At 47.0% G+C, this 71,832-nt stretch overlaps 4 protein-coding genes across 4 annotated transcripts; 1 reads left to right on the top strand and 3 right to left on the bottom strand.

Moving 5' to 3' along the window:
- Positions 1–21,348: 21,348 nt before the first annotated feature.
- On the bottom strand, positions 21,349–23,523 carry LOC147965618 (uncharacterized). Its single transcript, XM_087530532.1, has one exon. The coding sequence runs from the start codon at positions 23,521–23,523 to the stop codon at positions 21,349–21,351; it is 2,175 nt and encodes a 724-aa protein (XP_087386658.1).
- Positions 23,524–29,268: 5,745 nt separating this feature from the next.
- On the bottom strand, positions 29,269–31,176 carry LOC147965617 (uncharacterized). The gene is made up of 6 exons (XM_087530531.1): positions 31,065–31,176; positions 30,827–30,975; positions 30,580–30,622; positions 30,200–30,331; positions 30,010–30,099; positions 29,269–29,912 (listed from the first exon to the last, which is right to left on the bottom strand). Exons 1-6 carry the CDS (start codon positions 31,174–31,176, stop codon positions 29,269–29,271), a joined length of 1,170 nt encoding a protein of 389 aa, XP_087386657.1.
- Positions 31,177–32,618: 1,442 nt separating this feature from the next.
- On the bottom strand, positions 32,619–33,463 carry LOC147965616 (uncharacterized). The gene is made up of 5 exons (XM_087530530.1): positions 33,406–33,463; positions 33,247–33,336; positions 33,073–33,162; positions 32,888–33,004; positions 32,619–32,815 (listed from the first exon to the last, which is right to left on the bottom strand). The coding sequence occupies exons 1-5, from the start codon at positions 33,461–33,463 to the stop codon at positions 32,619–32,621; spliced, it is 552 nt and encodes a 183-aa protein (XP_087386656.1).
- Positions 33,464–35,641: 2,178 nt separating this feature from the next.
- Positions 35,642–38,534, top strand: LOC125513937 (putative beta-D-xylosidase 2). The gene is made up of 3 exons (XM_048679172.2): positions 35,642–37,183; positions 37,264–37,656; positions 37,735–38,534. Exons 1-3 carry the CDS (start codon positions 35,767–35,769, stop codon positions 38,352–38,354), a joined length of 2,430 nt encoding a protein of 809 aa, XP_048535129.2. The 5' UTR covers positions 35,642–35,766; the 3' UTR covers positions 38,355–38,534.
- Positions 38,535–71,832: the final 33,298 nt, after the last annotated feature.

Genomic DNA, 71,832 nt, shown 5'->3' with positions numbered 1-71,832 from the left:
ACATCCACACAAACACAGGCCAGGTGCTATGTGTGCTTCTCTGGCTGCCAAACGGATTGACTCCATCGGTGCTCGTGCCCAGCATGATGTTCCTTGGATCGTTCCCAAATTCTGGGTCTTCGAAGTTCAACGCTTGCCACTGGCTCGCATCCTTAGGGTGACTCAGCATCTTGTCTTTTTTATCTATCTCTGGATCATTTGCGTCATCTTCTCGCTTCTTCTCCTCCCTATCCGCGTGCCAACGCAGGAGCTTTGCTACCTTAGGGTCCGCGAAATACCGCTGCAGACGAGGAGTGATCGGAAAGTACCACACCACTTTTCGAGGAGCTTTCTTCCTCTTCTTGTATCGAGTGACGCCGCACACCGGACATATGGTAGACTCCGCGTGCTCGTCCCGATAAATGATGCAATTGTTCATGCACACATGGTATTTCACGTGCGGTAAATCCAGAGGACACACGATTTTCTTCGCCTCCTCCAAACTGGCCGGGCACTTGTTCCCCTTGGGAAGACGTTCGTGCCAGAATGACATGTTCTCGTCGAAGCATGCGTCGGTCATTTTGTGTTTTACCTTCATCTCCAGAGCCATGAGCGTTACTTTCAGGCGGGTATCCTCGGGCCTGCATCCTTCATACAATGGAGTAACCGCGTCTAACTCAAGTTGATCCATCTTGGCTTTCTCTTGGGCGGCAGCTCTTGCGTTATCCATCTGCTTGAGAAGCAGCTCTTGAATATGAGGGTCCTGCACCCAGCCCATCGATGGTCCAGCGTCGTCTGCTCCACCGGCATCATCATCATCTTCATGATCATGCCCGTCGTCTGCTCCGGCATCTTCCTCATCATCATGTCCTGCATCTTCTACATGATGACTGTGTACAGCATCACCATCGTGATCATCTCCTAGGGATTCTTCGTCTTCTCGCCCGCCCGAGCCGCGGTGGTTGTCTTGCTGCCCTTCCTCATTTCTTGCCCGGCCCCCATGGACGACTTCGTAGTCATCTTCATCACCTTGCCACCGATAGCCATCCATGAAACCACGCAAGAGCAGGTGGTCCCCAACCTACCCGGATTCCGGGTCCGCAATAAGGCTCTTCAGCTTGCATCTTCGACACGGACATCTTATCTCCGTCTCGTTCTTTTGAAGCATCTCGGCCTTCGTGGACCTCAAAAACCTATTCACGATGCCTTCGGTCATCGTGCGGACCATGGTCGCCTGCAGGGTAGAGCAAAACGATATTTTAGAACCAAGAAAAAATTTGGCATGACTTTCCCTAAAAATAGGACCAAAAAGAATGCTTAATGCCAAAATTCTCGCCGAAACGGAAATGAATCAACATTCCGCCAAAATATTGGCAACTATCGCATTTCAAATACCGGTACACCTCCAAACACAAACACATATGCAACACCACAAACATATGCAACACCACGAACATACATAGATCTAGCTAGGCCATAAAAAGTGCATGTGCACATTGTTGTAGGGAGAACAACATAAATATAGCTTCCCCCCTTACTTACCTATCAAAACAAGGTAATTTAACCACTTAAATTGAATGAATCTATGGTGGAAATGAGGTGAAAAAGAGGAGACACCCGAGACAAGGAGGAGGTGGAGAGAATGAAGTGGGGAGAAAGTGAGTGTGGGTAGGAGAGGCTGTCCAAAATATCTTGTTGCTGCCCACTTACTAATGGCGCACCAACTCTAAATGCGCCATTAGTAATCCAGGTTACTAATGGCGCACCTTCTGGTGGTGCGCCATTAGTAGTTTTGCACAAAAAAAATACTAATGGCGCACTATCCCACAGTGCGCCATTACTAGTTTAAACTAGTAATGGCGCACGGTGGAACAGTGCGCCATTAGTAGTTTTGCAAAAAAGGGAATAAAAAATATAATAAAAAAACAACATTAGTGGCGCACTTTCCGGCAGGTGCGCCATTACTAGTTACAACTAGTAATGGCGCACTGTGTCTGGATGCGCCATTAGTATGTTTGGACAGGCGCACTAGTTAATTTTTTTTTGATACTAATGGCGCACCCTGGGCCAGGTGCGCCATTAGTAGTTTCAACTCTAATGGCATATCAGAAGGTGGTGCGCCATTAGTATATACTAATGGCGCACCGCTTGTCTGGTGCGCCATTAGTGTCAATCCCATCTATAGCCCTTTTTCTAGTAGTGTTGGGTCCATGGCCGCAGCAAGGAAGTGCCTCCTTATTACGTGCAAAATAATTATTCCTCCACCTGACAGCGGGGACCCACTGGACGGGCCACCGTATTTCGCCCCCTGACTGCTGGGACCCACCAGCTACATCTTCGCACGCAAGGAAGTGCCTGACAGTCGGGACCCACCTGGTCGAAGCATACGTAGCATTGTCATTCTGGTCGCGCACGTGTACGTACATATATATTGGTGGATGTAGAGGCGCGCACGTGTCGTAGTAGAGGCGGCCAGGGTGCAAGAAAGAAAATACGGCCACGTATGTGTACATACGGGCGGGGTCTCGAACGCGTACTTGCGCATACGTACGGCCAGGGCTCGTGTACATGGCTGGGTCGGAACGGAGAAACAGCATCGTCGTCGTGTTCATGGGGAGGCAACGGAATGCGTCGTGTTCATGGGGAGGCAACGGAAAGCATCGTGTTCATGGGGAGGCAACGGAATGCGTCGTGTTCATCGGGAGGGCTTGGACGGAACAGGCGATGGAAACGAGGCCTGGCATTTCGCAGAACGGAGGAAACGGCCTTGTGTGCGACCGACCACGTTCGAAACGGGATCCTGTTCATCGGGAGGGGTCTGGCGTACCGCAAAACGGAGGAAACGGACCTACTACGGTCGAAACAGGGGTCCTATTCATCGGGAGGGGTGTGGCGTACCGCAAAACGGACGAAACAGACTTGTGTTGGAGCGCTACGGTCGAAACGGGGGTCCTGTTCATCGGGAGGGGTGTGGTGTACCGCAAAATGGGACTCCACGGGATACTGTTCATCTCCACCGTCGACCCCCTCCAGCCTCCACGAGCTACTGTTCATCCACCGTCGACCTCCTCCAGCCTCCACCTACGACTGTTCATCCATGGGCTCCTGTTCATCCAGCCTCCACCGCGCGCTACTCCACCGGCTCCTGTTCAACCAGCCCTCTCCACAGGCTCCTGTTCAAACACCCCTCCACGGGCTACTGTTCATCCTGCCCTCCACCGTCTACTGTTCATCCTGCCCTGCACGGGGTGGTCCTGTTCATCCAGCCCTCCACGGGGTCCTGTTCATCCAGCCCCAACCGGCTCGATCGATCGGGGTCCTGTTCATCCAGAGGCAACACCACGGGGTCCTGTTCATCCACCCCCAGCGGGAACTGTTCATCCACCCCCCCTCCCCCGCAACGCTCACTATTCATCCAGAGGCAGCATCGATCGACTTCAGTTAGCAGCAGTAGCGAAGGAATCGCTCGATCGGGTTCAGTTAACAGCCATCGATCGATCGCTCGGGTTCAGTAACGCGTAGCCTGCAGTGCAATCGCTCGGGTTCAGTTAGAGCCAACGCCTCGCACACACGCGCGTACGTGTACGAGAGAATCGCGCATCGCTCAGCTCCCGACCTCCCACCGTAACTGGGAACTCCCCGAATTTTTCCTCGTCCTCGCTTCTACCACGGTTTTTTCCATCATGGACAGCCTAAAGAATGTCATGTAGCTGCGTCTCCGGCCCGCCCAGGACGAAAAGCCCATTTTCTGTCATGATTTTTTGTCATAGAAGTAGGAGCCCACCACATCTATGATGATACCGGGTTTTGTCACAATTATCGTCATAGAAGTGTCATACATATGACAGAAAAAAAAGATTTGTTCGACCCAAAATGTCACGGATGTGTCTTTTTTTGTAGTGATTCCTACAATATCCGGGAGTTGCACAATCTCATGGTCTAAGGAAATGATACTTGACATTAGAAAAGCTTTAGCAGACGAACTACACGATCTTGTGCCATGCTTAGGATTGGGTCTTGTCCATCACATCATTCTCCTAATGATGTGATCCCGTTATCAACGACATCCAATGTCCATGGTCAGGAAACCGTAACCATCTATTGATCAACGAGCTAGTCAACTAGAGTCTTACTAGGGACATATTGTGGTCTATGTATTCACACATGTATTACGGTCTCCGGTTAATACAATTATAGCATGAACAATAGACAATTATCATGAACAAGGGAATATAATAATAACCATTTTATTATTGCCTCTAGGGCATATTTCCAACAGTCTCCCACTTGCACTAGAGTCAATAATCTAGTTCACATCACTATGTGATTGTAATGAATCCAACACCCATGGGGTTTGATCATATCTCGCTTGTGAGAGAGGTTATTAGTCAACGGGTCTGAACCTTTCAGATCCGCGTGTGCTTTACAAATCTCTATGTCATCTTGTAGATGCAACTACCATGCGCTACTTGGAGCTATTCCAAATAATTGCTCTACTATACGGATCCGGTTTACTACTCAGAGTCATCCGGATTAGTGTCAAAGTTTGCATCGATGTAACCCTTTACGGCGAACTCTTTTACCACCTCCATAATCGAGAAAATTTGTTAGTCCACTAGTTACTAAGGATAAGTTTGACCGCTTTCATGTGATCCATTCCTGGATCACTCTTGTACCCCTTGATTGACTCATGGCAAGGCACACTTCAGGTGCAGTACACAACATAGCATACTGTAGAGCCTACGTCTAAAGCATAGGGGACGACCTTCGTCCTTTCTCTCTCTTTTGCCGTGGTCAAATCTTGAGTCTCACTCAATGCTCACACCTTATAACACAGCCAATAACTCCTTCTTTGCTGATCTTATTTGAACTCCTTCAAAATCTTGTCACGGTATGTATTCATTTGAAAGTACTTTTAAGCGTTTTTTGATCTATACTTATAGATCTTGATGCTCAATGTTCAAATACCTTAATCCAGGTTTTCCATTGAAAAATACTTTTCAAATAACCCTATATGCTTTCCAGAAATTCTACATCATTTCTGATCAACAATATGTCAACAACATATACTCATCAGAAATTCTATAGTGCTCCCACTCACTTCTTTGGAAATACAAGTTTCTCACAAACTTTGTATAAACCCAAAATCTTTGATCATCTCATCAAAGCGTATATTCCAACTCCGAGATGCTTACTCCAGTCCTTAGAAAGATTGCTAGAGCTTTGCATACTTGTTAGCATCTTTTAGGATTGACAAAAACCTTCTGGTTGTATCACATACAACCTTTCCTCAAGAAAATTGTCGAGGAAACAATGTTTTGACATCCTATCAGCAAGATTTCATAAATAATGCAATAACTGCTAATACAATTCCAACAGACTCTTAGCATCACTATGAGTGAGAAAGTCGCACCGCAGTCAACTCCTTGAACTTGTCGGAAAACATCTTAACGACAAGTCGAGCTTTCTTAATGGTGATACATACCATCATTGTCCGTATTCCTTTTAAAATCCATTTGTACCAAATAGCCTTACGACCATCAAGTAGTTCTTCCAAAGTCTATACTTTGTTTTCACACATGGATCCTCTCTGATTTTATGGCCTCGAGCCATTTGTCGGAATCTGGGCCCACCATCGTTTCTCCATAGCTCGTAGGTTCATTGTTGTCTAGCAACATGACCTCCAAGACAGGATTATGTACCACTCTGAAATAGTACGCATCCTTGTCGACCTACGAGGTTTGGTAGTGACTTGATCCGAAGTTTCATGATCACTATCATCAGCTTCCACTTCAATTGGTGTAGGCGCTACAGGAACAACTTCCTGTGCCCTGCTACACACTGGTTGAAGTGACGGATCAATAACCTCATCAAGTCTCCACCATCCTCCCACCCAATTCTTTCGAGAGAAACTTTTCCTCGAGAAAGGACCCGTTTCTAGAAACAATCACTTTTGCTTCCTGATCCGAAATAGGAGGTATACCCAACTGTTTTGGGTGTCCTATGAAGATGCATTTATCCGCTTTGGGTTCGAGCTTATCAGGCTAAACCCTTTTCACATAAGCATCGCAGCCCCAAACTTTTAAGAAATGACAGCTTAGGTTTCTCTAAACCATAGTTCATACGGTGTCATCTCAACGGAATTACGTGGTGCCCTATTTAAAGTGAATGCGGTTGTCTCTAATGCCTAACCCATAAACGATAGTGGTAATTCAATAAGAGACATCATGGTTTGCACCACATCCAATAGGGTGCAGCTATGATGTTCGGACACACCATCACACTATGGTGTTCTAGGTGGCATTAGTTGTGAAACAATTTCCGCAATGTCTTAGTTGTGTACCAAACACGTAACTCAGATATTCATCTCTATGATCATATCATATACATTTTATCCTCTTGTCACGACGATCTTCAACTTCACTCTGAAATTACTTGAACCTTTCAATAATTATGACTTGTGTTTCATCAAGTAAATATACTTAGAATCTACTCAAATCATCTGTGAAGTAAGAGCATAACAATATTCACTGCGTGCCTCAGCACTCATTGGATTGCACACATCAAACGTATTACTTCCAACAAGTTCCTCTCTTGTTTCATCTCACTGAAAACGAGGCCTTTCAGTCATCTTGACCATGTGGTATGATTTGCATGTCTCAAGTGATTCAAAATCAAGTGAGTCCAAACGATCCATATGCATGGAGTTTCTTCATGCGTATAAACCAATAGACATGGTTCGCATGTCTCAAACTTTTCAAAAAAACGAGTGAGTCCAAAGATCCATCAACATGGAGCTTCTTCATGCGTTTTATACCAATATGACTCAAATGGCAGTGCCACAAGTATGTGGTACTATCATTACTATCTTATATCTTTTGGCATGAACATGTGTATCACTACGATCGAGATTCAATGAACCATTCATTTTTGGTGCAAGACCATTGAAGGTATTATTCAAATAAATAGAGTAACCATAATTCTCCTTAAATGAATAACCGTATTGCGATAAACATAATCCAATCATGTCTATGCTCAACGCAAACACCAAATAACAATTATTTAGGTTTAACACCAATCTCGATGGTAGAGGGAGCATGCGATGCTTGATCACATCAACCTTGGAAACACTTCCAACACATATCGTCATCTCACCTTCAGCTAGTCTCCTTTTATTCCGTAGCTTTTTATTTCGAGTTACTACCACTTAGCAACCGAACCGGTATTTAATACCCTGGTGCTACTAGGATGTAACGCCCTCGATGCGGCTATATCTCCCACGTGTCGAAGCACGACTTAGAGGCATAACCGCATTGAAAGCAATGTCACAAGTGAGGTAATCTTCACAACAACCCATGTAATATATTAAGGGAAAAGGATACATAGTTGGCTTACACTCGCCACTTCACACAATTACATGAATAAAGCATTACATCATCCAGATACAATCAAGGTCCGACTACGGAACCCAAAATAAAAGAAGACTACCCCAAAAGCTACACAGATCCCCGATCGACCCCAACTGGGCTCCACTACTGATCGACTAGAACGAAACAACACAAAGGACAAGATCTTCATCGAGCTTCTCCTTGAGCTCGGTTGCGTCACCTACTCGACAACATCTCACCTGCAAACTGGTTTTGGAAGTATCTGTGAGTCACAGGGACTCAGCAATCTCACACCCTCGCGATCAAGACTATTTAAGATTATAGGAAGGGTAAAAGGTATGAGGTGGATCTGCAGCAAGCGACTAGCATATATGGTGGCTAACATACGCAAAAGAGAGCGAGAAGAGAAGGCAAAGCGCAGTCGAGAAACTATGATCAAGAAGTGATCCTAGAACAACCTGCGTCAAGCATTACTCCAACACCGTGTTCACTTCCCGGACTCCGCCGAGAAGAGACCATCACGGTAACACACGCGGTTGATGCATTTTAATTAAGTTAAGTTCCAGGTTTTCTACAACTGGACATTAACAAATTCCCATCTGCCCATAACCGCGGGCACGGCTTTCGAAAGTTCAAAACCCTGCAGGGGTGTCCCAACTTAGCCCATCACAAGCTCTCACGGTCAACGAAGGATATTCCTTCTCCCAAGACAATCCGATCAGACTCGGCATCCCGGTTACAAGACATTTCGACAATGGTAAAACAAGACCAGCAAAGCCACCCAGATGTGCCGACAAATCCCGATAGGAGCTGCACATATCTCGTTCTCAGGGCACACCGGATGAGCCAGACGTCGGGTAGGCCAGCCCAGAGTTGCCCCTGGTAGCTCCGGACATCACTCAGTTGGAGCAACACTTAGAGAAGCACTGGCCCGGGGGGGGGGGGGTAGAATAAAGATGACCCTTGAGCCGGCCGACCCAAGGGAAAGAAAAGGCTAGGTGGCAAATGGTAAAACCAATGTTGGGCCTTGCTGGAGGAGTTCTATTCAAGGCGAACCGTCAAGGGGTTCCCATTATAACCCAACCGTGTAAGGAACGCAAAATCCGGGAACATAACACCGATATGACGGAAACTAGGGCGACAAGAGTGGAACAAAACACCAGGTATAAGGCCGAGCCTTCCACCCTTTACCAAGTGTATAGATGCATTAATTAAATAAGAGATATTGTGATATCCCAACAAATATCCATGTTCCAACATGGAACAAGCTCCAATCTTCACCTGCAACTAACAATGCTATAAGAGAGGCTGACCAAAGCGGTAACATAGCCAAACAACGGTTTGCTAGGACAAGGTGGTTAGAGGCTTGACTTAACAATATGGGAGGCATGATAAGCAGGTGGTAGGTATCGCAGCATAGCCATAGCAAAAGAGCGAGCAACTAGCAAGCAAAGATAGAAGTGATTTCGAGGGTATGGTCATCTTGCCTGAGATCCCGCAAGGAAGAAGAACGAGTCCATGAAGACAAACAGACGTAGTTGAACGGATCCTCACAAACGCGACGTTACCGGATTACCAAGAAGTACACCGGAAAGGAAGCAAACAACATAGTAAACAACCACCACATAATCATGGCATGATGCACAATCAAGTATGATGCATGTCCGGATTAATGAAGCATGGCATGGCAAAGTGCACAAACAATCCTACAAATTAAGTGGAGCTCAACATGCAATGAGTTGCATATTGACGAAACACCACATGACTTATTTAGTTCGATATCGTTTATGAACTCAACAATATTAAATGTTGTTTAGCATGGCAAGGGGTGAAGCAAAACAAAACTACCTATCTAGGCAAGTTCAAATGAGGCCGGAAACAACGAACAACAATTCCGGTAAATCCCCATATGCATTTTATGGATTTGGCACTATTCTACCCTAAACAATATTTTAGAATTGTTAAACATGCAAGGTGAAGCCACCATGTTAAACTAGGCAATATTATACCCCATTTACATATAAAGTTTGTTAGGTTTGGAGCTACGGTTATTAAGTTATGAAATAAATCATTTTAGCATGTCATAGGAGAAAATTTAAACAAACAACATTTTAAACATTTTAAACATAGATGAAAGTAGCATATTATGAAACTACACACAATTTTAAGCATTTTACATATATAGATCTTTTTAATCCGATGCACAGTTTGTGAGTTATTAAATGCATGAAGATGAAGGTCTTTTCTGCAATTCTGTCTTTACTGGATAAAAGAGAAAATCACAGCAGCCGGAAGAAAACAATACTGGGCCAAGTCTTGTTGGCCCAACAGGAACAGGGGAGAGGTTGGGCGTGTCCTCACCCATGGGCCTTGGCCCGGCCGGTGCTGGGCTGGCCTACTGGCGTAGGACGCGGGCTGCTGGGCTGGAGGCGATCGAGGCCTGGTCCGTGCGGGCGCGGTCAACGCACGTGGGCGAGCACTCGTTCGTCTCTGACGAGAGGAAGCAGGCGCAGCGGGACTTGCAGCGCTGGTGGACCTCCGGGAAGAAGATGGCGGCGATTGGGCGGAGCTGTGGGCGAGGAGTGGCAGCGCGGCGGCGGGATCCGGCCAGTAAGGACCTGGAGGCGGCAGATCTAGCGGAACTGGAGGCGGCGCGATGAACTGAGGCAACGGCCTCGACTACAAGGCGGTGAGGACGACACAGAGGCGAGGAGGAGGTCCTGCGGGGCCCGAGGGCACAGGGCGTCGGGGTGGCCGGATCCGGTCGCGAGAGATCGTCGGGATCCCGTTCCCTGCCGGATCGAAGCGGAGGCGAGCCGGTGGACAGGGTGCTCCATGGCGCGGGGCCCCTGGTCCGAAACAGAGTGAGGGAGACAGATGTGAGACGAGGTAGGAGCACAGGAGAAAAGAAGAAAGCAGGGGAGACATTGCTGCTAGTTCGGTCGCCGGTGGCGGTGCCGGTCGCCGGACGACGAGCCGTGGTGGAGACGCACAGGGAGGATCGGGGCTCCAAGGATAGTAGCGCGAGAGGAGCTTGGGGAATGAACAACGAAGGAGCTCGGGGCTCGGGCGACCCAATTCGTCAAGCGCGCAAAAAGAGGGAGACTGTCGGGAAGGATTTGGATCGTGGTTGCGAGCTTCGGTTGGTGGTGCTGAAAACGAGGGAGAGAGAGGATGGCTGCGGGTTGGATCCCGATGAAGAGAGTGGCGGCAGCGAGGAGGATTGGTGGATTGGACAGGATAGGATAGGGTTTGACTGGTTATTTATGGCATTGGATTTAGGTTAGGGGCTAACTCGTCCCTCCGATCGCAATCGGACGATCGCGAATAAAATAGCTAGGGAGTCCAAATAATAAAACGGTGATGTTTTGTAGATGTTTGGGGATGATCCGGACACAACGGTGACGACTGCCCGGGTCGGGTCCGGGAAAGTTTCGGAGACGCACGCGAGGAGGTCCATGGACTGACGAGAGAGCCTAGGTTGGGCCTGACGGTAGGTAGTGGACTGTGCAGAAGTCCTCGGGCTGAGAGAAGAGAAGAGAAGAGAATAGAGGCCCGACGACTGTTTCCGGAGACTGAAAACGTCCGACGTTTTGACCAGCTATAATGCAGCTATAAGTTTAACGGTTGGGCTATCAAACGAGCTCCGAATGCGATGAAACTTGGCAGGCGGCCTACGTACAACATAACAAGACCACACGCCAACTCTCAACCCAAACCGAGAACATTTTCTGGCCACTTATAAAATAATATTTCAGACGTGCCGCGGGCGCGTGCAAGGGTGTCTGGGCTCAGAACAGACAACGGACGGAACTGGGGGAAACCAAACGGATGCAAGTTTTGAAAACATGATGATGCAATACACATGATGACATGACAAGATGCAACACGCAAACTAATGACATGGCAACGACGGCAAACAACTGGGAGACACCTGGCGCATTGGACTCGGGGTGTCACAACACTCCACCACTGCGAGAGGATCTCGTCCCGAGATCTAGAATGACACCGGAGGGAAAACGGAAGATAAAGGAGAAGAGGTAAAACTAAGTTGCTTCTTTGACAAACGAGTGAAACCAATGAACCTTGAGAGGTTAAACAACTGAAAGATATAATACAACGAAGATGAACACAGTTGAAAACCTCCGTTAGAAAAGAGGAACAAGTAACATTACGAGAACCTTGAAAAGTTAAATCATTTCGAGAAAAGGATACAACGGAGATAAACGAAGTTGAGAGCACTTCGTTAGGAAGGAGGAAGAAGGGAGAACAAATTCGGGCAGCACTTCGGTTGAAAAGAGATGCAAGACTTGATAAGGCGAAAAGATCTTGCGCAGAGGACAAAGCACTCCGGTTAAATTGATAAGCATGAAAAGAACACGATCCTGACAAAACAAGAAGATGGGTTGAAGAGAGCAACATCACAATGCCTCCAGAACAAAAGAATAGAAGATAGATAACTGAAATAGGAGAATGGAGAAGAAAATGCCAACTTCTACCACAAAAGAGCTAGAAAGGCATCCTTAGAAGAAGGGTCGAATGGAGTAGTTGGAAAAAAACAACAACGAAAAGAGCAAGGTTGTAGTGGGCTTATGGAAACATCTCAACACTGAGGTGAAAATCTGCCACTGACGGAAAACAATAGATTTGATTGATATCAACAAGGAGACGAGAAACTATTCCACCGGGAGGATAAATGAAGAACTTGGGTCATTTATAAGCACCATAAATAGCAACAATCCTTAGGGGAAGCTTTAGGTGAAATATAACCCAAGATAACTTCAATGAAGAGATTGATGGATTTAAGATATCTCAATCTTGACAAACATGGGAATCATGAAACACAAACTCAAATTATCAAGAATGACATAATACCACCTCCAATGATACGGAAGAAAGAATTGCACTCCGGATTGCAAGATGAAGAATGCTTTGAGCTCCTCTGAAAAGAATCTTGATGAACACTTCGAAAAGGAATTAAATCTTTGATGAACCATCATGTAGAACCTTCATGAAGAACTCCGGTAATAAAAGAATGATCAAACGAAAGGAAAGAGAAGTTGAGAATATAAGGTGAAACCTTGGAATGATTAAATGGAGCTTTGCGACGAGATAAATGAGAGATCTTGAATCTCCGGGAAAAGAAAAGATGAAATAATAGGAATCAATAAGTTGATGAGCCTCCGGAATAAGGAATTAAATTCACTCGATGAAACAAGAATAAGAATTGCATTATGCTTATCCTTCGCCAATTATATTGATGACAACCAATGGATTTGACATGCTACTTATTCTCGTAGAAAGAATTAAGAGAGATATAGCATAAACTTGGAAAGTCTTCAACGAACCACCGGTAGATTTGGGAACAACGAATGGATTGATATGAACACGAAGGAAGAAGAATCTTGAGCAAACCACCGTAAGAATTGAAAATGAACTAATAAAAGATAAAAAAACATCGGGAAGAATTTGCAAATGAACGAAGATGCTTGAGAGAATTTAGATACAAGTGAAACGAAGAGATCCCGAGCTGGGAAGAGAATACTTGGATGACGCACCGGTAAGATTTAGAGAAGGAGAGATGAAAGCTGGAAAGAATAATTCTGAGATGATGGCCTCCGGAGAATCAAACTGAAAAGAATCTTGAATTGCTCCGGATAGATGAAAAGAATTCCCACAACCGAAACAATTATGAGAGGATGACATCAAGATAGAACCATGAATCTCTGAGAGAGCGGATAAGATATGGAGGAAAAACTCTTCTTCGGTCTTCAAATGTTGAGAGTGACAATAAGAAGCACCACCATGGATTATTGAGGCACTCCGGAATAATGAAAAGCGAAGAGGTTGAACCAACAATGAAAAGAGTTAGAAAGATCTTGGAGAAGGGCATTTGACTGATGATAATTCATTCTTATGTCAAACTTCGAAAAGAATTTGGGAATAACTCCAGGAAAATAAGAAGAGTTGGGTAAGATCCTGGGAAAAGACCTGTGGGTTAGGGCCCACTCAAAAGAAAACACCATTGAAGAGGTTGCTTGAAAAGAGAGATTGCGCCGATTGAGTTAAATGGCTTGAATGAGATAACATCCTCGAAATTTCTTGAATGAATGAGAATAAACACTAGCATCTTCTGAGATATCTTCAGCACTCCAGAACAAATGAATAGCGAGAAGTGAATGATTATGAGGTGCACCAGCATGAGAAGGTATTTGAAATGAGGGAAAAGGGATATGATCAACACCAAAGCTTGAATTGGTTCCACCGGAGAAGAAAAAGAACGAAGATTGAAGAACTAGAAGCTCCGTTAGAATCTTCATGAGAATCACCGGGTAAGAACATTAACGGAAAGGAATGGAGAAAATTCACATGAATAAAATGGATACTTGATTAAGATATACATGTAATCGATGTGTACCTTACCAGTACTCGTAGGAATGGACCCAAGCCCGAGACTGAGTGCTTTTATTGCAAGGGAAGTGGTCACTGGAAGCGGAACTGCCCCAAATACTTAGCGGACAAGAAGGCCGGCAACATGAAAGGTATATGTGATATACATGTAATCGATGTGTACCTTACCAGTACTCGTAGTAGCTCCTGGGTATTTGATACCGGTGCAGCAGCTCACATTTGTAACTCAAAGCAGGAGTTGCGGAATAAGCGGAGACTGGCGAAGGACGAGGTGACGATGCGCGTCGGGAATGGTTCCAAGGTCGATGTGATCGCCGTCGGCACGCTACCTCTACATTTACCTACGGGATTAGTTTTAAACCTCAATAATTGTTATTTAGTGCCAGCTTTGAGCATGAACATTGTATCAGGATCTCGTTTAATTCGAGATGGCTACTCATTTAAATCCGAGAATAATGGTTGTTCTATTTATATGAGAGATATGTTTTATGGTCATGCTCCGATGGTGAATGGTTTATTCTTAATGAATCTCGAGCATAATGCTACACATATTCATAGTGTGAATACCAAAAGATGTAAGGTTGATAATGATAGTCCCACATACTTGTGGCACTACCGCCTTGGTCACATAGGTGTCAAACGCATGAAGAAGCTCCATGCAGATGGACTTTTAGAGTCTCTTGATTACGAATCGTTTGACACGTGCGAACCATGCCTCATGGGTAAAATGACCAAGACTCCGTTCTCAGGAACAATGGAGCGAGCATACAACTTATTGGAAATCATACATACTGATGTGTGCGGTCCAATGAGTGTTGAGGCTCACGGTGGCTATCGTTATGTTCTCACCCTCACTGATGACTTGAGTAGATATGGGTATGTCTATTTAATGAAACACAAGTCTGAGACCTTTGAAAAGTTCAAAGAATTTCAGAGTGAGGTTGAGAATCAACGTGACAGGAAAATCAAGTTCTTGCGATCAGATCGTGGGGGAGAATACTTGAGTCACGAATTTGGCACACACTTAAGAAAATGTGGAATAGTTTCACAACTCACGCCGCCTGGAACACCTCAGCGTAATGGTGTGTCCGAACGTCGTAATCGCACTCTATTAGATATGGTGCGATCTATGATGTCTCTTACCGATTTACCGCTATCTTTTTGGGGCTATGCTTTAGAGACTTCCGCATTCACTTTAAATAGGGCTCCGTCGAAATCCGTTGAGACGACACCGTATGAATTATGGTTTGGGAAGAAACCTAAGCTGTCATTTCTAAAAGTTTGGGGATGCGATGCTTATGTCAAGAAACTTCAACCTGAAAAGCTCGAACCCAAGTCGGAAAAATGCGTCTTCATAGGATACCCTAAAGAAACTATTGGGTATAACTTCTACCTCAGATCCGAAGGCAAGATCTTTGTTGCCAAGAATGGATCCTTTCTAGAGAAAGAGTTTCTCTCGAAAGAAGTAAGTGGGAGGAAAGTAGAACTTGATGAAGTATTACCTCTTGAACCGGAAAGTGGCGCAACTCAAGAAAATGTTCCTGAGGTGCCTGCACCGACTAGAGAGGAAGTTAATGATGATGATCATGAAACTTCAGATCAAGTTGCTACTGAACTTCGTAGGTCCACAAGGACACATTCCGCACCAGAGTGGTACGGCAACCCTGTCTTGGAAATCATGTTGTTAGACAACGGTGAACCTTTGAACTATGAAGAAGCGATGGCGGGCCCGGATTCCGACAAATGGCTGGAAGCCATGAAATCCGAGATAGGATCCATGTATGAAAACGAAGTATGGACTTTGACTGACTTGCCCGTTGATCGGCGAGCCATAGAAAATAAATGGATCTTTAAGAAGAAGACAGACGCGTATGGTAATGTGACCATCTATAAAGCTCGGCTTGTCGCTAAGGGTTATCTACAAGTTCAAGGGGTTGACTACGATGAGACTTTCTCACCCGTAGCGAAGCTGAAGTCCGTCCGAATCATGTTAGCAATTGCCGCATTCTATGATTATGAGATATGGCAAATGGACGTCAAAACGGCATTCCTTAATGGTTTCCTTAAGGAAGAATTGTATATGATGCAGCCGGAAGGTTTTGTCGATCCTAAGAATGCTGACAAGGTGTGCAAGCTCCAACGCTCGATTTATGGGCTGGTGCAAGCATCTCGGAGTTGGAACATTCGCTTTGATGAGATGATCAAAGCGTTTGGGTTTATGCAGACTTATGGAGAAGCCTGCGTTTACAAGAAAGTGAGTGGGAGCTCTGTAGCATTTCTCATATTATATGTAGATGACATACTTTTGATGGGAAATGATATAGAACTTTTGGACAGCATTAAGGCCTACTTGAATAAGAGTTTTTCAATGAAGGACCTTGGAGAAGCTGCTTATATATTAGGCATCAAGATCTATAGAGATAGATCAAGACGCCTCATAGGTCTTTCACAAAGCACATACCTTGATAAGATATTGAAGAAGTTCAATATGGATCAGTCTAAGAAGGGGTTCTTGCCTGTGTTGCAAGGTGTGAAATTGAGCTCAGCTCAATGTCCGACCACGGCAGAAGATATAGAAGAGATGAGTGTCATCCCCTATGCCTCAGCCATAGGGTCTATTATGTATGCCATTCTGTGTACCAGACCTGATGTAAACCTTGCCGTAAGTTTGGTAGGTAGGTACCAAAGTAATCCCAGCAAGGAACACTGGACAGCGGTCAAGAATATCCTGAAGTACCTGAAAAGGACTAAGGACATGTTTCTCGTTTATGGAGGTGACGAAGAGCTCGTCGTAAAGGGTTACATCGACGCTAGCTTCGACACAGATCTAGATGACTCTAAGTCACAAACCGTATACGTGTATATGTTGAATGGTGGAGCAGTAAGCCGGTGCAGCTGCAAGCAGAGCGTCGTGGCGGGATCTACATGTGAAGCGGAGTACATGGCAGCCTCGGAGGCAGCGCATGAAGCAATTTGGGTGAAGGAGTTCATCACCGACCTAGGAGTCATACCCAATGCGTCGGGGCCGATCAAACTCTTCTATGACAACACTGGAGCTATTGCACTTGCCAAGGAGCCCAGGTTTCACAAGAAGACCAGGCACATCAAGCGTCGCTTCAACTCCATTCGTGAAAATGTTCAAGATGGAGACATAGATATTTGTAAAGTACATACGGATCTGAATGTCGCAGATCCGTTGACTAAACCTCTCCCTAGGGCAAAACAAGATCAACACCAGAACTCTATGGTTGTTCGATTCATCATAATGTAACTAGATTATTGACTCTAGTGCAAGTGGGAGACTGTTGGAAATATGCCCTAGAGGCAATAATAAAAGGATTATTATTATGTTTCCCTGTTCATGATAATTGTCTTTTATTCATGCTATAATTGTGTTATCCGGAAATCGTAATACATGTGTGAATACATAGACACCAACATGTCCCTAGTAAGCCTCTAGTTGACTAGCTCGTTGATCAACAGATAGTCATGGTTTCCTGACTATGGACATTGGATGTCATTGATAACGAGATCACATCATTAGGAGAATGATGTGATGGACAAGACCCAATCCTAAACATAGCACAAGATCGTATAGTTCGTTTGCTAGAGTTTTTCCAATGTCAAGTATCTTTTCCTTAGACCATAAGATCGTGTAACTCCCGGATACCGTAGGAGTGCTTTGGGTGTACCAAACGTCACAACGTAACTGGGTGACTATAAAGGTATACTACGGGTATCTCCGAAAGTGTCTGTTGGGTTGACACGGATCAAGACTGGGATTTGTCACTCCATATGACGGAGAGGTATCTCTGGGCCCACTCGGTAATGCATCATCATAATGAGCTCAAAGTGACCGAGTGTCTGGTCACGGGATCATGCATTACGGTACGAGTAAAGTGACTTGCCGGTAACGAGATTGAACGAGGTATTGGGATACCGACGATCGAATCTCAGGCAAGTAACGTACCGATTGACAAAGGGAATTGTATACGGGGTTGCTTGAATCCTCGACATCGTGGTTCATCCGATGAGATCATCGAGGAGCATGTGGGAGCCAACATGGGTATCCAGATCCTGCTGTTGGTTATTGACCGGAGAGTCGTCTCGGTCATGTCTACATGTCTCCCGAACCCATAGGGTCTACACACTTAAGGTTCAGTGATGCTAGGGTTGTAGAGATATGAGTATGCCGTAACCCAAAAGTTGTTCGGAGTCCCGGATGGGATCCCGGACGTCACGAGGAGTTCCGGAATGGTCCGGAGGTGAAGAATTATATATAGGAAGTGCAGTTTCGGCCATCGGGAGAGTTTCGGGGGTCAACGGTATTGTACCGGGACCACCGGAAGGGTCCCGGGGGTCCACCAGGTGGGGCCACCCATCCTGGAGGGCCCCATGGGCTGAAGTGGGGAGGGAACCAGCCCATAGTGGGCTGGTGCGCCCCCCCTTGGGCCCCCATGCGCCTAGGGTTGGGAACCCTAGGGGAGGGGGCGCCTCCACTTGCCTTGGGGGGCACTCCACCCCCTTGGCCGCCGCCCCCCCTAGGAGATCCCATCTCATAGGGCCGGCGCACCCCCCTAGGGGGCCTATATAAAGGAGGGGGGAGGGAGGGCAGCCGCACCTAAAGTCTTGGCGCCTCCCTCTCCCCTGCTACACCTCTCCCTCTCGCGGAAGCTCGGCGAAGCCCTGCTGCGATCACTGCTGCATCCACCACCACGCCGTCGTGCTGCTGGATCTTCATCAACCTCTCCTTCCCCCTTGCTGGATCAAGTAGGAGGAGACGTCATCCGCTCCGTACGTGTGTTGAATGCGGAGGTGCCGTCCGTTCGGCACTTGGTCATCGGTGATTTGGATCACGGCGAGTACGACTCCATCATCCCCGTTCTCTTGAACGCTTCCACTCGCGATCTACAAGGGTATGTAGATGCACTTTCCTCTCGTTGCTAGTTGACTCCATAGATTGATCTTGGTGAAACGTAGGAATTTTTTTTTGTTTTCTGCAACGTTCCCCAACAAAGTGACCATCTAGCATTTCCGTGGGGTTTATCCCGATGCTACTGAAGTCATATGTTAGCCCGGTCTGCAGAATGGCGTTGAATCGATAAGCTTGGTTGCTGAAGGCAATTGCTTCCATCTTTGTTCCCTAGAAATTTTTACAAATTCAGATAACAAGACTTTAGAACACATGTGTATATACATTAAAAAAGGTTGCTATATTTAGTGATCACTAATCTCATACTTCCTGGTCCAGAAGTATGCAACGAAAGTATGGGTTTCCCATTGCATGCACCCTGATATGGGACATCCACATCACCTTAGCTCGAATGATCCAACATCTTTGATAGATATGTTCCATCTGTACACTTTGAAAATTCAGGTACCTACATAAAATAACCCGAAATGATGGGATAAACAAACGGTGATGTCAGATAAGCGTGCATGAAGATCTATACACTTGCCTGTTCATCGGAGGGATGGTAGGCAGAGGCATGATGGGATCCGGTGGATTCGCCATCACCCTCCTCGAGGGCGTCGAGCTGTACGATATCACCATGGTCAGGGAGCTAATGGATGAAGTGTTAAAGAAAGATAGAGGGGCGCATGGGCACGGGTAGTGGCATTTATATACATAGTCCAAGGGGCCCACAGGCGGGAAAATCACAATTCTTTCAATATTTGCATGTGGAAGTCTAGCGAAAAAACCCTCTACTATCGAAACTATTATAAATAGTAAGTTATGAGAGTTCTTTGGCAACAAAAAATTTATTGCTAAAACTTTTTGAATCAATTAATTATTTATAGATATTTGAGATTCTTAATCTGATCGAAATCATGTCAATTATCTCACCAGTATCATTGTTTCCTTTTCGCCTGTGAATACGCTATATTCAATATAACAAACTGCGGGAATATAATGATGACTTCAGATTTTTAGTTAGGAACGCAATAATTGGATATATCAAAATAATTAATGTGATAGTGCGTTAAGGTAAGTGTAGTCACGCAATTAATAAATTACCATGGATTCGCCAATATTTCGTCGATTAAATATATTACCATTAATTACCAACATGCTGCAATTTCAAAAATAGATTATTTACGCAGCTTTTATTATACTATATGTTATTTTATAAAATCCCAACATATTTGATTTTGTTACATGTGATGACTCGTTGTTGTGTTACTTTGCAACGACTATTTTACTGGCATTTTAAAATAGTAACAAAAAATTAAATCGAAGTTATTAGCAATAGTAATAATTTGTTTAGTGGGTCTTTGATGGCTTGATTCGTTGGTCGCGGTTTTTAATTATTGAGTATGCGCGTGAAAAGCTAACTTCGATCTGTTTTTTAATTAGCGTCTCTTTTTTAATTTGATTCTGTATGCACAGTGTAGTAACAGCCGCACTTTCAAAACCAGCATGCTTAATTGAGAAGCCTGTGCATTCTGTGACGTAAGTTAGTTAATATATCACAAACACAGTCAATGCCATTTGTAATAAAAAGAAAATTTCGAGGGAAGTACGGATTACAGCATTTGTACCGCGTATTCATATAAGAAAAAGAAAAATATAGCATGTTAGGCGACAAAGCTCAAAGGGAAGATCAAAAACAGAGAGTAAGAAAGCAAGCATTAGACAATATCTGTTCTTTATTCATACTTTCATAGTTTGACTCCAAATCGATTACAATGCAAAATGCTCTTACGGAGCGTTGAAACATAAAATTTCCTTATACACGGGATTTTGTTAGAACTATGTTGAATACTGTTTTGTTCAAATGCATTAACACTTCATTCAAGTTTGTCCCAGCTATAACATTTACTTACATTTCCTTGTTCAAAGAGGAATGAGAACATCAATAAATAAACATGAATTAGGGAAATAAATAAAAAGAAACCTTGATAACTACAGCTGTACATGAAAAATGTACAACATTTAAAACTGGGTGGAACAAAAGAAATATTACACACTCATACACACTCATAAAGCTCAAGGCAGTAGGCCAACATGTAAGATTTTAGCCATTTAATGAGCATGTAAATAAATGTATCACACGCACTGAAAATCAATGTACCAAATATAACCTGCATGCTAAATGATGACATGACATGCATGCTACATGTTTTAATCAAACTGTACAAAGTAAATGTAACATGTAGTGGCTCTATATGAAGCCAAACATTATTTTGGAATCTCATATTACAAATAACACGGTACGCTGTGTGACATGTACATTGCCAGAAACATTGCGATAGTGGAAAGCAAATAACAGTGATAAAGGTAAAAAATTAATTAAACATGATGCAGATCTTCATGAAGCCAATCATTATTTCTGATCCTAGTATTACACATAACACAGTACGTTGTGTGACATGTACAATGTCAGATTACACATAACACGGTATAAATTTATTGAAATGCAGTTATTACTTGAACTGATTGGTGTATACCTCTAACAACGAAGATACCCAATGAAAAAATATGTCATAGAACCGAATTTCAGCAATTCTTGGACATCGAAAAAGTAAATTGCATATATAAATCTAGCGGGTCTTATAAGACCAGAATTCAGCCTCTAAGTATTTCCTTGTAGACAATGTTCTTCATTGAGGTCAGCAAGGACACGGTCGGTCTTTTACGCTTTTTCGGGTTGTTATGTTGCTTGTTGGCCTTATCCTTTGGCTTCTCCTTCTGAATAAGTATTTTAATGTTTCTCTTTGCGGTGGCTCGAGACAAAGCAACATAGAGACCATGAGAGAACACTGGATTAGGTAGATACACACCAACAATGGGGATGGTCTGCCCTTGAGCCTTGTTAATCGTCATAGCAAAGCTAAGCCTTATAGGAAATTGCTTCCTCTTAAACTTGAAAGGAAACATGTCGTTGTCAGATGGGCACAGAGGTATTCGAGGAAGGAAGACCCTCCTACCAGCGTGTTGTCCAATAACGATTTCTGCATCAATGGTGTTCCTATCAAAACTTCTAACAACAAGCCTAGTCCCGTTACACAGACCATTAGCTGGATCAATGTTCCTTAGAAGTATCACAGGGCAGTTCAGCTTTAGTTTGAGTGCATGCGGAGGAAGACCATTGGGAGTCAATTCGTTTAGAAACTCAGGAGCGTAGTAGCCATATGGGTCGTCCTCCGCACTGTCAAAGCTATGGTAGACTACTTCATCTCCTTGGAAATGCTCTATCACGCGGATGTTTATCTTGTCGACGTTGTCATTTGTCGTGGAAAGGATTGCGCGAGATGTCATGTAACTCGAATCTGCCATGTTGTCATCTAGACTTGGAAACACGTGGTCAATCAGCTTCTCCAGGTCGTCAACCTCGCCTATAGATGGAAGACAAATATCATCAGGGAGTAGTATGTTGCCTTGGTCGTCGGCTTCCTCAGTGCCATTACAGACCCTGAGCAAGTAATCTGCAAACCACGTGTCATTACCAGCCCTCATGTTGGTGATGAGCCGAAGCTGCCGCATACTCTTCCATAGATGAGAACTTCGGAGGCTTGCATCAATTATCTGGCCCCGTGAACCCCTTCTGACGACCGGAAGCACCTGCCTAAAGTCCCCGCCAAAAACAACAGTCTTTCCTCCATAGGGTCGATCGCGTATTCCCATGATGTCGCGCATGCTATTGTCTAATGCCTCAACCGCTTGTCGCTTAGTCATGCTGGCCTCGTCCCATAGTATCAATGAGGCCATCCTCAGCAGCTTGGCGGTCCCACTCTGCTTGGTGAAGCTGCATGATGCTCCATCATCGCAACTCAGTGGGATTTTGAACCTTGAGTGGGCAGTCCTGCCGCCAGGCATGATAGAAGCAGCGACACCCGACATCGCGGTAGCGATAGCAATCTTGCCCTCGCGCCTCACCTTGGCGAGCATCGCCCTGTAGAGGAAGGTCTTCCCCGTACCTCCAGGGCCATCAACAAAGAATATACCCCCATCACCGCGTCCAACAGCCGCTAGTATTTCGTCGTATGCAGCCCTTTGCTCAAAATTCAGGGAAGATGACAATTTAGTGTCACTTTCGTCAAACTCAACAGTTGATTCCTCGATGATCTCTCTGGCCTCGCCCTCGGTTGGGTCAAATGCATCATCGATCGTTGGAAGAGCGAAATCAATAATGTCTTTACCCATAGACTGCAACATACCCCTAATGTCAAGCAACACCATCTGCTCCACCTCGTTCGGGGACGTCCGTGTCCGACGGTAGTCATCGGACATAGGCTCGAGGTGTCTATCCCATAAACCGCGCACGTTGCCTGGCTCGCAGTGCACCAATATTGTTGCAAAGAGCCTCCTAAGAGAACATGGCATAGCCCACTCCTCCGCCTCAGTAAGACAGTCGTCGAGTGTGTTGTCTGCCTCGATGAGTCCCAACCTTTCACCGGCCTCTCTAAAGCTCCCACATACCACACCGTCGACGGTGAGCAAGTCCTCAAATGATGTTTTCCCCGAAACATGGTTCAACAACACACGAAGGTAGTATCGCTCCCCCTCGACAGGATTGGCAGACACGATACGACCTATTTGAAAACGCTCCACCCGCCTCTTCCAGAACTTCTTTTTCTTCTCCCACGTGAAGCTTCCGGGGAAATCCTTGTACAATATATGCCTTGCCCAAGGGTGTTTTTCGTTTGCCTTGAAATACTCCATTAACATGGATTTTGAAGCATTCTCGGAGGATACAACATTCTTCAAGTCAGCCTGTGCATTGAATGCAACCCTGTGCATATTCGGGAGATGAAGAGGCAACTGCAAGACAGGCAGGTAATTGGCACATAGTGGGAAACCAAATATCCTCCACATAGCCTCCGGAGGGGTGACCCATCTTGCGTCAACGTATCTCTTGATCTCATCAATGTTACCATCAGCGTCTGGCTAGTCAATGCTGAAAGAAGCCTTATCATGCCCCTTATAAATGTACTTATAAATGTATTTTACAGCCTTTATGCTAGAGCAAACCTCGATGTTGATGTGGCAATTAAACATCCGCAGAAGGTAAGGGTTATATGGCACAACCCATCGGTTGTCCAACATTTTCCCTCGAACCCTAGCGCGTCTACCATTGTCTCTACGACGATAAACTGGGTATGAGTCCTTGCCTTGTATCGTGTTCTCATTGAAGGGCCGCGGGTATCTGCACTTGCATTCATTATCTTGCATGCAAACATTCTTCGGGTTGAGAGCACCGCATGGTCCATGCATCATATGTTTTACCACCATTGCATACAATTCCGGATACTTCTGCTTGTCTAGGAGCTCTGCAGAAATGAGTCGGTCATATTGCTCTGGGACAAGAAGCTTATAATTTGAATCCATGATCAACAAAAAATGTGCGTGGGGGAGGCCTCTCTTCTGGAACTCGACTACGTAAAAATAAGCAACAACAACACCCAGGACCATCTTCTTGAGCAACATATCTTTCATAGCCTCTAGTTTGCCATAGAACACACGAGCCACAATATCAGGTCGGTCTTGCGCCGTCTGTCCGGGAAGCAACTCATTTGTGATCTCTTCCCATTTAGGGTTGCAAGTCATGGTCAAGAATATGTCAGGCTTCCCGTATGTATGGACAATTGCCATGGCATCCATATGTCTCTTCTTCATGTCGCGGTCGCCACCAGGGTAAGTTCCAGGGAGAACTATTCTCACCCCAACAGCGCTTGCTCGCGTCTCCCCCGATGTTATCGCATCAACAACTCCTTTATACAAATCGGCACGGATCTGCGTCTGGTTCTTCCTGTACCACCTCAACCGACAGCTCTCAATCTTGATGTACATATCAACTGCCCATTGCTGCAGTAGGCGTGCTCCACATAGTACTGGATTGAAGATTGCAGGCCTTGTTTGCAACATGTAACAGTAGTAGTCTCTAACGGAGACGCATAACCTGCTATTCCCCTCTGCACACGATTGATTCAGATCACGTGAGCATTATTTTTAAAAACAAGAAATTATTTGTAACAAAGTGGGACGCAAAATGACATACCTGCATCATTGTAACACCCCGGATGTAACTTTCCCTATTTGTACCCCAACTCTTGCCGTTTCCGGCGTTAAGTTAATTTATTTCCTCGGGTTCGGGTTTTGCCTCTGTGTGTTGTTGTCATTGTCATGCATCTCATATCATGTCATCATGTGCATTGCATTTGCATGCGTGTTCGTCTCATGCATTCGAGCATTTTCCCCGTTGTCCGTTTTGCATTCCGGCGCTTCGTTCTCCTCCGGTGGTCATTTCTAGCTTTCTTTCATGTGTGGGGATTAAACATTTCCGGATTGGACCGAGACTTGCCAAGCGGTCTTGGTTTACTACCGGTAGACCGCCTGTCAAGTTTCGTACCATTTGGACTTCGTTTGGTACTCCAACGGTTAACCGAGGGACCGAAAAGGCCTCATGTGTGTTGCAGCCCAACACCCCTCCAATTTGGCCCAAAACCCACCAAACTCTGCTCCATGTCCTAGAGCGTTCGATCACGATCGCGTGGCCGAAAACCGCACCTCATTTGGACTCTCCTAGCTCCCTCCATGCCTATATATAGGTCCTCCCCAAAAATTCCGGATCAAACCCTAGCCCCTCTCCTCCTCCGACCGCCGGACAAAATCCGGATGGCCGGACGTGTCCGCCCGATCCACCCGGGCCAATCCCGCAAGGCCACGTGGCGCCCTGCGCCCCACATCGCCGCTCCGCGCTGCCGGCCCGCAGGGCCCGCTTCTGGCCCGCGGGGCCCGTCCCCTCCGCCGCCTCCGCGCCAAGCTCCAGGGAGAGGAGCTCCCGAGCCGCCGGCGTCCTCCGCCGCCCCGCCGACCGGAGCAGGCCGCCGCTGCCGACGCGCCTCGCCGCCCGCGCCTCCGCCGCCGCGCCGCCCCGCTGCCCTGCCGCGCCGCCCAGCCGCCGTCGTCGCCGACCAGCCCGCCGGCAAGCTCCGGCGAGGGTCCGGCGATCCTCGGGAGGCGCGCCCCGATCCAGATCCGAGGCGGCTACAGTAAACCCTAGATCTGGTTGTTTTTTTCTCTAAGTCCCGAAATTCTTGATCCAAGTTGCTCTGTTCGAGGCCCCGTAACTTTGCATCCGTAGCTTCGATTCATGCATATAGCATATCAAAATGTTCATCTCAGAGAGTACATCATTTCATTCCATTGCATCATTTTCATTTGAGCTCATCATGATGCCCGAAATGCTGTTAGAAGAGGGCTACTTGAGTTAATTGTCAGATCTGTTACTCCGTTTAGCACTTCTGTCATTTTTGCCATGATTAATGTGTGCATGCTATGCCGTGAGTTCTTCATATGTTTTGTTAAGGGTTTTGTCATCTTTCCAGAGGTGCAACCCATGTATTTTTAGGATGTGTGTAGTGACTTGTGCAAGCTTGCAAAGTGGTGCACTTGCTAATTCTGTTTTCAGGGACTTAGTGATTTCACTAAGTCCTGGGATTGTTTAGTTCATGATGCCATATGTTCATGTTGTTTCCTAGTGATCCGTGTCTCTTTTGAGGATGATCGGTAAGAGAATTTTGTTAATGTTGTAGTGATCTATCCATCCATGTCTTTGTTTGCAATTATGGAGCACCCTAACTTGAGTCAATCGAGCTCTACTTTTGCTTCGTTGCGAATCTGGGCAGATTGTCAACTTGTTTGCGATTTTGCTGATGTTATTGTAGTTGATACGTGCATGCTATGCCATTGTTCTTGCCATGTCTAGCTTGAATTTTGTGCCTTCTTAAGGGATGTATGCTTGTCTTGCCATGACTTGCACCGTGGTGAGTGCATCGAGCTCGTAAACATGCCTTCGTGAGTTATGTTTCAGCATGTCCCAGTTTTCACCAAGTCTGAAAACTGATTATGTTTTTGCTATGTTCGTGTGCTTGTTAGTATATTTTGTGATCCCTTTTGGCTCAAGGTCAATAAGGGACTTTTGTTAAGCTTGTTGAGTAGCTCCATGCCATGTCTTTCTTTGTCATGTCCAGGTCCTGTAGCATGTTGTTTTATTGCTCCGAAGAGGGCTATATAATCTGAAATTCCAGACAAGTGTTAATTTCACTAAGTCTGAGATCTGTTTTATAATTTGCATTTTTGCCATGCTTGTTTGAACCTGTTAATGGATGATTTGGCCATAGCTCAGTGCTAGACTTTTCTTAAGCATCTTGAATGCTTCCCTGCCATGTATTTTGTTGCCATGTTTGGGTGCTGTAGCAGGTTCATTTCATTGCATTTAGATGCCTACTTGCTGTAAATCGCAGACCGGTGTCATATTTGAATCGCTTGCCATTTCCAAACCGTAACTCCGATTCCGGCGTTCTTTATATCGTTTTCAAGCGATTTCATCTCATCTTTCCAGTGGCACACTTGGTTTTCCAAGTTGAGGCCAGGTTCATGCATTTCCTGTCATATCTTGCATTTTGCATCCCGCATCGCATCCCGCATAGCATATCATATTTGCATCGTGTTGTTTGAGTTTGCACGTGGTTGATTGTATCCTTGTTGCTTGTTTGTCTTGTTTGGGTAGAGCCGGGAGACGAGTTCGCTAACGAGGAGCCCGTTGAGTTTGCTTTTGAGGATCCAGTCAACTCTGACAACTGTGCAGGCAAGATGATCATACCCTCGAAATCACTACTATCTTTGCTATGCTAGTTTGCTCGCTCTTTTGCTATGCCAATGCTACGATGCCTACCACTTGCTTGCAAGCCTCCCAAATTTCCATGTCAAATCTCTAACCCACCATTGTCCTAGCAAACCATTGATTGGCTATGTTACCGCTTTGCTCAGCCCCTCTTATAGCGTTGCTAGTTGCAGGTGAAGATTGGAGGCCGTTCCTTGTTGGAACATCTTTTATTTACTGGTTGGGATATCATTATAATGCCATGTTATCTTAATGCATCTATATACTTGGTAAAGGGTGGAAGGCTCGGCCTCTCGCCTAGTGTTTTGTTCTACTCTTGCCGCCCTAGTTTCCGTCATATCGGTGTTATGTTCCCGGATTTTGTGTTCCTTACGCGGTTGGGTTATAATGGGAACCCCTTGATAGTTTGCCTTGATTAAAGCTTTTCCAGCAATGCCCAACCTTGGTCTTACCATTTGCCACCTAGCCTCTTTTTCCCTCGGGTTTCCGGAGCCCGTGGGTCATCTTATTTTAAACCCCCCCCGGGCCAGTGCTCCTCTGAGTGTTGGTCCAAACTAGAGTCCTGTGCAGCGCCCCCTCGGGGAAACTCGAGGTTTGGTTTTAGTTGTATGGAGCACTCATCTGAGTGTGCCCTGAGAAAGAGATATGTGCAGCTCCTATCGGGATTAGTCGGCACATTCGGGCGGTGTTGCTGATCTTGTTTTAACCTGTCGAAGTGTCTTGAATTACCGAGATACCGAGTCTGATCGGAACGTCTTGGGAGGAGGTCTATTCCTTCGTTGACCATGAGAGCTTGTCATGGGCTAAGTTGGGACTCCCCTGCAGGGATTTGAACTTTCGAAAGCCGTGCCCGCAGTTATGGGCAGATGGGATTTTGTTAATGTTCGGTTGTAGATAACCTGGACCTTAAGTTAATTAAATGAATCAACCGAGTGTGTTACCGTGATGGCCTCTTCTCGGCGGAGTCCGGGAAGTGGACACGGTGTTAGAGTAATGTTTGCGCAGGTTGTTCTCTAGTTTCTCGCTCGTGCTTGCCTCCTCTTCTCGCTCTCTTTTGCGAGTAAGTTAGCCACCATACTTGCTAGTCGCTTGCTGCAGCTCCACTCATATTTTACCTTGCCATTCCAATAAGCTTAAATAGTCTTGATCGCGAGGGTGCGAGATTGCTGAGTCCCTGTGGCTCACAGATTACTATTACACCAGATGCAGGGCCTGATGATTCTGCTCCAGGAGACGCGTACGAGCTCAAGTGGGAGTTCGACGAAGACTCTCAACGATACTATGTCTCTTTTCCCGATGATCAATAGTGGTGCCCAGTTGGGGGTGATTGGGACCGTTGTCGCATGTTGGGTTCTATTTTATTTTGGCGTCGTAGTCGGGCCATGAGTGTTTTGGATGATGTAATGTTATTTATGTACTTGATTGACGTGGCGAGTGTAAGCCAACTATGTTATCTCCCTTTTATTATCATATTACATGGGATGTTGTGAAGATTGCCTAACTTGCGACATATGCCTTCAATGGGATTATATCTCTAAGTCGTGCCTCGACACGTGGGAGCTATAGTCGCATCGAGGGTGTTATAATCATCCTCATCAGCATGACACAAACGAGGATTTTGTACAACCTCCCAATCAACATTACGTTTGGGTAGCTTCGGATGCCAACCTAGCTCCCCCATTGGATAGAATAATGGATAAGACAACGGGTCGTATGCCCCTGGGGTCACACGTATACTATGCCTTTCGTTGTTGTTATCACAAAGTGTTATCCTGCGGTCAAACCTATTTGCTAGGTCAGTGCCCTCAACCCAAATTGCAGCGACCTCAGAGGACACCGGTCTATTATATCTTCTTTGGTCAAAGCCTCTTATCGGTGTTTAGGTCTATCCTATAATCATCGAGGTTGTCCTTGTGTGCACCCAAACTCCTAAATTGCTGGGAGTATGGGTTTTCTTTGAGTATGTTTACTAACCTCTTCACGACATCCTGGTCTAATTGCTTGGTGGCCGCCTTACGATGATCTAGGTTAGGGTCGTCGTTACAGAAGTACAATTGCAAATGTTCTGGACGTGAGCTAGGCCCGAACGAATGGACATTGTGGTAGATGGTGCCATGAGCTCGGAATGTGTACACCCCAGACCTCATGTTTGTGTAGTTTTCATCAAGGCTGACACCAAGGGTTGTGAAGGCGAAATGCCCGTTGAAGAACCGTATGTTCTCCCGAAAATGTCTAGAATCTGCATCCATGCTGGACCATAGCCTCATAAGCTCTGGGATTGGTTCTGGTTGCTTAAGCTGGATCTGGCCATTGCGACAGCAGAAGCCGTCAGTCTCAGACTCAAACTTCCTGGCCTTACAGTGTTTGCAATTTTCGTCGAGTTTCAGGACGTGAGTGCTGTCTGGAATGTTTGAGTAGACAGTGTCAAATGGATCAATCTCGCTAAGTTTATCGATAGACTTGCTCGCTTCCTCATCATCATCCAATATGTCATTATCGGATCCTACGAGGATTAGTTGAAAAATCACGTACAATTCACTAACAAAAAAAAATAGAAAACAATGGAGCTCCAAAGTGTCATAGTGTAGGGTTTGCAATACCTTCGTTGCAAAACATGTAGTACTCCTCATCAATCAATTCATGTGCTTCCTGCTCATGGCGCATGGTGCCGCTTTGGAAAACATCGATGTCTTTTGCATTGTCGTCGTAGAAAATGCGACAATAGACACAATCATGTTAGAACGACATGCTAAGAATGAGCATAAGAAACTGACAATCGCAAATTCATACCATTGGCATCGGCAGAGTATCTCGGAATGCTCGTCCCCGGATCGCCATCAGATGAATCATCTTTCGCGGCATTGGAGACGGGTGATGCGCGGCTTGGGCATGTGGGACATTCGGAGTCTGAGTTTGCTAGATCTGTAAGGAGGATTGCGATGCATTCTTTGCACGGTGTTTTTTTTTCCTTCGGTCATAATTGGCCTTCCTCTGTGCACTTGACTCCCCCTTCTCATTCACCGACATGCTATTGCGGCGTTGCACGCTCCTCTCGCGTCTTTTTTCGTTCATTGTTTCTCTGACCTCCACCGTTAATTCGTCACTTCTCTTCTGATGGCATGCTCTGCTCCTTGCGTTTTTCGCCTCCCTTTGATCGTTTGTTAAATTACGTTTCCGCTCATTGTCAGTTTGCCTCCTAGCTAGAACAGTGTCCTGAATGACAGACGCGTGTAAAGTTGAAGGGGGACATGTTGCTCCCTCTTGCAATGTTTCTGTAATGCTAGGGCTATTTCGGTCGTCTGGATCAAAAATAAGTTCAAATCATATTTAGAACATTTTGATTTCTCGGCTTTGGAGGAGTCACATCTAGAATAACAGGGCATGCAATAGAAACGGATATTGATCGTAAGCGCATACCTGAAGTACCAGATGCATGTTTGTAATGATCTTGGATACGCTTATCCTTGTTCCTCCAATAAGCAGCTCGCCGCAGGGCGTTTTTATGGTCTCTCTTGCGTTCTTCTTCTGTTTTTCCTCTGTTTCTTGTATGTCATTCAAGATCCCATCTGGAGCCATTACAAACATTCCCGAAAATAAAAAATCATGGAACTAAGATGCAAGCAATTTCTGTTATAGTAGAACAAAATTAGAATACCTTGTAGCTCTATGTCATTAACGATCCCAGTCCAGACCTCCGTTGTATCAGCAAATGCCGATGCATCATCCGAGAATGATGTATAGTTAGAGCTAGTGGGGTTGCCTTCCATACAAAAGTTGTCGAGACATTTTACATGCTTATTTATTTAAACGGTCCTTACCATGATGGTTAAATCATTAAAAGCTTACCTGATAAATGAAGGGTCTGTGCATGTTCAACTTGTACATTACATTGTTTCTTCCGCTGATAGGAAGCCCTCCTCAGGGCGTTTCTATGGTATCTCTTGCGTTCTTCTTCCGTTTTAAGCTCTGTTTCTGGGGTGTATTTCAATATTACATTCCCGAATATTACAGAATAAAACAGATACGCCCACCAAATTGGTGTATGAGTAGGCACAATATGATTACCTTGATGCTCGTTGTCATAGATGAATCCAGATGAGACCGTATTTGAACACGGAAATGTCTCCAAGCTGGTTGGGTTGTCTGGTGAACCAGATTTGACCAAACATATTTATGCTAATTGGTTAAGACGATACCGACTATAATGTTCAAAACATTTTAAACCATACCTGTTAAAACAAGGGTCTGTGCCATTTCATCTCGGACATTAGGTTGTTTTTTCCGCCGATATGATGCCCTTCTCAGTGCGTTTCTATGGTCTCTCTTGCGTTCTTCTTCCGTTCTATGCTCTGTTTCTTGGGTGTAATTATGGATTCCATTTGCATCTGATGTCATTAAGTGCAAACACAATAATTAGAGAATATAACAGAAACATGTCCGCAATCTGTTGAATGAGTAGGCAAAATATGATTACCTTGAATTTCATTTTCATTAATGAGACCAGATGTGGTCGTAGTTGTAATAGAAAATGTTGACGCATCATGCGAGAATGCGGTATAGTTAGAGCTAGCTGGGTTGTCTGGTGAAGAAAAGTTGTCTAAACACATGTCAGCTAAATGGTTTTGACATACCGAATATCATGGTTACTACTCTTTAAGCTTACCTGATGAATGAAGGGCAAGTGCTACAGAAAATATCCAAAGGATAAAACAAAACCATGGAGATGGTGAGATCATATTACCTTCTTTATCTCCAACACAAAGGACATACGATGTGACCATCGCATTATCCGGGTATGATTTATCGTTAGGAGAGACTGATGTATAGTCCGAGCTACCTGAATTACATGATTCAACAAGCTTGGTCAGTACTTATTTAAATTACGTAACAGGTGACTAACTTCCTGCGAACACAACACATACGGGACGTGGATCAATTTACCAACCATGATAATCTCGTGTGGGTTTAGTTCTCTCCCTATCTTCGAGAACATTTGTGATATCACATAGAGACTGACGACGGGCAGACTTCCCATTGACTTGTTTATTACCCAAACCATCTGACATCTTATTGCGATAAGTAGCCCGCCTACGAGCGTTGATAAGATCCCTATGATCTAATAAGCAACACAGAATGAGCATCATATAATCACTTACCAGGGATATGACCACAATATTATCTACTAAGCAACATACGTATGGACATCAAACTAAGAGTATCCATCAACCTTACCAGATTTTGCAACTACCGGCTGATTCTCATTTTGAAAGCTCATATTATCCTCATTTCGTTTAATCCGATAAGCTGCACGTTTCCTTGCATTGTACTGCTCCCTTGCATTTTCCGCGTATTTTTTGCATTCAGCATTTAATGATACAGTTTCATGTTGTTCGGAAGCTGCGTCATCTGCATTTATAAAAACAAGTAAAAAGCAAATAAAACGACGGTAGGGAAGGTGGAGATCATGCCTATGGATACCATGAGTATTATCTCGTAGCTGCATCTTATGAATAGCATGATCGAGTGTTAGGTTAGCCGTAGCTGCAAATGTTTGACCATCATCATGGTACCCAGGTCCTACCCATTCCGATCCAACTGTAGAGTTTAGTAAGCATGATTACAAATTCAATATTTGACTGGTATGCACTCAATCAATCATGTACCTGTCTCCGTCGTGTAAAAAGGGTCAACATTTGCAGCTATGGTTACGGTGCTTGGATTACCATCTTTCAGTTTTGTCTCGCTCGTAGGTGCTGCAAGACATTAAGCATGGTACAACTCATTGTCAGACTTGCACGTCAGGCATCACATCACAGTATTTTTCACACTTTATATACCGGGTTCAGTAGCGCAAATATCTTCTAATTTTTCATCAACGTGTATCAAGGTTGCATTGTATTCTTCAGCATTTTTTACGCTCGTCTGATCTGCAACACATTGTGCAAAAAGCTTAACTTGAGCAGGAATGCAAGTATTCCTAGTACAGTGAACAATACCTGTAGCTACGTCGACTTCTTGCTGATGTTCACCGTCTTTGCTTTTTGCATTACCCATTCACAAATGAAATGACCGCTACCTCCGATGTTTCTGTGGCTGTGGTGTTTTCGAGGCCTAGGAGAAACATAAAAGCTACAATGATAGGATGGATATAACAGGTGCAAGATGAAAGCAAGAGAGATGGCGAACTTGAATGCATGAATAAGAAGGTACTTTAATTCACAGCTTACCATTGAGTTCCTCATAGCTTTTCATTTAAAACAATTAATTATGGTAAGACAAACATTCAACAAAAGGCACATGTACATGAACCGATGGCCAGCGCAGTCTATTGTCGCCTAGGTCATTGTTGAGCCAACATATTTCCAGGTTGTTGTTTTAAGAAATGTTATTAGGGTCGTTGCTATAGAAACGATAACTCTCAGCGAATTGGTGCTGGTTTTATTTATTATTGGTCATTTCTTATTTTTCGTACTAATGCATCCTGGTCAGGCCAGATCTCCACCTTTCTTGTAAGGATCATGGTGGGGATAGTTTGTGGCCAGGCCACGATATCGATTCTGGCTACGGCAAAGTATCCACTTACAAACTGAGGTATGTACTTACATTGCGTCCCCAAGAGCAACATCTATCATAAAAATGAAAAGCTAAAATTCAGGCTATAGATGTAATCTGCTTTAATTGATGATCCTTAGATGTAAATGCACCAACAAGGTGATAGTACAATTTATAATTACGCAACCGAACAAGGTGATCATTGCTGTACTATTTGATCATTGCAGATTCGTGACCTGCAGTCTTGTCAAAGTAAAACGATTTGTGGCTGCCTGTATGTGATGGGTGTGTGTATGAAACCATGTAGAAATATCTGTTCTGTATGCGATGGATGTAAATTTCAGATCTGTTCTGTATGTACATATCATGGTCTTTGTGTATGAAATACGCTGGTGGATCTGTGATACCTGGAGGGCGTCTATCTGGCGGCGGATCTTGAAGGGGATAGCCGGCGCCACGTCCTGGACCTGTCCGGCGACAGGTCCTGAAGGGGATCCGCGCCGGAGCAATGGAGACCGGCGGTTTTGATCCGCGCCGGATCCTCGAAGCGCTTAGCGGAGGGTCCTGCACAGGACCAGCGCGGGAGCAATGGAGTCCGGCGCGCCGGGACGGCAGGGAAGTACCGTTGGGCGGCGGCTGGCGAAGGAGGGCACTGTCGGCGTCTGTTCCTCGCAAGAAGATCACGAGACCTCGCTCGAGGGCACGAGACCTCGATCGAGCCCGCACAGTGTGCCGTTTATTTTTCGCTGGTTAATTTTCGCCGGTCTGTGGTCACTGGTTTTTTTTCTTTTGTTTCGGATAATAAGGACGGGAGTTTGTGCGTGTGTGGGACTCCATCGCGGGGTTTTATTCGGTTTATCGCGGTTGAGAGAGAGGTGGGAAGAAGTACCATAGAAGTACCAAAAAAGGCCGGGTGAGGTGGGACGAAAATAAAATCCGGAACGCGACCTACCAACTGAGACAATGATGCATGAGGCGTCATTTTATCTTGTTGTCGGTCGTTTGTAATCCACTTAGGCTTTACCTTTTGTTTTGCTTTTTAGACTATAAATAACTTGTAAACACTGCAGTAAGTAATTGGGTATTGTGTGCATCAGTCGATGTAGAGGCCCGAGATTTTAACCCTGTTTTTAACCTTGATAGTTGACAAGCTGAGGCAGTTCCTCTGCTTCTTTTGTTGTAGGCCAATGTATTACCAGTGTGCGGTTAATTCTCTCCTGAGCTTGTGCCTGTATATCAGCGTGCACAATCAATTAACCAGTTGCTACAATGACGATCTGTTTTGCTGGTGTTCGGGGTCAAAATTTAGCATTCATTTCAATGAGAAACCAAAAAAAATGTTTGTGTACAACACAATGAACCTATTAGTAGCTGCAAGAACATTCAGCTAAAAGTCAAGACCTTACAGGAGGGATGGGTTGTCCCTGGATGGAAGCATAGCTTGCAGAACGTGGAAGGATGACCAGCCTCGTCGTTCTCGATGGCACCTGCAGCCATACCACCTTATCACCGAGAGGGAGAGAAGATGGACGACACCACCATCAATTCCACCACCGTGCATTCCATGTGCCCGATCTCATCTTTAAATTCGCGTACCAACAAGCAGTTCTCCAGCTCTCAGTTTTCTGGCCTTTCCCGTGTTTGGATCCGCAACCAGCTGTTCCCGCGGTTGTCCTTTTTGGTCTGGTTCAAAGGATCCCTATGGGCTATGGCTATGGCCCCGCCCTATATACACTGTTTCACTGTACGTACCCACTTGCCCCGGTAGACCAAGAGCAGCGAGAGGTCCCTCCTCTCTCGTCGCAATGGCGTCCTCGCTTCGCCATTGCGTGCTCTTGGCCTCGCTCCTCTGTGGTCTTGCCGTTTCCGTCGCGCTCACTTCTGTCTCCGGCGGCGGCTCCGGGCTCGGCCCAATCACCACCAATGGCCGGAACTACACCAAGGTCTGCGACCCGGCCCGGTTCGCGGCCTTGGGTCTTGAAATGGGTGGCTTCCGGTACTGCGACACCTCCCTGCCATACGCCGACCGGGTGCGGGACCTCGTCGGCCGCCTCACGCTGGAGGAGAAGGTGCGCAACCTCGGCGACCGCGCCGAGGGCGCGGCGCGCGTCGGGCTGCCGCCGTACCTCTGGTGGGGGGAGGCCCTGCACGGCGTGTCGGACACCGGCCCGGGCGGCACGCGGTTCGGCGACGTGGTGCCCGGCGCCACCAGCTTCCCGCTCGTCATCAACAGCGCCGCGGCGTTCAACGAGACGCTGTGGGGAGCCATCGGCGGCGCCGTGTCCACCGAGATCAGGGCCATGTACAACCTGGGCCACGCCGAGCTCACGTACTGGAGCCCCAACATCAACGTCGTGCGCGACCCGCGGTGGGGCCGCGCCAGCGAGACGCCCGGCGAGGACCCCTTCGTCGTCGGACGGTACGCCGTCAGCTTCGTCCGCGCAATGCAGGACATCGACGCCGGCGGTCCCGGTGCCGACCCTTTCGCCCGGCCCATCAAGGTCTCCAGCTGCTGCAAGCACTACGCCGCCTACGACGTGGACGCGTGGCTCACCGCCGACCGCCTGACGTTCGACGCGCGGGTGGAGGAGCGCGACATGATCGAGACGTTCGAGCGGCCGTTCGAGATGTGCGTGCGGGACGGGGACGCGAGCTGCGTCATGTGCTCCTACAACCGCATCAACGGCGTCCCGGCCTGCGCCAACGCGCGGCTCCTGTCGGAGACCGTCCGCGGCGAGTGGCAGCTCCACGGGTACATCGTCTCCGACTGCGACTCGGTCCGCGTCATGGTCAGGGACGCCAAGTGGCTCGGGTACAACGGCGTGGAGGCCACGGCGGCGGCCATGAAGGCCGGGCTGGACCTCGACTGCGGCATGTACTGGGAGGGCGCGCAGGACTTCTTTACCGCCTTCGGCCTCGACGCCGTGCGGCAGGGGAAGCTGCGGGAGTCCGAGGTCGACAACGCGCTGCGGAACCTCTACCTCACCCTCATGAGGCTCGGCTTCTTCGACGGCATTCCGGAACTGGAGTCCCTCGGCGCCGACGACGTCTGCACGGAGGAGCACAAGGAGCTGGCCGCCGACGCCGCGAGGCAAGGCATGGTGCTCATCAAGAACGATCACGGCCGGCTGCCATTGGACATCAACAAGGTCCACTCATTGTCGTTGGTTGGCCTACTGCAACACATCAACGCCACGGATGTCATGCTTGGAGACTACAGAGGTAAAAAGTAAAATAATCATCTGCACATTAGTGACTGCATTGTTACAATGTTACCTGAAATTACTTGTCTGTATACGCAGGCAAGCCATGCAGAGTTGTGACGCCGTACGATGCGATAAGGAAGATCGTCAGCGCCACGTCGGCGCACGTGTGCGACGACGGCGCGTGCGGCACGGCCGCCGACGTGAAGACCGTGGACGCGACCATCGTCATCGCCGGCCTCAACATGAGCGTGGAGAAGGAGGGCAACGACAGGGAGGATCTCCTCCTGCCGTGGAACCAGACCAACTGGATCAGCGCGGTCGCCGAGGCCTCGCCGTACCCAATCGTGCTGGTGATCATTTCCGCCGGCGGCGTCGACGTCTCCTTTGCGCAGAACAACCCCAAGATCGGTGCCATCGTCTGGGCCGGGTACCCCGGCGAGGAAGGAGGCACGGCCATCGCCGACGTGCTCTTCGGAAAATACAATCCAGGTATTGTATATAGATGAAAAATGCAGACCAATTCCTTGGTGTATTTTTTATCTGATGAAACGTTTCTTGGATTGTCAGGGGGGAGGCTGCCGCTAACGTGGTACAAGAACGAGTACATCAGCAAGATCCCGATGACGTCCATGGCGCTGCGGCCGGTCGCCGACAAGGGGTTCCCCGGCAGGACCTACAAGTTCTACGGCGGGCCGGAAGTGCTCTACCCGTTCGGCCACGGTCTCAGCTACAGCAGCTTCAGCTACGCGTCCGACACCACCGGGGCTTCCGTCACAGCCCGGGTTGCCGCATGGGAGTCCTGCAAGCAGCTCACCCGCAAGCCGGGGACGGCCCCGCTGGCCTGCCCGGCCGTCAACGTCGCCGGGCACGGGTGCCAAGAGGAGGTAAGCTTCAGCCCGAGCGTGGCCAACCGTGGCACCAGGGACGGCACCCACGTCGTGATGGTCTACACGGTGCCGCCGGCCGAGGTGGACGACGCGCCGCTGAAACAGCTGGTGGCGTTCCGAAGGGTATTCGTGCCGGCCGGGGCCGCCGTCCAAGTGCCGTTCACGCTCAACGTGTGCAAGGCGTTCGCCATCGTCGAGGAGACGGCCTACACCGTGGTGCCGTCGGGCGTCAGCACGGTCCTGGTCGGAGACGAAGCGCTGTCATTCTCTTTCCCCGTGAAGATCGAGCTGGCTGTATAGATTCTTTACATGTCCATTGAATTTTTTTAGTTTCTTTATATACGAAAGATGAAAGATGAAAGATTGAAGGCCAAACCGTTAGATACTGTGGGCAGCACGTGTAATATCTTCTCCCCTCTTTTTTGTTTGCGAGAAGTGTAATATCTTCTCCTCTGCTACTATAAACGCACAGTTTTTACATCCCAGCTTCAAAAATATCAAATGAAAACTAGCGCTAAAAATCGTTTTTGCTATTTATCAAAATATTAAGTTTTACTTGATTCTTTCTTGCTCTTCAACAGGAGGTTCCACGTCTTCTATTAAAGATATGTTTATAGTCAGAAAATTTACAGGATTGGATAAGAATTGTTTTGATCTTATCTCTAAGAGAGATCTTACCCTTCAAATCTTGCGCATCTATATAGCCTTGCTAAAAATCAGTCGACTGAGATCTAACGAAGTCTTAGTTGACCTTGCAGCATTTTGTTCCATCGTTTGCAGCATTTTTTCCTGCCGGTTGCAACATCTGTCTTGCTGGTTGTAGCATGTCATTCCTCATCGATTGCAACACATCATCTCACCGGCCGCAACCTCCTTCTTTGATGGTTGTAGCATTTTTACCAGAACGGTTGTTACATATGTTGTCATTGCTTAGAGTATCGTTGCAACATTTTTCATCGTCGTTTGCAACATCCAGCCATGCCGCTTGCAGCACCACAACTACGCTGACGTCACTCGACTAAGACTTCGTTAAGTCTCAGTTGACTAAGTTCTAGACAGACCCCTATATATACCATCCCATGAGGCTCAATAATACACACAATGATTTACGCTAATTCTCTCCTTCTAGTCCCCTTACACAGAATTAGCCGCGAGTCCTAGACCTATAGCTCTGCCATAGCTTTCGCGTCACCCCATCTTTGAGAGCTCGATCTCCATGATCTCCACCGAGGGTTGCGCAACATATATCTTAGGGTTAGTCCACCGATCAGGTTGATCAGCTGCCCTGGAGAGTTTTTCTCATGGGAAAACTTTGTTTTTGTCACTCTAGCTTTTGCCTACTTTGCTTATGCCACTATAGAATTTAACATATCACTTTTGCCACTCTTAGTTTTTGACAATACATCACAAATGCCAATCCGTGCAAAAGCAATAACTTTTCATTTCACTTTTGCCACTCTTAGATTTTGACAATGTATCACAATTGCCACTCGTAAATTATTGCTTTTGCCATGGAATGGCAATTGCGATGTATTTTCAAAAACTAAGAGTGACAAAAATGAAATATCAAATTTTAGAGTGGCATAAGCAAAGTGGTCAAAAGCTAGAGTGGTAAAAACAAAGTTTTCCTTTTTTTTATCTTTGATCCGTTTTTCTCTCTATTGGTCGTTCGACTAATGATTTCGTTTTTGGTTTGCCGATCATAGATCGGATTGTGTTACCCACCATCATCGACCTTCACGCGCCTCTCCTCCTACATCAACGTCGACTACACCGGTCATCTCCATGACGTGCAGCCTAGCGAGGCATGTGGCGTTCTCAGGATGCCAACTTGTGCCACATCCCCGCTGCTTCATTTGTCTGTCGTTCTATGCTAGCAATCATCATCGCCCTAACTAATCAGGATGCCTCACCCATGCTGCACAACTGAACTGATCGGTCGTTCGCATGTGCCTTCATGTGTTCCTATGAAGATCGTCATCAAGTTTATGCGTGCTCCGCTAATTGAGCAATGGGTTGTAGTTGGGTCACCCCTTTCGGTCATAGTGTCGCTGCCTCGTTGTCCAAGCTACCAACTATCGTTGTGCCTATTTAGGCGCGTATGTCACTAGTTGTATCCCGTGTTGTTGCACCGACATGCGAGCTACAACTACATCGCCCCTTCGGAGTACTATCGTCGAACGTTATTTTCCAAGGTCGTCCGTGCATGCTGACATCTACCTTGGCACATGTTTTAAAGCCACCCTAGGTGCAACATCGCGACCTTCCACATCGTGGTCCTTGTTACACCATTAGGTTCTTCCTCACCTATTTCAACCACCATCGTTGTGCTTCTAACGGCAACCGACATGACCCCTTCATACTACACCTAGTTCCACATATGACCGCTCCTTCGTATTCATCCATCACAAGCTCGTCGCCGGAATCACCGTCTCATCTTGGAGTACTTTGTCTACTCCAACAATTGTGAGCTATATTGGCACCTTCAACCCCATGTCGTTTTGCATTGCGACAGTCCTAGAGCCCTTCTGTGCGAGTCCTTCTGACATGACATACAGTTTGTGATGGTCCCTGTCTATGCAAGGCGGTATTGGCAACACCAACACATGTCTTCGTCCCATGTGTCCTTGGTTTGGGAAACCTGGTGCGGCACCTTATCCATGACGATTTTGACAACATCGTTTTTGGTGTCCTCATCCTCCTCGGCGACTGCCTCGATTATGTCCCCATCTTCCTGGCGCATCCCTGGATCTTTGACTCCACGGTGCCTGCTTCTTCCTACGCCCTCACATGCGGATATCTCGACATCGACCACGACGCCCCTCTTGCATGGCTACCACGCCCACATCTCCATTGCCCCCCATGCTCTCGAATTACCTCGACATCGGCCCAAATGGCTATCACCTCGCTTGGCCAACTTGTCGTCTTCTCTACCAGTGTGAAGCCCCGAGACCGATGTGCCAGGTGTCCTCCAGTTATTCGCTGTTGTTGCCTTGTCATTTCTTGCGTGTCATGCATCCCATATCATGTCATCACGTGCATCGCATTTGCATACATGTTCATCTCATGCATCCGAGCATTTTCCCCGTTGTCCGTTTTGCAATTCGGCGCTCCTATGTCCTTCGACGTCTCATGTTACCTCTTTTCATGTGCGGGTATTAAACGTTCTCGGATTGGACCGAGACTTGTCATGCGGCCTTGGTTCACTACCGGTAGACCGCCTGTCAAGTTTCCTGCCATTTGGACTTCGTTTGATACTCCAACGGTTAATCGAGGGACCGAAAAGAGTTACGTCGATGCAAGCTTAACACCTATCCGGATAGCTCTGAGTAGAGATACCGGATACGTATAATGGAGCAACAATTTGGAATAGCTCCAAGTGGAACGTGGTAGCAGCATCTACGATATGACATAAAGTTTTGCGAAATACATAGGGATCTGAATATGGCAAGACCCGTTGACTACAACCTCTCTCACAAGCATAACATGATCAAACCCAGAACTCTTTGCGTGTTTATCACATAATGATGTGAACTAGATCATTGAGTCTAGTAGACTCTTGGATGTTGGTCACATGGCGATGTGACCTGTGAGTGTTAATCACATGGCGATGTGAACTAGATTATTGACTCTAGTGCAAGTGGGAGACTATTGGAAATATGCCCTAGAGGCAATAATAAATTAGTTATTATTATATTATATTTCATTGTTCATGATAATAGTTTATTATCCATGCTAGAATTGTATTGATAGGAAACTCAGATACATGTGTGGATACATAGACAACACCATGTCCCTAGTAAGCCTCTAGTTGACTAGCTCGTTGATCAATAGATGGTTACGGTTTCCTGACCATGGACATTGGATGTTGTTGATAACGGGATCACATAATTAGGAGAATGATGTGATGGACAAGACCCAATCCTAAGCCTAGCACAAAGATCATGTAGTTCCTATGCTAAAGCTTTTCTAATGTCAAGTATCATTTCCTTAGACCATGAGATTGTGCAACTCCCGGATACCGTAGGAATGCTTTGGGTGTACCAAACGTCACAACGTAACTGGGTGGCTATAAAGGTTCACTACAGGTATCTCCGAAAATGTCTGTTGGGTTGGCACGAATCGAGACTGGGATTTGTCACTCCGTGTAAACGGAGAGGTATCTCTGGGCCCACTCGGTAGTACATCATCATAATGTGCACAATGTGATCAAGGAGTTGATCATGGGATGATGTGTTACGAAACGAGTAAAGAGACTTGCTGGTAACGAGATTGAACAAGGTATCGGGATACCGACGATCGAATCTCGGGCAAGTATCGTACTGATGGACAAAGGGAATTGTATACGGGATTGATTGAATCCTTGACATCGTGGTTCATCCGATGAGATCATCGTGGAGCATGTGGGATCCAACATGGGTATCCAGATCCCGCTGTTGGTTATTGACCGGAGAGTTGTCTCGGCCATGTCTGCATGACTCCCGAACCCGTAGGGTCTACACACTTAAGGTTCGATGACGCTAGGGTTATAGGGAAAGTATGTACGTGGTCATCGAATGTTGTTCGGAGTCCCGGATGAGATCCCGGACGTCACGAGGAGTTCCGGAATGGTCCGGAGGTAAAGATTTATATGTGGGAAGTCATCATACGGTCACCGGAATAATTCAGGGGTTTACCAGTATTGTACCGGGACCACTGGAGGGGTTCCGGGGGTCCACCAGGAGGGTCCACCTGCCCCGGAGGGCCCTATGGGCTGTGTGTGGAGAGGTACCAGCCCCTTAGTGGGCTGGGCGCCTCCCCCCTAGGGCCCATGCGCCTAGGGTTTGGGGGAACCCTAAAGGGGGGGGGGGCGCCCCCCTTTCCTTGGGGGGCAAGGCAACCCCCTGGCCGCCGCCCCCTCGTCGGATTGGATCTGAGGGGGCCGACCCCCCTCTCCCTTGCCCCTATATATGTGGGGGGTGGGAGGGCAGCCGCACCCAAGTTCTGGCGCAGCCCTCCCCCTCTCCCAAGCCCTCCTCCTCTCCAGCGGTGCTTGGCGAAGCCCTGCAGGATTGCCACGCTCCTCCTTCACCACCACACAGTCGTGCTGCTGCTGGATGGACTCTTCCCCAACCTCTCCTTCTCCCCTTGCTAGATCAAGGCGTAGGAGACGTCACCGGGCTGCACGTGTGTTGAACGCGGAGGCGCCATGGTTCGGCGCTTAGATCGGAATCAACCGCGATCTGAATCGCTACGAGTACGACTCCTTCATCCGCGTTCTTGCAACGCTTCCGCTTAGAGATCTACAAGGGTATGTAGATGCACTCCCCTTCCCCTCGTTGCTAGATTACTCCATAGATTGATCTTGGTGATCCATAGAAAATTTAAATTTCTGCTACGATCCCCAACAGTGGCATCATGAGCTAGGTCTATGCGTAGTTTCTATGCACGAGTAGAACACAAAGCAGTTGTGGGCGTCGATTTTGTCAATCTACTTGTCGTTACTAGTCTTATCTTGATTCAGCGGCATCGTGGGATGCAGCGGCCCGGACCGACCTTACACGTACTCTTACGTGAGACTGGTTCCACCGACTGACATGCACTAGTTGCATAAGGTGGTTAGCGGGTGTCTGTCTCTCCCACTTTAGTCGGATCGGATCCGATGAAAAGGGTCCTTATGAAGGGTAAATAGAAATTGGCATATCACGTTGTGGTTTTCGCGTAGGTAAGAAACGTTCTTGCTAGAAACCTATAGCAGCCACGTAAAAACTTGCAACAACAATTAGAGGACGTCTAACTTGTTTTTGCAGCATATGCCTTGTGATGTGATATGGCCAAAAGGATGTGATGAATGATATATGTGATGTATGAGATTGATCATGTTCTTGTAATAGGAATCACGACTTGCATGTCGATCAGTATGAAAACCGGAAGGAGCCATAGGAGTTGTCTTAATTTATTTATGACCTGCGTGTTAACATAAACGTTATGTAATTACTTTACTTTATTGCTAAAAGCATTAGCCATAGTAGTATAAGTAATAGATGACGAGACAACTTCAAGAAGACACGATGACGGAGATCATGATGATGGAGATCATGGTGTCATGCCGGTGACAACGATGATCATGGAGCCTCGAAGATGGAGATCAAAAGGAGCAAAATGATATTGGCCATATCATGTCACTATTTGTTTGCATGTGATGTTTATCATGTTTTACATCTTATTTGCTTAGAACGACGGTAGCTTAAATAAGATGATCCCTCACACTAAAATTTCAAGAAAGGTGTTCCCCCTAACTGTGCACCGTTGCGAAGGTTCGTTGTTTCGAAGCACCACGTGATGATCGGGTGTGATAGATTCTAACGTTCGAATACAACGGGTGTTGACGAGACTAGCATGTACAGACATGGCCTCAGGACACATGCGAAACACTTAGGTTGACTTGACGAGCCTAGCATGTACAGACATGGCCTCGGAACACGGAAGACCGAAAGGTCGAACATGAGTCATATAGAAGATACGATCAACATGAGATGTTCACCGTTGATGACTAGTCCGTCTCACGTGATGATCGGACAGTTTCACTTAGATGACTAGAGGGATGTCTATCTGAGTGGGAGTTCATCAAATAATTTGATTAGATGAACTCAATTATCATGAACATAGTCTAAATTGTCTTTGCAAATATGTTGTAGATAAATAGCTCATGTTGTAGCTCCCTGTTTCAATACGTTCCTAGAGAAAGACTAAGTTGAAAGATATTGTAAGCAATGATGCGGACTGGGTCCGTAGTCTGAGGAGTGTCCTCACTGCTACACAGAAGGCTTACGTCTTTGATGCACCGCTCGATGTGCAAACCCCTACAACATCGTCTGTGGATGTTATGAACATCTGACAGATACGTCCTGATGACTACTTGATAGTTAAGTGCACCATACTTTACGGCTTAGAATCGGGATTCCAATGACGTTTTGAACGCCATAGAACATATGAGATGTTCCAAGAGCTGAAATTGGGATTTCAGGCTCATGCCGTATTGAGAGGTATGAGACCTCTGACAAGTTCTTTTGCCAACAAGATGGAGGAGAAATGGCTCAGCTAGTGAGCATGTGCTCAGAATGTCTGGGTGCTACAATCACTTGAATCAAGTGGGAGTTAAACTTCCAGATAAGATAGTGACTGATATAGTTCTCTAGCCACTATCACTAAGCTACTAGATCTTCGTGATGAACTATGACATGCAAGGGATGGAGATGATCCTGGAGCTGTTCGCGGTGCTTAAGACCGCAAAAGGTAGAAATCAAAAGGAGCATCAAGTGTTGATGGTTTAACAAGACCACTGGTTTCAAGAAGGGCAAGGGCTAGAAGGGAAACTTCATGGATGGCAAACCAGTTGCCACTCCAGTGAAGGAATGCAAGGTTGAACCCAAACCCGAGACTAGGTGCTTCTATTGTAAGGGGAACGGTCACTGGTAGCGGAATTACCCCAAATGCATGGTAGATTAGAAGGCTGGCAACTTCAAAGTATATACGTGTTATTAATGTGTACCTCACTAGTACTCCTGGTAGCACCTGGGTATTGGATACCGGTTCAGTTATTATTATTGGTGACTTGAAGCAAAAGCTACGGACTAAACGGAGATTGGCTTAGGGCGAGGTGACGATGTGTGTTGGAAGTGTTTCCAAAGTTGATGAGATCAACATCGCACGCTCCATCTGCCTTCGGGATTAGTATTGAACCCAGATAAATGTTATCAGGTGTCTACGTTGAGCATGAATATGATTAGATCATGCTCATTGCAATACGGTTATTCATTTAAGTTAGAGAATAATGGTTATTCTGTTTACATGAATAATTCCTTTCTTGGTCATGCACCCTATGTGAATGGTTCATTGAATCTCGGTCGTAGTAATACACATGTTCACGCCAAAAGATGTAGAGTTAATAACGATAGTACCACTTTCTTGTGGCACTGCCGCTTAGGTCATATTGGAGTAAGATGCATGAAGAAACTCCACATCGATGGATGTTTGGAGTCACTTGATTTTGAATCGCTTGACACATGCGAGCCATGCCTCATGGGCAGGATGACTAAGACCCCGTTTTCAGGTACAATGAAACGAGCAAGTGACTTGTTGGAAATCATACATGCTCATGCATGTGATCCAATGAGAATTGAAGCGTGCGGTGGATATCGATGTTTTCTCATCTTCACTGACGATTTAAATAGATATAGGTATATTTACTTAATGAAGCACAAGTCTGAAACGTTTGAAAAGTTCAAGCGATTTCAGAGTGAAGTTAAGAATCATCATAACAAGAAGATCAAATTCCTACGATCTGATCAATGAGAATTTCTGAGTTATGAGTTTGGCAAACACTTAAGACATTGTGGAATTGTTTCACAGTTGAAGCCACCTGGAACACCACAGGGTAATGGTGTGCGGATGTCGTAATCGAACCTTATGAAATATGGTGCGATCTATGGTGTCTCTTGCCGATCTACCGCTATTATTTTGAGGTTATGCATTAGAGACAGCTGCATTCACTCTAGATAGGACACCATATAAGTCTGTTGAGACGACACCGTATGAACATTGGTTTGGCAAGAAACCAAAGTTGTCGTTTCTTAATGTTTGGGGCTGCGATGCTTAAGGCTACAGCCGGAGAAGCTCGAACCCAAAGCGGACAAACACATCTTCATAGGATACCCAATGGTGACAGGTGGGTATACCTTGTATCTCAGATCCGAGGGCAAATTGTTTGTCGCTAAGAACGGGTCCTTTCTCGAGAAGGAGTTTCTCTCGAAAGAATTGAGTGGGAGGAAGATAGAACTTGATGAGGTTGTCGAACCTTTACTTCAACCAGAGAGTGATGCGACACAGAAAGATGTTTTCTGTGGAGCCTACGCCTGTTGAAGAGGAAGTTGATGATAGTGATCATGAAGCTTCGGATCAAGTTGCTATCGAACCTCATAGGTCGACAAGGATATGTACTACTCCTGAGTGGTACGGTAATCATGTCTTAAATATCATGTTGTTAGACAACAATGAACCTACAAGCTATGGAGAAGCGATGGTGGGCCGTATTCCGATAAATGGTTAGAAGCCATGAAATCCGAGATAGGATCCATGTATCAGAACAAAGTATGGACTTTGGTGGACTTGCCCGATGATTGACAAACCATTGAGATAAATGGATCTTTAAGAAGAAGACGGACGTGGGCGGTAATGTTACCGTCTATGAAGCTCGACTTATGGGAAAGAGTCTTTTCACAAGTTCAAGGAGTTGACTACGATGAGAATTTCTCACCCGTAGCGATGCTTAAGTCCGTCGGAATCATGTTAGCATTAGCTGTATTTTTCGATTATGAAATCTAATAGATGGATTTCAAAACAAGTTTTCTTACCAGTTTTCGTAAGAAAAAGTTGTATGTGATACAATAAAAGGTTTTGTCAATCCTAAGGATGCTAAAAGGTATGCTGGCTCCAGCGATCCTTCTATGGACTAGAGAAAGCATCTCGGAGTCGGAATATATGCTTTGATGGAGTGATCAAAGCTTTTAGGTTTATACAATGTTTGCTAGAAACCTGCATTTACAAGAAAGTGAGTGGGAGCACTACAACATTTCTGATAAGTATATGTGGATGACATATTGTTGATCCGAAATAATGTAGAATTTCTGGAAAGCATAAACGGTTGTTTGAAGAGTGATTTTCAAAGGAAGACCTGGATAAAGCTGCTTACATATTGGGCATCAAGATCTAAAGAGATAGATCAAGACACCTGATGATACTTTCAAAGAACGCACACCTTGACATGTTTTTGAAGGAGTTGAAAATAGATCAGTCAAAGAAGGGGTTCTTACCTGAGTTGTAAGGTGTGAAGTTGAGTAAGACTCAAAGATTGACCACGGCAGAAGAAAGAGGAAGGACGAAGGTCGTCCCCTATGCTTTTGTCATAGGCTCTACACGGTATGCCATGCTGAGTACCGCACCAGATGTGTGCCTTACCACATGTCTGGCAAGAGGGTACAAAGGTGATCTAGGACTGGATCACCAGATAGCGGTTAATATTATCCTTAGAGGAATAAGGAAATGTTTCTCGGTTATGGAGGTGATGAAGAGTTTGACGTAAAGAGTTACGTCGATGCAAGCTTAACACCTATCCGGATAGCTCTGAGTAGAGATACCGAATACGTATAATGGAGCAACAATTTGGAATAGCTCCAAGTGGAACGTGGTAGCAGCATCTATGATATGACATAAAGTTTTGCGAAATACATAGGGATCTCAATATGGCAGACCCGTTGACTACAACCTCTCTCACAAGCATAACATGATCAAACCACGAACTCATTGAGTGTTAATCACATAGTGATGTGAACTAGATTATTGAGTCTAGTAAACTCTTTGGATGTTGGTCACATGGTGATGTGACCTGTGAGTGTTAATCACATGACGATGTGAACTAGATTATTGACTCTAGTGCAAGTGGGAGACTGTTGGAAATATGCCCTAGAGGCAATAATATATTAGTTATTATATCATATTTCATTGTTCATGATAATCGTTTATTATCCATGCTAGAATTGTATTGATAGGAAACTCAGATACATGTGTAGATACATAGACAACACCATGTCCCTAGTAAGCCTCTAGTTGACTAGCTCGTTAATCAATAGATGGTTACGGTTTCCTGACCATGAACATTGGATGTCGTTGATAACGGGATCACATCATTAGGAGAATGATGTGATGGACAAGACCCAATCCTAAGCATAGCTCAAAGATCGTGTAGTTCGTTTGCTATAGCTTTTCCGAATGTCAAGTATCATTTCCTTAGACCATGAGATTGTGCAACTCCCAGATACCGTAGGAGTACTTTGGGTGTGCCAAACGTCACAACGTAACTGGGTGGCTATAAAGGTTCACTACGGGTATCTCCGAAAGTGTCTGTTGGGTTGGCACGAATCGAGACTGGGATTTGTCACTCCGTGTAACGGAGAGGTATCTCTGGGCCCGCTCGGTAGGACATCATCATAATGTGCACAATGTGATCAAGGAGTTGATCACGGGATGATGTGTTATGGAACGAGTAAAGAGACTTGCCGGTAACGAGATTGAACAAGGTATCGGGATACCGACGATCGAATCTCGGGCAAGTATCGTACCGATAGACAAATGGAATTGTATACGGGATAGATTGAATCCTTGACATCGTGGTTCATCCGATGAGATCATCATGGAGCATGTGGGAGCCAACATGGGTATCCAAATCCCGCTGTTGGTTATTGACCGGAGAGTTGTCTCGGCCATGTCTGCATGACTCCCGAACCCGTAGGGTCTACACACTTAAGGTTCGATGACGCTAGGGTTATAGGGAAAGTATGTACGCGGTTACCGAATGTTGTTCGGAGTCCCGGATGAGATCTCGGACATCACGAGGAGTTCCGAAATGGTCCGGAGGTAAAGATTAATATATAGGAAGTATGGTTTTGGCCGCCGGAAGTGTTCCGGGCATCACCGGTAGTGTACCGGGACCACCGGAGGGGTCCGGGGTCCACCGGGAGGGGCCACCAGCCCTGGAGGCCTACATGGGCCAATAGTGGGAAGGGACCAGCCCCTAGGTGGGCTGGGGCGCCTCCCACCAAGGCCCAAGGCGCCTCTTAGAGGGGAAGGGGGCAAACCCTAGGGCAGATGGGCCTTAAGGCCCACCCTAGGTGCGCCCCATCTCTCTCCCCCCTTGGCCGCAACCCTAGATGGGTTTTGGGGCTGCCGCCACCCCTAGGGAGGGATCCCTAGATGGGGGCGCAGCCCCTCCCCTTCCCCTATATATACTTGTGGTATTGGGGGCTGTAACACACGCGAGATCATCTCCCTCTTGGCGCAGCCCTACCTCTCTCCCTCCTCGTCTCTCGTAGTGCTTGGCGAAGCCCTGCTGGAGTTCCGCGCTCCTCCACCACCACCACGCCGTCGTGCTGCTGCTAGACGGAGTCTTCCCCAACCTCTCCTTCTCCCCTTGCTGGATCAAGGCGTAGGAGACGTCACCGGGCTGCACGTGTGTTGAACGCGGAGGCGCCGTGGTTCGGCGCTTAGATCGGAATCAACCGCGATCTGAATCGCTACGAGTACGACTCCTTCATCCGCGTTCTTGCAACGCTTCCGCTTAGCGATCTACAAGGGTATGTAGATGCACTCTCCTTCCCCTCGTTGCTAGATTACTCCATAGATTGATCTTGGTGATGCGTAGAAAATTTTAAATTTCTGCTACGATCCCCAACATGATACGTCTTCGTCGTATCTACTTTTCCAAACACTTTTGCCCTTGTTTTGGACTCTAACTTGTATGATTTGAATGGAACTAACCCGGACTGACGCTGTTCTCAGCAGAATTGCCATGGTGTTGTTTTATGTGCAGAAAACAAATATTCTCGGAATGACCTGAAACTCCACGGAACATCTTAGAAAAAATAATAATAAATCCTCGCCAAAGTTGAAGACCAGGGGGCCCACACCCTTCTCACGACGGTGCCCCCCCTAGGGCGCGCCCCCTACCTCGTGGGCCCCCTGGATGCCCTCCGACGCCAACTCCAACTCTATATATTTGCTTTGGGAGAGAAAAAATCAGAGAGAAGAAATCATCGTGTTTTACGATACGGAGCCGCCGCCAAGCCCTAAACCTCTCGGGAGGGCTTATCTGAAGTCCGTTCGGGGCTCCTGAGAGGGGGATTCGTCGCCGTCGTCATCATCAACCATCCTCCATCACCAATTTCATGATGCTCACCGCCGTGCGTGAGTAATTCCATCATAGACTTGCTGGCCGGTGATGGGTTGGATGAGATTTATCATGTAATCGAGTTAGTTTTGTTAGGGTTTGATCCCTAGTATCCACTATGTTCTGAGATTGATGTTGCCATGACTTTGCTATGCTTAATGCTTGTCACTAGGTCCCGAGTGCCATGATTTCAGATCTGAACCTATTATGTTTTCATGAATATATGTGAGTTCTTGATCCGATCTTGCAAGTCTATAGTCACCTACTATGTGTTATGATCCGGCAACCCCGAAGTGACAATAATCGGGACCACTCCCGGTGATGACCATAGTTTGAGGAGTTCATGTATTCACTATGTGCTAATGTTTTGTTTCGGTTCTCTATTAAAAGGAGGCCTTAATATCCCTTAGTTTCCAATAGGACCCCGCTGCCACGGGAGGGTTGGACAAAAGATGTCATGCAAGTTCTTTTCCATAAGCACGTATGACTATATACGGAATACATGCCTACATTACATTGATGAATTGGAGCTAGTTCTGTGTCGCCCTATGTTATGACTGTTACATGATGAACCGCATCCGGCATAATTATCCATCACTGATCCGGTGCCTACGAGTTTTCCATATACTAGTTCTCACTTATTTACTTTCCCGCTGCTACTGTTACAATCACTACAAAATACCAAAAACATTATTTTTGCTGTCTTTACTTTTGTTGCCGCTACCACCACTATCATATTACTTTGCTACTAAACACTTTGCTGCTGATACTAAGTTTCCAGGTGTGGTTGAATTGAAAACTCAGCTGCTAATACTTGAGAATATTCTTTGGCTCCCCTTGTGTCGAATCAATAAATTTGGGTTGAATACTCTACCCTCAAAAGCTGTTGCGATCCCCTATACTTGTGGGTAATCACCCAACACCCTTCCAAAGTGGCTCAAAACCCACCTAAATCTCCTCCATCATCTTGGTCGTTCGATCACGATCGCATGGCCAAAAACTGCACCTCATTTGGACTCTCCTAGCTCCCTTTACCTATAAATATGTGCTCTCCTCTGAAATCTCGCGCAGTTGAAACACTAAAAATTCCCCTGCTCGTCGCCGGACATGTCCACCCCGCCGCCGAACATGTCCAGCCGCCGCGCCGGACGAATCCGGGTGCGAACCATCGCCGCCGCCACCCGCGGGAGATCCCGCGCCCCGCCGCCGCCAGAGGCGCGCCCCGCGCCGCCCCGAGGCGCACGCGCTGCCGCTCTTCGCCCGGCCGGCCGCCGCCCACCATCACACCGGACGCCGCGACGCCTCGCCGCCGGCGCCATCCTCCACCGCCGGAGCCCGACCGCGCCAAGCTCCGCCGCGACGCGCCCCTCACCGCCGACGACCGCGCCCGGCTCCTCCTCGCCTGAGCCCCGGCCTCCTCTCCTTCCTCTGGCGACCCCGAGCTCGACCTCAACTCCGGCAAACAGTGTCTCCGTCGATCCTCGTAATCCACGCTGATCTGGATCTAGATCCACCACGGTTGACTTTTCCCTCTGAACCCTAATTTTTATGCAATCTTCGTCGCATCGTAACTTCATCACCGTTGCTCCTATTCATGCGTGTAGCATATAAAAATGTTCGTCTCGACGAGTACATCATTTCATCTCACTGCATCATTTTCATTTGAGCTCATCTTGATGCCTGAAATGCTGTTGGAAGAGGGCTATTTGATGATTATTTCAGATCTGTTTCAGCAAATGCCCTTTTGTCATTTTTTGCCATGTTTAATGGGTGCATGCTATGATCCTGAGCTCTACATGTATTTTGTTGTATGCCATGCCATCTTTACAGGGGTGTATGCCTTGTATTTTTGTGATCTTTGTGGTGACTAGCACAAGCATGCAAAGTAGTTTACTCGATGATGCTGATTTCAGGGACTTAGAATTTCACTAAGTCCTTGTCCTGTTATTGTTTTTATGCCATATGTTCATGTTGTTTCCTAGTGATCCAAGCATATTTTGGGCATGATCAGTAAGGATATTTTGTAGATATTGTGGTGCTCTATCCATCCATGTCTTTGTTTGCAATTATGGAGCCCTCTAGCTTGACTCAATCGAGCTCTACTTTTGCTATAAAATGTTCCTGGCAGATTGTTAACATGTTTAGTAAATTTTGCCGAGCTTATTGTTGTTGATCCGTGCATGCTATGATGTTGTTCTTGCCATGTTTAGCTTCTATGCCATGTCTATTTGCTGGGTGTATGCTTATTTTGTCATGCCATGCTTTGTAGTGAGTGCATCGAGCTCGTAAACATGTCTACTTGTTAACTGCTTTGCCATGCTCCAGTTTTTCACAAAGTCTGAATCTGTTTATGTTTTTGCTATGTTCACATGCTTGCAATTGTATTTTCTGATCCCTTTTGGCTCATGGTCACTAAGGGACTTTTGTTATATGATTTGAGTAGCTTCATGCCATGCCTTGCTTTGCCATGATATGTTCCTGTAGCATGTAGTTATCATGCTCTAAAGATTGCTTCCTGATGATAAATTCCTGACATGCTGTTAATTTCACTAAGTCTGAAACCTGTTACCTTTTGCACTTTTGCCATGCTTGCTTGAACCTGTTATTGAGTGAATTAGCCGTAGCTCAGTGTTCATCTTTTGTCAAGCATCATGAGTGGATCCCTGCCATGTATTTTGTTGCCATGTTTGAGTTCAGTAGCTTATTCATCTTGATGCATTTATATGGCTTCGCGCTGATAATCGCAGACCGGTGCCATACTTGTTTTGCTTGCCATTTCCAAACCATGCATCCGTTTCCGATGATCTTTATATCAATTTCAAACGAAATCAACTCCCCTTTCTAGTGGCACTCTTGGATTTCCAATTTGAGGCTAGGTTAAATCATTCCTTTCCAAATCATGCATATGCACCGCATACCGCATCCCGCATATCATGCCATGTTCATGTGTTGGTTGTTTACTATGTTGTGTGCTTCTTTCCGGTGTTCATTCTTCGGGTTGGTTCCGATAACGTCACATTTGTGAGGACTCGTTCGACTATGTCCATTTGTCTTCTTCATGGACTCGTTCTTCTTCCTTACGGGATTTCAGGCAAGATGACCATACCCTCGAAATCACTTCTATCTTTGCTTGCTAGTTGCTCGCTCTTTTGCTATGCCTATGCCGCGATACCTACCACTTGCTTATCATGCCTCCCATGTTGTTAAGCCAAGCCTCTAACCCACCTTGTCCTGGAAAACCGTTGTTTGGCTATGTTACCGCTTTTCTCAGCCCCTCTTATAGTGTTGTTAGTTGCAGGTGAAGATTGGAGTTTGTTCCTTATTGGAACATGGATATTTGTTGGGATATCACAATATCTCTTATTCATATTAATGCATCTATATACTTGGTAAAGGGTGGAAGGCTCGGCCTTATGCCTGGTGTTTTGTTCCACTCTTGCCGCCCTAGTTTCCGTCATATCGGTGTTATGTTCCCGGATTTTGCGTTCCTTACACGGCTGGGTTATAATGGGAACCCCTTGACAGTTCGCTTTGAATAAAACTCCTCCATCAAGGCCCAACCTTGGTTTTACCATTCGCCACCTAGCCTTTTTCCCTTGGGAGTCGCGCATCCCGAGGGTCATCTTTATTTTAACCCCCCTCGGGCCAGTGCTTGTCTAAGTGTTGGTCCAAACTAGAGCCCCTTGCAGCGCCACCTCGGGGAAACTCGAGGGCTGGTTTTAGTTGTACGGATTGCTTATCCGGTGTGCCCTGAGAACGAGATATGTGCAGCTCCTATCAGGATGTCGGCGCATCGGGCGGTCTTGTTGGACTTGTTTTACCATTGTCGAGGATGCCTTGTAACCGGGATGCCGAGTCTGATCAGATTTTCTTGGGAGAAGGAATATCCTTCGTTGACCGTGAGAGCTTGTGATGGGCTAAGTTGGGACTCCCCTGCAGGGTTTTGAACTTTCGAAAGCCGTGCCCGCGGTTATGGGCAGATGGGAATTTGTTAATGTCTGGTTGTCGAAAACCTGAAACTTAACTTAATTAAAATGCATCAACTGCGTGTGTTGCCATGATGGTCTCTTTCCGGCGGAGTCCGGGAAGTGAACACGGTGTTGGAGTAATGCTTGACGTAGGTTGTTCTAGGATCACTTCCTGATCATAGTTGTTCGACCGTGCTTTTGCCTTCTCTTCTCGCTCTCTTTTGCACATATGTTAGCCACCAAATATGCTAGTCGCTTGCTGCAGCTCCACCTCATACCTTTTACCTTACCTATAAGCTTAAATAGTCTTGATCGCGAGGGTGTGAGATTGCTGATTCCCCGTGACTCACCGATACTTCCAAAACCAGCTTGCAGGTGCCGAGGATACCGTGCAGATGATGCAACCAATCTCAAAGAGGAGCTCTATGAAGACCTTGTCCTTTGTGTTGTTTCGTTCTAGTCGATCAGTAGTGGAGCCCAGTTGGGACGATCGGGGATCTGTGTAGCATTTGGGGTAGTCTTCTTTTATTTTTTGTTCCGTAGTCGGACCTTGAGTGTATTTGGATGATGTAATGGTTTATTCATGTAATTGTGTGAAGTGGCGATTGTAAGCCATCTATGTATCTCTTTCCCTTATTTATTACATGGGTTGTTGTGAAGATTACCTCACTTGCGACATTGCTTTCAATGCGGTTATGCCTCTAAGTCGTGCTTCGACATGTGAGAGATATAGCCGCATCGAGGGCGTTACAAGTTGGTATAATAGCCTTCCCCAACCTTAGGAGCCCCCTGCTTCATCGAATCGCTGGCGTTGTTGAGTCTAGAAAAATGTTTTGATTCATTTAGGATTTATATATATCGGAGAGTAGGATTCTTTTTACTCCTCAGTCCCTTCGTCGCTCTGGTGAGGCATCCTGACGTAGAGTTTTGACTCTTCTCTTCTCAAATTTCACTAAAAAAATTTAGGATCACGCGGGTATCTTGGAATCATTCCGATGGTTTTGTGACGAGAACATTGTTCTTGGTGCCTCCGGACATTTAGGGGTTGTGGCAGTGTCCTGGGGAGTTGAGCTCCGAGGTGTTGTTGTCACAATTTTATCGTTGAGATTCTGGAATACCTGAGTTTCGCCGACATCGAAAATCTCTTTTATGCAGTTGTTGGTGAGATAACCTCGACGCCACCCAGTACTGGGGCGGGAGTTCGGGAGTATTTCCATAACTCGTATAACGGATGCTTTTCGAAGGTTGAGGTAAACGATTTCCGAATGTTTCTTGGTTATGTGTTGAAGGATGGATACAGCTGGATGTAGGATTTGCTAGCTTTGGGTGAGATATTATGCTTCCCCTGTATCGCCAACACCTGATTGCATAACCGGAAAGGTTCGGGAGTTTCATAGGTGGGAATTCAAGTAGCTCTTAGGATATATTTCCGACAGATGTATGATATGAAATTGGGGTTCGACGTCTAGTGGTCCGCCTATCCACAGTTGGTTTTGCAGTGGTCTCGTTGTGTCTTAAAGAGTCCTTGGCTATGCCGACTCAGGGACGCTTCGTATGTCATGTGCACTGCCTTGTACATGATGGTGCTATACGATCGAGCCCGTGTAGGCCCCACCACGAAAACTTCGGACGAAATCTCTATCATATGTTTGTTCTGGCTTATTATGCAAGTCAATCCTTGTTTTGTTTTGAGTTGTGGTATTCGAGTTGCTTCGAAGTCAAATGTGGAATCCATACCTTTCCTAAGCGGTGTTCTCATATTCCTATGTGAATACTAATCCTTCTCGATCATCGAGTTTGTCTTGTCAATCCTTGTCAGCCGGTGCGATTCTCTTCAAGATGTTCCTATCATTTGTCACATCCGCAAGATCGACTCAAGTCTTCTCAACATTGATTGTTTCATCCGTCTCAAGTTACATTTGTTTTTCCTGCCCACCCACCCTTTTTCTTCAAGGACCCGGATTTCTTTATCAAGTATCCTTTATCGATGTGAAGTCTCCATTCTTTTCTGTCAACGTTCTTACCCGGTGGTTCTCTTGAAGATGTTCTACTAGTGCGTCATTCTTCATTCTTTTTCTTCTCCGGTGTTGTCAATTCAAGTTTTTAGTGTTGATCTTATCCCTTTTTCTTAGTGGCAAATGCCTTCTCATGCTGGTGCACCTTATATTTAGTCATTTCTCGCTATTCAATTGTTCCGGAGTGCTCAAGATATCTTGAAGATTCGTGTTTCCACTCTATTTTTGTTCAAGTTCTTTAGAGGTTGTTATCTCAGTCAAGCCATTTAATTCAACCGTCAGAATCTATCTTTTAAATCATTTCAACGGTGTTTCTTTTGAGTGGGCCCTAACCCACAGGTCATTTTCCAGGATCTTACCTGACTCTTCTTATTTTCCTGGAGCCGAGTTATTATCAGTCAAATGCCTTCTCCAAGATCTTGCACATTCTTTTCATCATGGGTTCAACCATTCTAATTTTCCATTCCGGAGTGACTCAACAATTCACGGTGGTGTTTCTCGTCGTCATTATCAGAATTTTGAAGACCGAAGAAGAGTTTTTCCTCCATATCTTATCCGCTCTCTCAGAGATTCATGGTTCTAGCTTGATGTCATCCTCTCATAATTGTTTTGATTGTGACAATTCTTTTCATCCTTCCGGAGCAATTCAGGAGTCTTTTCAGTTTGATTCTCTGGAGGCCATCAATTCAGGGTTATTCCTTCTCAGCTTTCAGCTATCGTTCTCCAAATCTTACCGGTGCATCGTTCAAATACCCTCTATTTAGCTCGTGATCTCTTCGTTCTCAGGGATCTAAATTCCCTCAAGCATCTTCGTTCATTCGTTAATTCTTCCCGGTGATTTGTGCCTTTTCTAATTTCATTTTCAATTCATACGGTGGTTCGTTCAAGAATTCTCTTCCGTTGTTATCATATCAATTCATTCATTGTTTCCTAATCCTACCGGTGGTTCATTGAAGACCTTCTCAAGTTTGCTCCATATCTATCTTAATCCTTTCTACGAGAATAAGTAGTATGCCAAATCCGTTGCTTGTCATCAATCTAAATTGGTGAAGGATGCCCATAACGTAATTCTTATTCTTTGTTTCACCCAAGTGATTAATTCCTTATTCCGGAGGTTCATCAAATTCTCGATTCAAGTTGTCCATCTTTCTTTTCCGGAGCTCAAAGTTATTTCAATTATATCATTCCAAAGCTCCATCTAATCATTGCAAGGCTTCGACCTTATTCTCTTCATCCTTCACTTCTTTTGATCATTCTTTTATTACCGGAGTTCTTCATGGAGGTTCTACATAATGGTTCATCAAGGATTTAATTCCTTCTCGAAGTGTTCATTGAGATTCTTTTCAAACAAGCTCAAGTGTTCTTCATCTTGCATTCCGGAGTGCAACTCTTTTTACTTTATCTTTTGAGGTGGTGTTATGTCATTATTGACAATTTTCCCTTCGTGTTTTACGATTCGCAAGTTTTTCAAGAGTGACATCTAAATCCATCATTTTCTCTTCGCTCAAGACATCTTTTCAACCAATCAACCTCGTCATTGGAATTATCTTGGGTTATATTTCACCTAAAGCCTTCCCTAAGGATTGTTGCCATCTATGCTTCTTATATATGATCCAAGTTCTTCATTTATCCTCCCGGTGAAATAAGTTTCTCGTCTCCTTGTTGATATCAGTCCAATCTTTTGTTTTCTGTTAGTGGCAGAATTTCACCTCATAGTTTTGAGATGTTCTCCATAAGCCCACTACAAGCTTACTCTTTTCATTGTTGGTTTTCCAACAACTCCGTTCAACTTTTTCTTCGTAGGCATGCTCTTTCAATTCTATTTGTGAGAGTTGTCATTTCTTTCTCCGATCTTTTGTTCCGACGATCCAACTTCTATTCTTTCATTCCGGAGGCATTATGATATTGCTTTCCTCAACCATCATCTTGTTTCGTCAAAGATCATGTTCGATTCCTTCCATTTATAGTCGGAGTGCTGTCCAAATTACATCAGTATTATTCCTTCTTTATCTGGTTTTAACCGGAGTGTTATCGTAATTGATCCTTATTGTTCCTTGTTCCTCGTTTCTAGAGGAGGTTTTCAACTTTATTCATCTTTGTTGTATTCTTTCTTTCAAATTTTCTCAACCTCGCAAGGTTCGTGGTTTCACTCGTTTGTCAAAGAAGCTACTTAGTTTTACCTCTGCTCTTTCTCTTCCATTTTTCCCTCCGGTGCCATTCTAGATCTCGGGACGAGATCCTCTCGTAGTGGTGGAGTATTGTGACGCCCCGAGACCGATGTGCCAGGTGTCCTCCAATTATTCGCTGTTGTTGCCTTGTCATTGCTTGCATGTCATGCATCCCATATCATGTCATCACGTGCATCGCATTTGCATACATGTTCGTCTCATGCATCTGAGCATTTTCCCCGTTGTCCGTTTTGCAATCCGGCGCTCCTATGTCCTCCGGGTATTAAATGTTCTCAGATTGGACCGAGACTTGTCATGCGGCCTTGGTTCACTATCGTAGACCGCCTGTCAAGTTTCGTGCCATTTGGACTTCGTTTGATACTCCAACGGTTAACCGAGGGATCGAAAAGGCCTCGTGTGTGTTGCAGCCCAACACCCTTCCAAAGTGGCCCAAAACCCACCTAAACCTCCTCCATCATCTCGGTCGTTCGATCACGATCGCGTGGCCGAAAACCGCACCTCATTTGGACTCTCCTAGCTCCCTCTACCTATAAATATGTGCTCTCCTCCGAAATCTCGCGCAGTTGAAACCCTAAAAATTCCCCTGCTCGTCGCCGGACATGTCCACCCCGCCGCCGAACACGTCCAGCCGCCGCGCCGGACGAATCCAGGCGCGACACGTCAGCCCGGATCGGTCCCGCGGGGCCCAACCGCCGCCACCGCCACCCGCGGGAGATCCCGCGCCCCGCCGCCGCCAGAGGCGCGCCCCGCGCCGCCCCGAGGCCCACGCGCCACCGCACTTCGCCCGGCCGGCCGCCGCCCGCCACCGCGCCGGACGCCGCGACGCCTCGCCGCCGGCGCCATCCTCCACCGTCGGAGCCCGACCGCGCCAAGCTCCGCCGCGGCGCGCCCCTCACCGCCGGCGACCGCGCCCGGCTCCTCCTCGCCTGAGCCCCGGCCTCCTCTCCATCCTCCGGCGACCCCGAGCTCAACCTCAACTCCAGCGAACAGTGTCTCCGTCAATCCCCGTAATCCACGTCAATCTGGATCTGGATCCACCCCGGTTGACTTTTCCCTCCGAACCCTAATTTTTATGCAATCTTCGTCGCATCATAACTTCATCACCGTTGCTCTGATTCATGCGTGTAGCATATCAAAATGTTCGTCTTGACGAGTACATCATTCCATCTCATTGCATCATTTTCATTTGAGCTCATCTTGATGCCCGAAATGCTGTTGGAAGAGGGCTATTTGATGATTATTTCAGATCTGTTTCAGCAAATGCCCTTTTGTCATTTTTTGCCATGTTTAATGGGTGCATGCTATGATCCTGAGCTCTACATGTGTTTTGTTGTATGCCATGCCATCTTTACAGGGGTGTATGCCTTGTATTTTTGTGATCTTTGTGGTGACTAGCACAAGCACACAAAGTAGCTTACTCGATGATGCTGATTTCAAGGACTTAGAATTTCACTAAGTCCTTGTCCTGTTATTGTTTTTATGCCATATGTTCATGTTGTTTCCTAGTGATCCGTGCATCTTTTGGGCATGATTAGTAAGGATGTTTTGTAGATATTGTGGTGCTCTATCCATCCATGTATTTTTTTGCAATTATGGAGCCCCTAGCTTGACTCAATTGAGCTTTACTTTTGCTATAAAATGTTCCTGGCAGATTGTTAACATGTTTAGCAATTTTGCCGAGCTTGTTGTTGTTGATCCGTGCATGCTATGATGTTGTTCTTGCCATGTTTAGCTTCTATGCCATGTCTATTTGCTGGGTGTATGCTTATTTTGTCATGCCATGCTTTGTAGTGAGTGCATCGAGCTCGTAAACATGTCTACTTGTTAACTGTTTTGCCATGCTCCAGTTTTTCACAAAGTCCGAATCTGTTTATGTTTTTGCTATGTTCACATGCTTGCAATTGTGTTTTCTGATCCCTTTTGGCTCATGGTCACTAAGGGACTTTTGTTATATGATTTGAGTAGCTTCATGCCATGCCTTGCTTTGCCATGCTATGTTCCTGTAGCATGTAGTTATCATGCTCTAAAATTGCTTCCTGATGATAAATTCCTGACATGCTGTTAATTTCACTAAGTCTGAAACCTGTTACCTTTTGCACTTTTTCCATGCTTGTTTGAACCTGTTATTGAGTGAATTAGCCGTAGCTCAGTGTTCATCGTTTGTCAAGAATCATGAGTGGATCCCTGCCATGTATTTTTTGCTATGTTTGAGTTCAGTAGCTTATTTATCTTAATGCATTTATATGGCTTCGCACTAATAATCGCAGATCGGTGCCATACTTGTTTTGCTTGCCATTTCCAAACCGTGCATCCGTTTCCGGTGATATTTATATCGATTTCGACCGAAATCAACTCCCCTTTCTAGTGGCACTCTTGGATTTCCAAGTTGAGGCCAGTGAGGGAGTCCTGGATTAGGGGGTGTTCGGATAGCCGAACTATACCTTCAGCCGGACTCCTGGACGATGAAGATACAAGATTGAAGACTCTATGCCGTGTCCAGAAGGGACTTTCCTTGGCGTGGAAGGCAAGCTTGGTGATACGGATGTTCAGATCTCCTACCATTGTAACCGACTCTATGTAACCCTAACATTCTTCGGTGTCTATATAAACCGAGGGGTTTTAGTCCGTAGGACAATATACACATCAATAATCATACCATAGGCTAGCTTCTAGGGTTAGGCCTCTCTTATCTCGTGGTAGATCTACTCTTGTACTACCCATATCATCAATATTAATCAAGCAGGACGTAGGGTTTTACCTCCATTGAGAGGGCCCGAACCTGGGTAAAACTTCGTGTCCCTTGCCCCCTGTTACCATCCGTCCTAGACGCATAGTTCGGGACCCCCTACCCGAGATCCGCCGGTTTTGACACCAACATTGGTGCTTTCATTGAGGGTTCCTCTGTGCCGTCACCGTCAGGCTCGATGGCTCCTACGATCATCAATGGCGATGCAGTCCAGGGTGAGACCTTCCTCCCCGGACAGATCTTCGTATTTGGCGGCTTCGCACTGTGGGCCAATTCACTTGGCCATCTAGAGTAGATTGAAAGCTACGCCCCTGGCCGTTAGGTCAGATTCGGAAATTTAAACTGCATGGCTGACATCCGTGGGGACTTGATCTTCGGCGGATTCGAACCACCGCCAAACGCGCCGCACTGTCACGACGAGCATGATCTAGCTCTGCTGCCGAACAGTGCCCTGGAGGCCGCACGCGCATCGGCTCCGACCCTTAGTTCGGAGCCAACCGCGCCGATCGAGGATGGGCGGTTGGACGCCACCTCGGGGGCTGTGATCCCAACGGCGGTTGAGCCGAACACCAACCCCGTACTCTGCGAGACTCGTGACTCCACGAAGCCAGATTCTTCTCCGGACTCCGAACCCTCCGCGCCCCTGCCGATCGCATCCGATTGGGTGCCGATCATGGAGTTCACAGCCGCGGACGTCTTTCAGCACTCGCCTGTCGGCGATATCCTGAAGTCACTGAGGTCTCTCTCTTTATCAGGAGAGCCCTGGCCAGACTACGGTCAGCAAGGTTGGGGTACGGACGATGAATAAATTCAAAACCCACCCACCACCCACTTTGTAGCCACTATCGACGACTTAACCGACATGCTCGACTTCGACTCCGAAGACATCGACGGTATGGACGCCGATGAAGGAGATGATGAAGAACCAGCCTACTAGGCCCTGGAAAGCCACCTCGTCATATGACATATACATGGTGGACACCCCAAAAGAGGGAGAGGGCGATGGAACAGCGGAGGATGACCCCTCTAAGAAACAGCCCAAGCGCCGGCGTCAGCGGCGTCGCTCAAAATCCCGCCAACACAAAAACGGTGATTCCAGCACGGGAGATAATAATACTCCGGAGAGTGCCGAAGAAATCCCCCTCCAGCAAGATTTAGCACAGGAGGATGGAGAAACCAGCCCTCTTGAGAGAGCGGCAGACAGAGAGGTCGAGGACGATAATTATATGCCTCCCTCCGAAGACGAGGCAAGCCTCGACGACGACGAATTCGTCATGCCAGAGGATCCCGTTGAGCAAAAGCGTTTCCAACGCAGGCTTATGGCCACGGCAAGAAGCCTCAAGAAAAAATAGCAACAGCTCCGAGCTGATCAAGATTTGCTGGTTGACAGATGGACCGAAGTCCTTGCGGACGAAGAGCATAAATTTGAACGCCCCTCCAAGAGTTACCCAAAGCGCAGGTTGCTACCCCAATTAGAGGAGGAAGCACTTGATGCGGCCGAACGGCCACCTCGTGGCCGTGACAGAGAGGCCTCCCGGCCCTCCACTCAAGCCGCACCCCGTACCAAGGCACGGGAATATGCGTCGGACTTACGAGACATGTTGGAGGACAAGGCAAGGCAAACACGATCGATCTACGGATCGCGTGGGCACCCCACGGCTCGAGACGGTAACCGTCACGCCGGCCACAAATTCGGCAGGGCCGAACACAGTAGACAAAACTCATTGGAGCTACGTCATGATATCGCCCAGTACAGAGGCGCCGCACACCCACTGTGCTTTATAGACGAAATAATGGATCGTCAAATCCCCGAGGGTTTCAAACCCGTAAACATCGAATCATACGATGGCACAGCAGACCCTGCGGTATGGATCGAGGATTATCTCCTTCATATCCACATGGCCCGCGTCGACGATTTTCACGCCATCAAATACCTCCCACTCAAGCTTAAAGGACCAACTCGGCATTGGCTCAACAGCTTGCCAACAGGATCAATCAGTTGTTGGGAGGACCTGAAAGCCGCATTCCTCGACAATTTCCAGGGCACTTATGTGCGACCCCCAGACGCCGATGACCTAAGTCACGTAATTCAGCAGCCAGAGGAATCGGCCAGACAATTCTGGACACGGTTCCTAACAAAGAAAAACCAAATAGTCGACTGTCCGGACGCTGAGGCCCTAGCAGCCTTCAAGCACAGTATCTGTGATGAGTGGCTGGCCCGGCACCTTGGACAGGAAAAGCCGAAATCTATGGCAGCACTCATGACACTCATGACCCGCTTTTGCACGGGAGAAGACAGCTGGCTTGCTCGTAGCAACAATATGACCAAGAACCCTGGTAGTTCGGACACCAGGGACATTAGTGGCAGGTTGCGTCGCAACAAGTAGAAGCGCCGCATTAACGGCGACAATGCTGAGGATACGGCAGTTAATGCCGGATTCAAAGGCTCTAAATCCGATCAGCGGAAAAAGCCATTCAAAAGGAATCCTAGGGGCCCGTCCAACTTGGACCGAATACTCGACCGCTTGTGCCAAATACATGGCGCCCCCGAAAAGACGGCCAATCACACTAACAGGGATTGTTGGGTGTTCAAGCAGGCAGGCAAGTTAAGCGCCGACAATGAAGACAAGGGGCTGCATAGCGATGATGATGAGGAGCCCCGGCCGCCGAACAACAATGAGCAGAAGGGTTTCCCCCCACAAATGCGGACGGTGAACATGATATACGCCACCCACGTCCCAAAAAGGGAGCGGAAGCGCGCGTTAAGGGACGTATACGCGGTAGAGCCAGTCACCCCAAAGTTCAACCCATGGTCCTCCTGCCCGATCACCTTTGATCGAAGAGACCATCCCACTAGCATCCGTCATGGCATATTTGCCGCATTGGTTCTAGACCCAATTATTGACGGATTTCATCTCACTAGAGTCCTCATGGACGGCGGCAGCAGCCTGAACCTGCTTTACCAGGATACAGTGCGAAAAATGGGCATCGATCCCTCGAGGATTAAGCCACCAAAACGACCTTTAAAGGCGTAATACCAGGTGTATAGGCCAACTGTATAGGCTCAGTCACACTTGAAGTGGTCTTCGGATCCCCGGATAATTTCCGAAGCGAGGAGTTGGTCTTCGACATAGTCCCATTCCGCAGTGGCTATCCTGCACTGCTCGGACGAACCGCATTCGCCAAATTCAATGCGGTACCGCTCTACGCATACCATAAGCTCAAGATGCTAGGCCCTCGTGGAGTAATTACAGTCAATGGAAACACCGAACGCTCCCTCCGAACGGAGGAGCACACGGCGGCCCTTGCAGCGGAAGTACAAAGCAGCCTCTCCAGGAAGTTCTCCAGTCCGACCATTAAACGTCCGAACACCGTCAAGCGTGCCCAGAGTAACCTACAACAAGACCGCCTGGCACGTTCTGAGCAGGCGTATCAATACGGCCCCAACCCCAACCCTAGCAAAAAGGCGACGCCAGTACTTCGCGTACATAATTACGCTCTAGAAATACCATGGGCATAGGGGGAGGGGCACCCTCATGGCACGCCCAAAACACGGCTTAAACCGCACCAGGGGCTGCCGATTTTTTACTTTTCTCTTACTTCCAGGACTCTACTCTTCGGAAGGCCTGTTCGGCAGTTCAATTGCCGCACAAACGATGCAAGAACCAGGGAAGCAGACAAGCCATGCTGCATTACGGAAATCCCAGGTGGTCTCTATCACGAGCAGTATACCTGTTTCGCATACTATTCCGCAGCTTGCCCCTGGAGCAGACATGTTAAATAGTCCAACTTTTCGTTTGTCGCATTACTTGTATCGTTTTGCTTTGATCGCAACTATTTTTTAATAAACAATGCATAGCTTTTGTCTATTTTTGCACTATCTTTTTATAAATAAATGTTCCTTAATGACATGTCGCACCCGTACAACTTGGTACGGCCAAAATACGCCAGGGGCTTTTAGCACCCCTCAATATGGTGTAAGAAGTCCAAACACTTTCACAAGTGCGGCACCCCAAACTTATAGCATTATATGCATCGGCTTCGAATCATGTCTTGGGTCAATAGTTGGGTTTGCTCGGCTCCTATGTTTTGGTGCCTTACGTTCCGCTATATCGGTTAAGGTAGCACTAGGAGAACCACTGCGATTGTGCCCCAGTTGAGCTGGGCCGAGCACCTCAGTGGAGAAAGCTAAAACTGACTGTCATGATGAAGCGAGAGCTGGTCGCTGTTCGAGAGGTTTTTTCTTGAGTCCCTAAAGACTTATGCCGCTTAGGGCGACGAGTCGGCTCTGTCCGGCCAAGGCGTGGATAGCGCCCCGAACTCGGTCTTCCGAATACTAGGGGCTTCGCCGAAATTTAAAATTATAGAATTCTATGGCTAAGTGAGAGTGTTCACGCATTATAGTCCGATTGCCTCGTTCGTCGGGCTGAGCGCCTCCCTCGAAGGACCCAAACATGGGAAAAAGAGCGCCCAGATTTATCCCCGAACACCCCAGCACTAGCGGCAAGGGGGCAGAAGCCGACGACTCACCATCTCTCAGTATTGATAAACAGCCGCACAGAAGGTAATATTTTAAATTCAAGCAGCATTGCTCAGCGCATATGAACAAGTTTTCAGCGCACAGGACAAAAACGAGCGAGTTTTACTCAAAAATTACATCCCTAGTACATTCATCCACCACAAGGCGGGCACCCTTCAGAATATCCTTATAGTAATTTTTGGGTTTGCGATGCTCTTTCCCCGCTGGTGGCCCGTCCTTCACAAGCTTCTCCGCATCCAGCCTGCCCCAGTGAACCTTAGCGCGGGCAAAGGCCCTACGGGCACCTTCAATACAGATGGAGCGCTTGATGACTTCGAGCCTTGGACAGGCCTCCACCAGGCGCCGCACCAGCCCGAAATAGCTCCCAGGCAGAGCCTCTCTAGGCCACAGCTGAACTAGGAGGCCCTTCATGGCCCGTTCAGCCGCCTTGTGGAGCTCGACCAGTTGCTTCAGCTGGTCGCTCAGGGGCACGGGGTGTCCGGCCTCAGCATACTTAGACCATAACACCTTCTCTGTCGAGCTGCCCTCCTCGGCTCGGTAGAATGCGGCGGCATCGGATACACTCCGGGGAAGATCTGCAAATGCCCCTGGAGAGCTCCGGATTCGGGTAAGTATCAAGTAACTCACGTTTATGTGTTTACTTTGCATAAAGAATGCCTTACCCGCCGCTATTTTCTTCACCTCATCCAACTCCTGGAGGGTCTTCTGGGATTCGGCCTTGGCAGACTTGGCATTTTCAATAGCCGCCGCGAGATCGGACGCTCGCGTCTTCGAGTCAAGCTCCAAACTCTCATGTTTCTTCATGAGAACTTGGAGCTCTTGCTGCACCTTGCCAACCTCGGCCTCATACCTCTTCCGCTCGGTGTGCTCCGTGGCCGCACTCTTCTCGGCCTCGAGCAGCGCTTGCTTAAGGGTCGCCACCTCAGATGTGGCCCCTACAATAGCCATGTTAATCCTGTCATTTCTTGCAATTGCACCTTTTTTATATACATATTCAACCAAGGTATTTCTTACCTTCCTTCTCCTCGAGCTACTTCTTGGCACGCCCGAGCTCTTGCTCGGACTTCTCGAGGCTCTGCTTCAGCGTGTCCACTTCCGCAGTGAGTACAACGGAAGCCAGCAGAGAAGCCCGCACACACATATTGACTCCTTTTGTTAGACTCCTGGGAATTTTTTGATCCTCTATTCGGCTTTTCTTCCCGAACGCCCAACAGAGCATCAGGGGCTACTGTCTATGCGGTAATATTATTTACACATTATTTACTTACCTCAAAGCCTATCAAAAGGCTAGTACAAGCTTCAGTCAGTCCGCTCTTGGCGGACTGAACCTTCTGGACCACCGCACTCATAATAGCGCAGTGCTCCTCGTCGATGGAGGCGCCTTGGAGCGCCTCCAACATATTGTCCGGCGCCTCTGGGTGGATGGGGGTCGCCGGCACGGTGGACTTGCTCCTCTTAAAAGGAGGTCCCCGCCGGACTCCGGAACCCTTGAAGGTTCCGGAGCGGTGTCCGGCCTAGAGCCGGCTTGGAGCCCTGGGGAGTTTCATCCCCTTTACTCCTGGAGTCCGGGAGGTCGCCTTGCGGCGCCTCCGGGACCACCTCCTCCCTGCTTGGAACCTGTTGGGACAACACCTCGGTGTCGTCCATAGGGCGGGGGGAGGAAGCCGTCGGAAGCGAGTTCACATACGACGAGTCCACTGAGCCGCTCGACGACGCGTCGAGTCGGTCTTTGGGTGGGCTGCATAAGCATATTCGACATAAGGGAAAGCTGTGCAATAAACGAATACTATGAATTACTCCGGTATCCGGATACTTACGATTTTTCCAGGGGCTTGGCCCTGGGCTGCCACTCCTCTCCGCCATCGTCGGCGTCGTTGGAGTAGTCCAAAGGAAGGGTTTTCCCCTTCTTGGACCCTCCGGCCTCCTCAGAGAGGGCGGCCTTCCTTTTCTTCTCTCCTCCTACTGGAGGGGGAGAGGTCTCTTCTTCTTCCTCCTCGTCTTCACGAGAGGAAGGCGCTTCTGGACCGTCGGATGATGAATCCGACACCTCCTGGCGCCGGGCACTCTTTCGAGTCCCCGTGGCCCTTTTCGTGGCCTTCTTCTCCGGCACCACATAGGGCACCGGAACCAGCAGCTTCGCCAAGCGAGCGCCCGCTGGGCCTTCGGGCAAAGGAGCCGGACAGTTGATCTGTCCGGACGTCACCTCCCAATCCTGTCAAAGATAAGGGAGCTTAGATCCCGCATAGAGTCAAACTATGAAAAACTGATACCTTGTAAAAGGACAAAAACAGCTTACCGCATGAGCGTGATGCTGAGTACTGAATCCGCGATCCTCGGTAGCGGATGCGGGAGCCTCGGCGCCTTTGAAAAGCATCCTCCAGGCATCTTCGTACGTCGTGTCGAAGAGCCTGTTTAGAGTTTGATGCTGCGCCGGGTCGAACTCGCACAGATTGAAGGCCCGTCATTGACACGGGAGGATCAGGCGGATGAGCATAACCTGGAATACGTTGACAAGCTTGAGCTTCTTGTCCACCATGGTTTGGATGCATGTTTGGAGTCCGGTCAGCTCTCCTTTTTTACCCCAAGACAGGCCTGTCTCCTTCCAGGAGGTGAGCCGCGTAGGGGGTAGGGGGGCCGGATCGAAACTCAGGGGGTGCGACCCATTCGGCGTCGCGCGGCTCGGTGACGTAAAACCACCATGATTTCCACCCTTCAGGGTCTCCACAAAGGAGCCCTCGAGTCACAGGACGTTGGCCATCTTGCCAACCATGGCACTGCCGCACTCCGCCTGGCTGCCGCGCACCACCTTTGGCTTGACGTTGAAAGTCTTAAGCCATAGGCCGAAATGGGGGCGGATGCAGAGGAACACCTCGCACACGACGATAAACGACGAGATGTTGAGGACGAAGTTCGGGGCCACATCGTGGAAATACAGGCCATAGTAGAACATGAGCCCCCGGACAAATGGATGCAGAGGGAAGCCCAGTCCGCGGAGGAAATGGGGGAGGAATACCACCCTCTCATGGGGCCTAGGAGTGGGGATGAGCTGCCTTTTTTTGGGAAGCCGGTGCGCGATGTCGCTAGCCAGATATCCGGCCTTCCTCAGCTTTTTGATGTGTCCCTCCATGACGGAGGAGACCATCCACTTGCCTCCCGCTCCGGACATGACTGGAGAAGGTTGAGGTGGTAGTGCGGACTTGGGCGCTGGAGCTCGAGTGCGCAAGAATGGATAGGCAAAGGAGGAAGAAGGCGTGGGTGAAAAGGTGGATCCTTATCCCCTTATATGGGTGGACGCAACTACATGTCCCCACCAGCCTGGTAAAACTCGCTTATCTCCAAGCGCCGTAATCAAAGGCGCGGTTGGGTTACCCAGCCCGTATTGATGAGAATCCCGGAATAAGGGGACACGATCTCTGCTTTGAAAAGACGTGCCAAGGAAACCGCCTCGCATGATGCGTTGAGATGGGATAATGAAAAGACTCGGATAAAAGCTTGGCCGTGGTGTGTCGCACTACGGAATACGTCAGCAGATTAGATTTGTGTAAATATTATTCTCTCTATGGCAATATGTGGTAAACTTATTTTGCAGAGCCGGACACTATCTTTGTGTTTAAAATCTTCTATAAAGTACTTGGAGGAGGAACCCGCCTTGCAATGCCGAAGACAATCTGCGCGCCGGACTCATCGTCATTGAAGCCTGGTTCAGGGGCTACTGAGGGAGTCCTGGATTAGGGGGTGTTCGGATAGCCGAACTATACCTTCAGCCGGACTCCTGGACTATGAAGATACAAGATTGAAGACTCCGTCCCCTGTCCGGAAGGGACTTTCCTTGGCATGGAAGGAAAGCTTGGCGATACGGATGTTCAGATCTCCTACCATTGTAACCGACTCTATGTAACCCTAACCTTCTCCGGTGTCTATATAAACCGGGGGGTTTTAGTCCGTAGGACAACATACACATCAACAATCATACCATAGGCTAGCTTCTAGGGTTAGGCCTCTCTGATCTCGTGGTAGATCTACTCTTGTACTACCCATATCATCAATATTAATCAAGCATGACATAGGGTTTTACCTCCATCGAGAGGGCCCGAACCTGGGTAAAACTTCGTGTCCCTTGCCCCCTGTTACCATTCGGCCTAGATGCACAGTTCGGGACCCCCTACCCGAGATCCACCGGTTTTGACACCGACAGCCAGGTTCAATCATTCCTTTCCAAATCATGCATATGCACCGCATACCGCATCCCGCATATCATGCCATGTTCATGTGTTTGTTGTTTACTATGTTGTATGCTTCTTTCTGGTGTTGCTTCTTTGGGTTGGTTCCGATAACGTCGTGTTTGTGAGGACCCGTTCGACTATGTCCATTTGTCTTCTTCATGAACTCGTTCTTCTTCCTTGCGGGATTTCAGGCAAGATGACCATACCCTCGAAATCACTTCTATCTTTGCTTGCTAGTTGCTCGCTCTTTTGCTATGCCTATGCTGCGATACCTACCACTTGCTTATCATGCCTCCCATGTTGTTAAGCCAAGCCTCTAACCCACCTTCTCCTAGCAAACTGTTGTTTGGCTATGTTACTGCTTTGCTCAGCCCCTCTTATAGCATTGTTAGTTGCAGGTGAAGATTGGAGTTTGTTCCTTGTTGGAACATGGATATTAGTTGGGATATCACAATATCTCTTATTCATATTCATGCATCTATATACTTGGTAAAGGGTGGAAGGCTCGGCCTTATGCCAGGTGTCTTGTTCCACTCTTGCCGCCCTAGTTTCCGTCATATCGGTGTTATGTTCCTGGATTTTGCGTTCCTTACACGGTTGGGTTATAATGGGAACCCCTTGACAGTTCGCTTTGAATAAAACTCCTCCAGCAAGGCCCAACCTTGGTTTTACCATTCGCCACCTAGCCTTTTTCCCTTGGGAGTCGCGCATCCCGAGGGTCATCTTTATTTTAACCCCCCAGGCCAGTGCTTGTCTAAGTGTTGGTCCAAACTAGAGCCCCTTGTAGCACTACCTCGGGGAAACTCGAGGGCTGGTTTTAGTTGTACGGATTACTTATCCGGTGTGCCCTAAGAACAAGATATGTGCAGCTCCTATTGGGATGTCAACGCATCGAGCAGTCTTGCTGGACTTGTTTTATCATTGTCGAGGATGTCTTGTAACCGGGGTGCCGAGCCTGATCGGATTGTCTTGGGAGAAGGAATAGCCTTCATTGCCCGTGAGAGCTTGTGATGGGCTAAGTTGGGACTCCCCTGCAGGGTTCTGATCTTTCGAAAGCCGTGCCCGCGGTTATGGGCAGATGGGAATTTGTTAATGTTCGGTTGTAGAAAACCTGAAACTTAACTTAATTAAAATGCATCAACCGCGTGTGTTGCCGTGATGGTATCTTTCCGGTGGAGTCCGGGAATTGAACACAGTGTTGGAGTAATGCTTGACGTAGGTTGTTCTAGGATCACTTCTTGATCATAGTTGTTCGACCGTGCTTGTGCCTTCTCTTCTCGCTCTCTTTTGCGCATATGTTAGCCACCAAATATGCTAGTCGCTTGCTGCAGCTCCAC

This window comes from Triticum urartu, chromosome 6A, assembly GCF_056163025.1.
Source record: "Triticum urartu cultivar PI428250 chromosome 6A, HENAU_Tu73, whole genome shotgun sequence".
NCBI lineage: Eukaryota > Viridiplantae > Streptophyta > Magnoliopsida > Poales > Poaceae > Triticum > Triticum urartu.
The sequence above is the reverse complement of the archived record's forward strand: the minus strand, read 5'-3'. Positions and strand labels throughout refer to the sequence as shown.

Excerpts from the sequence above, each read along its gene's own strand:
- LOC125513937 (XM_048679172.2), top strand. The coding sequence starts at position 35,767 with ATGGCGTCCTCGCTTCGCCATTGCGTGCTCTTGGCCTCGCTCCTCTGT. Across the intron at positions 37,184-37,263 it reads CATGCTTGGAGACTACAGAG|GCAAGCCATGCAGAGTTGTG; the intron begins GTAAAAAGTAAA and ends CTGTATACGCAG. Across the intron at positions 37,657-37,734 it reads CTTCGGAAAATACAATCCAG|GGGGGAGGCTGCCGCTAACG; the intron begins GTATTGTATATA and ends TTGGATTGTCAG.
- LOC147965616 (XM_087530530.1), bottom strand. The coding sequence starts at position 33,463 with ATGGGTAATGCAAAAAGCAAAGACGGTGAACATCAGCAAGAAGTCGAC. Across the intron at positions 33,337-33,405 it reads AGAAGTCGACGTAGCTACAG|ATCAGACGAGCGTAAAAAAT; the intron begins GTATTGTTCACT and ends AATGTGTTGCAG. Across the intron at positions 32,816-32,887 it reads GCTACGAGATAATACTCATG|ATGACGCAGCTTCCGAACAA; the intron begins GTATCCATAGGC and ends TTATAAATGCAG.
- LOC147965617 (XM_087530531.1), bottom strand. The coding sequence starts at position 31,176 with ATGGAAGGCAACCCCACTAGCTCTAACTATACATCATTCTCGGATGAT. Across the intron at positions 30,976-31,064 it reads TAATGACATAGAGCTACAAG|ATGGGATCTTGAATGACATA; the intron begins GTATTCTAATTT and ends TAATGGCTCCAG. Across the intron at positions 30,100-30,199 it reads ATACTCTGCCGATGCCAATG|ACATCGATGTTTTCCAAAGC; the intron begins GTATGAATTTGC and ends ACAATGCAAAAG.
- LOC147965618 (XM_087530532.1), bottom strand. The coding sequence starts at position 23,523 with ATGCACAGGGTTGCATTCAATGCACAGGCTGACTTGAAGAATGTTGTA.